The sequence below is a fragment of the Stegostoma tigrinum genome, chromosome 14 (assembly GCF_030684315.1).
Source record: "Stegostoma tigrinum isolate sSteTig4 chromosome 14, sSteTig4.hap1, whole genome shotgun sequence".
NCBI classification, from domain to species: Eukaryota; Metazoa; Chordata; class Chondrichthyes; order Orectolobiformes; family Stegostomatidae; genus Stegostoma; species Stegostoma tigrinum.
The window spans coordinates 62243407-62310298 of NC_081367.1; the positions used below are offsets into that span (position 1 = coordinate 62243407).

The following is a 66892-nucleotide window of genomic DNA, read 5'->3' on the forward strand; positions in this document are numbered from 1 at the left end:
ATAATTTTCTGCATTCATGTCAACAATGCAGAATTAAGTTTTCTACCTCTTTTTGCTTTAGTGCTCTGCTTTCTCTGCTCAATATTGTTCATTGTAAAACCTTCAGACTGATCTTGCATGCTACTCCATGTAGTATTTGGTATTACTTCTGTTCTCTGTGTTTCTTGTGTTTTCAGCAAAACCATGGTTGTCACGATGACCTTTAATGCAACCCTTCCTAATAATAACATCATGAAGTGGTTTGGGCCAGTACAACAGCACCTGGCCATTTCATCCTTACATTTGTACAATCTCTGATATGCATGGCCTGGCTAATTACATAACCACCTTATTCATTGAAAAATGCTAATTATTTTAAAGATATTATTATCTTGGAATGTGATGTTGGGTCTTTGTCAGCTTGTTCCTTGGTTCTTGGTTCTCCTGGATTTTTGTCCTGTATTTGCTTTGTAGTTGCTTTTTTAGCCCGCAGATTGCTAAACAATTTCAATGAGGCCAAATTTATTTCTTATAGCATGTTTATATTCTGTGCTGTTTGGATAACATTCATTCCTGCTTATGTGAGTTCCCCTGGCAAAGACGCGGTGGTTGCAGAAGCGTTTGCCATTCTGGCATTCAGCTTTGGACTACATGTCTGCATTTTTTTCTGAAATGTCACATTATCCTGTTAAAACCAGAAAAGAATACAAAGAAACATTTGACGCAAAATGTCACCTGAAATAAAACATACTGCTCATTTTTCCTCTATTTAACACCTTTGTAGCATTTTCTGCATTTTATCAGAACAACATCAGAATTAAAATGATTGAATAATTGTATCTGGTTTCATGTCATTTGCTTATATCTCAACTTTACCAGAACATTAACATAGTAGCATAGAATTTTGAAGCAGGATTAAGACATTTGACCTTTCTGGTCTGCTTCTTCATTAAGGCCCAAAACATCAGCCTTCCTGCTCTTCAGATGTTGCTTGGCCTGCTGTGTTCATCCAGATCTGCACTTTATCATCTCAGATTCTCCAGCATCTGCAGTTCCTACTATCTCTATAAGAAGGTGTAGAGCTAGATGTTTACAGCAGGCCAAGCAGCATCAGAAGGCCTGGTGTGTGCAGTATAGTGCTGGGACATGTGAGAGTTAAGGTCCTAAAAGGATTGACCTTGATATTGAGTTTGGATGGTTGCAGGGTCCCCAAGTGAATAATGAAGTGTTGCTTTTGCAGCTTGCATTGAGTTTCACTGGAACACTGCAGCAAGCCAGCGACAGAGATGATGGCCAGGGAACAGGGTGGTGTGTAAAAGTGGCAGGCAACATGTAGCGCAGGGTCTTTTTTTTGTGAGCAGAACGTGGATGTTCTGCAAAACAGTCAGCCAGTCTATGCTTCGTTTCCAGTGTCGAAGAGACCACATTGCAAGCAGCGAACACAGCACAGTAGACTCTGGGAAGTGCAGGTGAAGTGTTGCTTCACCCGGAAAGTATGTTTGGGTCCTTGGATAAAGGGGAGAGAGGACGGAATTTGGCAGGTGTTGCGCCACTGCTGGTTGCAGAAAGAAGGAGCTGTCGGGTTGTTGGGGTGTAGCTGGGGTGAAGGATAAGTGGACCAGAGTGTCCCGGAGAGAATGGTGTCTGTGAAAGGTTGAGAAGCGATTGGTGGGAAACATGTGTCTGGTGGTGGCCGAAATTGAGCCTGATGATCTTCTGGATGTGGATGCTGGTGAGATGTTAGGCATTTGCTGCTCACATTGTTGTCTCCTCCGCAACTGTGGTTCCTTGTCCAATTAATCCACAAGGATGCCTGTTTACAATAACTATCCTGTGTTGGAAGGCCAGAATTGAATAAGGCAATAAAAATTACTTTGATGAGCAGGATTAAAATGCTTATGCCAGTAAAACAGAACCCTGGGCTACAAACCCTGTAATGTGTTTAACTAGCACTTTGGCTGTTGCCAAGCTTAAATGCAGTTAATTAAATAAATCTGGATTGAATTTTTGATATATTTTTGTAAAAGAAAATGTCAATCTGGTTCTGTACCATCTTGTAGGGAAGAAAACATACTGCCTCATCGGAAATTTACATTCACACAAGCATTTCCCCACAATAGGTCAAATACAGCAAAATACTGTGGACATTGAAAATCTGAAATAAACCCAGAAAATGCTGGAGAAACTGAACAGGGTCTGGCAGCATCTATGAAAGTAGAAATTGAGTTGGTAGGACTCTTCTTCAGAAGAAAGGTTATTTCTTGTTTTCTCTCTCTCTCTCTCTCTCTCTCTCTCTCTCTCTCTCTCTCTCTCTCTCTCCACAGAGTCTGCCACACTTGCTTCAAGGAGATCACGGGAATTGTTGTCGTGACACTGGCTTTAATTGGAATCAGCTTCACATTGACTATAACCGTAATTGTCTGCATTCACGTCAACACCCTCCTTGTTAAAACCAACAACTCAGAATTAAGCTTTCAGCTTCTTTTTGCCTTAGCACTGTGCTTTCTCTGCTCAACAATGTTCATTGCAAAACCATCAAGCTGGCTTTGCATGCTCTGCCACATCCTGTTTGTCATTACTTTTGTGCGCTGCATTTCTTGTGTTTTGGGCAAAACCATGGTGGTAATGAATACTTTTAATGCAGTGATTCTAGTAATAACATGATGAAGTGATTTGGGTCAGTACAACAGTGCCTGGCTATTTTCATCCTTACATTCTGACAATGTGTAGTATGCATGGCTTGAATAATTATATCACCACCCTGCCCTTTGGATTTCTGATTGCCCTTTTAGCCCATGGACTGCAAAGTAATTTCAATGAAGCTAAATTTATTACTTTTAGCTTGCTTGAATTATGTGCAATTTGGATAACAATCATTCCTGCTTATGTGAGTTCCCCGGGCAAACACATGATGACTGCAGAAGTATTTCCCATTCTGGCAAAGCTTTGGCCTATTTCTCTGCATTTTTCTTCCAAAATGTTACATTATCCTACTACCACCAAGGAAGAATACAAAGAAACATTTGATGTGTAACATCACTTGAATCAAAAGATACTTCTCATTTTTCACTCTACGGCTGTGTAAGAGTTCCTCCATTTTATCAGAGGGATTACAGATTTAAAATGACTTATTTGTGGTATCTGGTTTCATGTTATTGGCTTGCATCTCACTTATTACAAAACATTGACTAGCAGCATCGGATTTAGGAATAGGATTACTGCATTTGACCATTCTAGCATGCTCCAACATTCAACAGTATCGTGAATGATCCAATCCTGGTGGTAACCCTGTTATCCAGTCAGCACTGCCACCTGGTAACCCTTCACATAAGAAGTGATCTAACTGAGATGTTTAAATGACAAAAAGGAGGTGAATGTACATGTATAGTTTAACAATTTCCTCTAGTGGAGACATCCAGGATTGGGCATAACTTTAAAATTAGGGCAAAGCATGTTGCTTCTGAAAGCTGGAGGTGCTTTTTGACTCAAAAATTTCGAGAAATCTGCAAATTTCTCATCCAAAATGTATTGAAACAGAGACGTAAAGCTGTGATTGGTCAATTTTGAGAGGTCATTGTAAACAAAGACAAATAGTTGACCGAAAATTGAAACTTCAGTTGAACAAACTCCAACTTAATTTTCTTTGGCTTTCTTTGTAAATCATGCATGTACAGGATATGAATAATATGCATTCAAAAAGTCCTACAGTGTTAGCCACTTAAAAATGTGAATGTAAAAATGTGATTTAAAAATGTCATTACCTGACTTGACTATTGTACAACAATGTTTCAGTGTTGCATTAACAGAGGTTTCCTGCTGCTACAAACCCAGTATAAACTAACATTCATTAAAAAATTGTGAAATATCAAATTTGACTTTGTCGCTTGTCTGTACATTATGCAAAGAACATTATTTTACAAATGTTTCATGTGATAAAATCAAATTTCTTTATTATTGTGGCATTACTTTGTTTGCAACTGAAGTTACTCTTTCAGAATACCTCTCTTTGTTTATGGAAAAGTGGGAGTGGCTTGTTAAATTGCAATATAGTTCATGACTGATCAATGCCCAGTGCTCCACATCTTAAATCTCTTTGATTTCAATGAGTTAATTTGCCTTTTAAATTATAACCTTTAGTCCCTTGCAGTGTGTACTTCTGTTCTAGGTGTACACTGTTGAGGAAAGACTCAAAATAAGAGAATATTTGATTATTGTTATGATTATTTTTATGTTTAATGTAAAACGGTAAAGAGGGGTGTAAAAAGTTATAATTAGTGGAAAAAACAACATTAAACACCACAAATGGTAAAAGTGTAACATGGATCCAAAGAAAAATGAGGAATTTGAAACAAAAACAGTGCACAAATTAGATAGATTGGCCATGCTAAATTGCACATAGCATACAAGACTGTGCAGCCATGTGGGTTAGCCATGGGAAATGTGAGGTTACAGGCATAACACAGGGTGACGGGCTGAGTGGGAGGGCATTATAGAGAGCTGGTGTGGACTTGATAGGCTGAATGACCTGTTGATTTCACACTGAAGAGATTCCATGAATATCGTAGTAGATTTTATAATTGACATCACTATAACCATGCCAATTAATAGGGTGTCTCTCTCATTAAAGAGAGATGAGATATGTTGATTTAACTTGAGGATCACTATACCTCAGGCAAGGCGAAAGGCTGACAAGAAGTTACACCATTATAATGGCAGCGAATTATGGGAGTTGAACCCATGCAGTTGGACTCACACTGCTTTACAAACCAACTGCCCAGCCATCTGATCTAAACTGACCCCATCTTATCAATAAGACCATAAAATGGGCTGGATATGAGGGTCAATCAAACCACCAGATGAAATGTTGCCACACCAATGGCCCAAAGATCAAGAAGTGGGTTAATGAATTCCATTAGCATCAAGTTATCACATGTAGGAAAATAAATTAAAGGTAAGATGCATGGGATCTATGTTGACTTGACTGCATTGATTCAGCATTGGCTTCCCCATAGAAGGTGATGGTGGAAGTTTGTTTTATTTCAAGCTGGAGGTCCATGACTAGTGGTGTTCCATAGGGATCTGCACTGGGACCTCTGCTGTTTGTGATATGAATGACTTGGATGAAAATGTAGTTGGGTGTGTTAGTAAGCGAACAAACAATACAAAGATTGGTGGAGTTGTGGATATTGTAGCAGGTAACAAAGGATACAGTGGAATAGAGATCAGTTGCAGTTATGAGCACAGAAATGGCTGATGGAGTTTAATCCATGTAAGCGTGAGGCATTGCACTTTGGGAGATCAGATGTTAAGGAGACATATGCAGTTAATGACAGGACTCTGAACAGCATTTATTTTCAGAGAAATCTTAGGTTTCAAGTCCTTAGCTTCCTGAAAGTGACCACAAGTGTGGATCTGGTGCTAAAGAAGGTGTGTGGCATGATAATATTTACTGGACTGGGAACAGAATACGAGAGTCAGGATGTTATGTTGCCCCTTTATAAAACTTTGATTAGGCCACACTTAGAGCACTGCATTCAAAACTGGTTGCCACATTGCAAGTACGCGGCGTCTTTTTAGAGGGTGCGGAAGATGTTTTGCAAAATGCTGCTTGCATTAGAGCAAATGAATGATAAGGAGAGACTTGAAACTCTTGGGTTGTTTTCTTTAGAGTGGCAGAGATTGAGAGGAGACTTGATAGAAATTTAAAAGTTATGAGATGCATAGATAGGTTTGATGGTGAGAATCTGCGTTTTTTTTAGAGTTGAAATCGCTAAAGGTAGGGTACGTGCATTAAAGGTGAGCGGAGGGAAAGTTCAATGGAGATCTGAGGGTCAAGCTTTTTACATAGAGAGTGGTAGAAGTGTGGACATGTTGACAGGGGTGGGGGTGGAAGCAGATATGATAGGGATGTTTAAGAGACTTTTAGATAAACACCAGAAACTGCAAGGAATGGAGGGATAAGAACCAAGGGCAGGCAGAAGGGATTAGTTAAATTTGGTGTCGTGTTTAGCACAACATTCTGGGCTGAAGGGGCTGTTCCTGTTCTGTACTATGCTCTATGTTCTATATTCTCTGATAACCCTGGAACCATTTACTTTATATACATGGAACAAAGCCTATGTGTTATAATGAGGCGAGGAATCCTTTGTCTATCTGTTCCATCTTTTCATCACACCTCCTTCCATGAATGACACGTTTTCTTCCCGATCACATTTTTCCATCTGTCAACACTCATTGTCAGTGCATTTGGTGGAGTGTCTGTGAACTGTTCAGCTCCTTTGCTCAGCTACCTCCATCACAATCACCACCTAATGCTGGAAATACCATCACACACTTCTCTGCTTGTAAATTGCTATCCTGCCAATGAACATAGCACATCATGACTGTGTTCTAACCAGTTGAATAATTAACAGTAACAATTGTGCCACGAAGGCTGGAATGGTCCAGTCAATATTAGTGAAAACCTTCACTTTTTCATTCTTGATTGATCTGTTTGCTTCTGTGTTTGCCTGGCATGGTGGCACAGTGATTAGCACTACTGCCTCTCAGCATGACAGACCTGGGTTCAATTCCACATTTGGGCAGCTACCTCTGGGATGTTTGCACATTCTCCCTGTGTAGGTTTGCTCTGGGTGCTCTGCTTTCCTCCCACAGTCCAAAAGATATGCAGGCTAGGTGGATTGGCCATGCTAAGTTGCCTGTAGTGTTCAGGAATGTGTAGATTATGTGGGTTACAGGGTGATGGGTTTGGGTGGATGCAGTCAGCGTCAGTGTGCATTTGTTGGGCCGAAGGAACTCTTTTCACACTCGAGGGATCCTATGGTAATCCAGGAGACTTCTGACTTCAAGCAATTCTCCTTCATTTGTAAACCTTTTTCTGAGGCTGATCCTCCAGCAATTCGTTCATTAATGCAAGTGTATCTGTATCTGTGCATTTCAGGGTTCCAGACATCCGGTATCTTATTCCAAACAATGATTTTGAAACCTGCAACCATTTGAAATTCAGTTCTGTTAGCATTGGATAGTTCCATGTTCTCAACCCTTCTCTTGCTGTCATCTTGGACACCATCTTGAATGCATCGCTTAGTCTAGTGTGATACTTGGCTATCCATTCATTGAACTGAGCATCACTAGCAAATGGTATAGGGAACACAAGAAAATGCCCACATAAAAGACCTGGTCTTATCCAAAGAAGAGGTAGTCTGTAGAATAGCCCATGGATTCGTGTGCAGTGCTCATATAAGTAGCAACAGCTCTGGAAGGTACTCAGATGTGTTTGTTTACTTGCATGAGTCATTCACAACCTCTATTTCCAGATGGGTTTTAAATGCTGATACAGTTTTTGTCAATGCCATAGACCTTGCAAGGCTCCTGTAGAATCTTGCTCTTAGCCTTGTGTACCAGCTCACTATGACTCTGACATGGAGCACCAAAACAGACAAACTAAACATGCATTAAAAATTTTGTTACAGTTGAGGCCGTTTGCTCGAGAATGGGAGTGACCAGCATTAACTTGAAGAAATCTGTGCATATGAGAATGTATTTGGTGAAGAGGGATAGCATGTTGGGGGGATGCCACTTTCCAACTTTGGTGAAAGTACACCTCTGACAATTGTGCGAGTGCTCATCAATATCAGTAGACACCCCAGGACTGTAACTCTGCTCTCTGATTAGGGTAGTCAACTTTTCTGTTGCTTGATATTCTGCTTGATCTGAAATCCCACTAAGGCTTTTCACATGAAGCTGTTGGGAAGGACAAGTTACATTTATTTGACATTGATACCATGGGCATTTCTTACTTCACTGTCACTGTGATCAGGTCATGAACTGCCAAATGTCTCAGGCAATTCAAAGGGTGATGAAGAACGGACAGGGAGAGCCTGGTGTAGCAAAGCTAGAGAATGCCTGATTCCTTTGAAGCAGACACTTGAATGAAGGAAGAAACATCAATCATTTTGCGATTCTGAGATTGATACATATTGGAAAGCCTAGTATTGGTTTGCAGATCTGCATGGGTGGCAGTAAGGCAAAGTGCTTCCACCTTGCATAATTTTGTGCTCATTGCAGAGCAAGACTCAATCACATTCCACAAGACTGGGCCTCTTCTTGAAGAAGCCTTCACAATCCCAAACACACCCACACCTCCCATTATCAGAATCAATCTGTCTGCCAATCGGTGGCCCAACTAGTTAAACTTATGGTAAGAAAGGAAGACCATGGAATTGGATGGGTTTTCTGTCCCTCACTCTTTCTGTTGTGTGATCCTTTAGTCCTCAGTTCCTTGCTGATCTGTTTTAAGGATTTGGTTGATCAACTTCACCAGCTCCAGGGACACGGGAACCAGATATTTTGTTTAGCCTGCTTGTATTCACAAAACATCTGCTGCTACAATGTCATTTTACTGAAGCTTCCAAAAATCCATGTTCGTCACTTCACTTGCTCTCTGCATACTTTTGTGAAGGTTTATTCCCAATATTGTCCAACAGATCTTCTGTCGTGAATGCTTGTTCACTTGAATTGTCATTTCTTTGATAAGCCAGATATATGCTTCATTTAAAGCCTTCATTAGTTGTTTCTGGTCTTCTCACTAATCCGTCTACCTTCTTACTCATTGGCAAATAGGATATCTGACTAGAGATGCCGCTTCCTTCTTCCATAATGCCAAGGAAACACATATGGGGAGCTGCAGCGTCCATTTGTCCTGATGTTAAAACTCCCTTCAGCAGTATATGAGTTGTCAGTGATCCTTCAGCAGCTTTAGCCTCCATCATTGCCTGTTCTAACTCTTTCATCATCTCTCCACTTGTAGTCAAATGTCTTACAGCTATGCCAATTATGACTTGATGCTGCTGCTGTGGAACCTGGCTGACTACATCAGAAATGGAACAAGAGATTTGAATACATGGAAGAATGAAAGATCATGTGGCATGATTCTCCACTGCATTGACATCAGATAATTACAAATGAGAAGCAAAATTAAGAAAGAACAAGGAACTATCTATAATACTTGCAAGGAGCAAAGCCCATGCATTTTGTTGGGATGAGCAACCATTTTCTAAATGGTCTCCCTTCACATTCATTGTCTTTTCACCACTTTTCTTCACAGAATAAATTAATTAATTTCTCCAGCTGCCCTCTGTTACCATTGGCACTTGCTACTGGAGGACCTGATCGACGGCTCATCTTCCTTGTTTGGTATGCTTCATTACCAAGACCATGTGCTGCTGCATCTCCCATTACAAAAATGCTATCAGATTGTTCACTTATTATTCTCATACATCAAAATCCAAGCGAAATTTTACAAAGAGCATACTTCTATTACCAGTCCATAAATTCAGGTCTCTCATATGGTAATAGTAGTAATCTAATCCTCTTGCCACACCTTTGTAGATTTATGGTAAACGGAAGATAATCCATTCAAGAGAGTCTTCTTTTCCCTATGGAAGGACAAAGAGAGAATGTTATATATCTGGCCATCAGATCTATTTGACTATCCAGTTGTTGTCAGCTTGTCAGGGATAATATCATTGTCCATATGGTGTTTCTACCTCAGATGAGGTAACAGCCATAAATTTGGTCTAGTGGCAAACATAACGACGCACACAAAAGTACAACAATAAATGGTAATTTTAATGTGCTGCCAGAACAGAGACAATCTCTTATGTCTTTCAAAATTTAATAAATTATTACAATATGGTAAGTTATATTTTATAAGAACTGGTCCTATGGCTCATGATGTTGTGCCAATCATAACAATTTAAATTGATCTCTTTTGCCGGCCCTTGGTCGATATCCCTCCATTCTTTGCACATTCATGTGCTTATCTAAACATCCCTTAAATAATTCTATTGTATCTGTCTCCTCCACCATGCCTGCAGTGTCTTCCAATCTCCTGCCCCTCTCTCTGCAAAACCAAATCTCCTTTGAACTTTCCCACTCTCACCTTCAATGCATGCCCTTAGTGTAAGACATTTTAACACTGAGATTTTTTTTAACAAGATTCTAACTGTCAACCCTTTCTATGTATCTCGTAATTTTATTGACTTCTATCAAGTCTCCACACAGCCTCCGCCGCTCCAGAGAAAGCAACCCAGTTTTCCTAGCCTCTCCTTATAGTTCATAAGTTGTAAGCTAGGCAGCATTCTGGTAAACCTCTCCTGTACCCTTTTCAAATCCACCAAATCATTCCTGCACCGTGGCAATCAGAATTGAATGCAATAATCTAAATACATGTTATGAGCCTATATGTGTTTTAAAAACTTCATATCATTTATATAATTTGCTTATTTCCTTTTTATCTTGAAGATAGACATTATTTGAGTCGTGAAGATTATTTTCTTTCTGTCAATTTTTGGAGGATTAATTGAGCATTTCGTGACAATATTTTGTATCTGTTCTTCTCCAACCAGGAGGGCTCATTTTGTAGATCAACAGTAGAGATTAAATACCTGCATTGCACATGATAGTATGTTAGGAAGGAATTCTGATCATCTGTGAACCTGTCTCAATTCACTGGGTTAAAATCAACAATATGCTGATGAATGTCATATTCCCAGATCTGTTAGTATTCTTGGAGAAGGACCTTACTCTAATGGGAGTTGTGCAAATGTTTCAAAGTTTCAACCATGGCTGAGGAACAATTAATGTAGTCTGAAGACAATGTTTACATATAGATAGACCCTGTTAGAATTCACCTTTGAATATTTAAAATTAACGTATGAACTAGAAACCACAGCCATGATTGGCTATTTTTCAGACATTTTTAAATGTGAAAAGGTTTGCTCACCAATTCTAATGTAGCTGGTCTTGATCGACCCAGAATGGAAATCCTGCAAAATACTTTATTTGTATGTAGTTCAAGAGCAGAATGACTTTACACATAACTGATGTATTTCAAAAATGACAAAAAGAATGAGCAAAGTTTGAGGATGAATTATTAATGTGACAAATTTTAAGTGAATTAATTAATCAATGCTTGAACAAAGTCATACAAATCTATGCATACTGAAAAGTATTGGAATAGGTTTGATTTTTGAAAAATTTTCAGAGAGCAATGGATCCATTGATTTGATGTGAAATGACATCATTGTTGATGTTCATCTTGGTGGCATGAAGGCACAGTGGTTAACATTGCTGCCTCACAGCACCAGGTAGCCAGAATCCATTCCAGCCTCCGGTAACTGTCTGTGTGAAGTTTGCAAATTCTCACAGTGTCTGCATGGGTTTCTGCCTGATGCTCTGGTTTCATCCCATGGTCCAAACATGTGCAGCTTAGATGGATTGGCCCATGCTAAATTGCCTGTAGTGTTCAGGGAGGTTAGTTGGGTTGTAGAGAGATGGGTCTCAATGGGATGCTCTAAGGTTCAGTGTGGGCTTGTTGGGCTGAAGGGCATGCTTCCATGCTGTAGGGATTCTATGAAAAAAAACTTGTGCCACAGAAATGCCAATCAATGGCTATCTCCAAAAAGAGAGGATGTAATCATGCAATCATCCAATCCCTGCCATCTGGGAACAGGCCCTTCGTCTCAACAAGTCCACACTGACCCATTCCCCTTGAAACCCCCTAATCTCGACATCCTTTTAACACTATGGGCAATTTGCAACATTTCATGAAAGCTAATTGGGGATGGGCAATAAATGCTGACTTGTGCAATGACACCCACATCTCTTTCACTTGCATACCAAACAGTCGATATATCATGCAATTGAAAGAACTAAGTAAGCCACATTGACTGGATCACACAATGATATTTTGTTTTGCCACATAACCAGTCAATAATTGAACAACTGAAAGGGGGAGGACTCCCCAAGTACTCCCATCCACAATGATAGAAGTGTTCAGCACAATACTGCGTAAGAAAGGGAATTTAAAAGCTTCCTCAAACTGCCCAATTGTTGCCTCATCAGTGCAATCCTTAGCATTAGCAAAAGGAGTGAAAGTCTTATCGAAAGTGTTATCAACTGGAATTTCATCAGAAATAATCTCCTCAGGGATCTTGGGTTTAGGTTTCACCAGAGCCTCTCAACTCCTGCCTTCATTGCAACCTTGGTATAAACATGGACTCAAGATTTATGCTGCATATGTGAGGTGAATGTGAATACTCTTGATATCAAGGTAAGAACTGTCCATGTCTAACAAAATTACAGTCAATGTGAATCAGGAGGGAATGTCTCCTTGGTTGAAGTTTTCTGTAACACAAGTGAAGACAATTGCAATGTTGGGTATCAATCTTCCCAATGCTAGGAGATCAGTGCAGAAATCACACAGGGTCGTGACCCAGGCCTTTTTCATTTCCACCAACTTTATCATTCACCATTTCTCCATTGGAGTCCCGACGTGAGAGTATTCCCTGATGATTCCATAATGTACAGCACCATCCACAACTCATCAGACAGAAACACGTCAAGTTGAAATACAGCAAGAAATCTGGGCAACATGAAGACTTGCGCTGATAAGTGACAAGTAACATTGATGGCACATCAGTCCAAGAAAACTGCCATCTCTGTCAAGAAGCAATCCAGTCAGTTTTCTTCCACAGTGCTGAAACTATCCTCCACAATTGATAGCTTGAAGCATACCGTTGACCAAAGACCAAAATGATCTGGACATGTCAGTCATGTGACCACACAAGCAGGCCAAAGGCTTGTAGTTGTATTAAAAAACTCACGTCTTCTGGGAAACAGCTGTCCACTAGCTACCAGCCATAAATGTGGAGTGCAATGTCATATTTTCAACTTCTCTGGATGATTGCAGCTCCAGGAACAATCAAACATTTTGCTGAGGACCAATGCCAAGACAAAACAGCTTTCTTGAATTCAGTTGACAAGAATAAACCTGGAAGCAATTTGGAATAATTCCTGGCATGTGAAGTCTCTATTTGTAAGCTGTAACAGAGTTACAATGACTTGTAGTGGGTTGGAAACAGTGCAGACTTCAGACCTACAGGCGTAAAGCTGAATGATATACCATAGCTGATGAGGTTCCTTTCACCAGCACTGATTGATTGGTCAATAAAGTCAGTTTGACTGATGTATTGTTACCATTATGGGAACTTTCAAAAAGTGGCAGCACTTGAATATGTTTATTTGCAGGCAGCCCCTACATTTCATCAGGTGAAATCTTTAACAAGTAGCAATAAGCAATTTTCGATGGCTGTTGGGTGTCATTGAAGTGAGCCTATCCCTGAGCCCAGGAGGCTTTATTTCAAGTCTCATCTACTCTGTATTAACATTTCTGCACAGGGTGACTAGAAAATTTCAAAGTCAGCACTCAACTAAAGATCTTAAATTGATCCAGATTCTTCAGCAATTGCTGCCTCATAATCAAGTCATGGCTTATGGTGAATGGCACTGGCATTCAATGATGATGTTTTGTTGCATCCAGGAGGCAGGTCAGGCCTGAAAGTTGATTCCTGTCGTGAGACATGTTATTCACAAAACCTTTGCATAATATCTGCTTTAAAAAGCTTGCTAACCTGCCTGCAGATGTTTGAAACCTTTTGTCCTTCTAAGTAAATTGGAATAGGGTCGGCGGTTTTCAAACCCAGAAGCGGTGGCTTTTGGCACATTTGTGATATGAACAATGGTTTGAACCAAATTAACTTTGCCACACAAAATATGAGGGCAGCTGAAGAGAGAGGAAGACACTGTTCTCATCGTTAGCAAATGCAGTTTCTTAATCCTGCTGGGGAAAAAGGAAAATCCACTTCCAAGTGTTTGACTGGAAGCCCACTTTAGAGGATTCATGGACCTGTGCATTTCGGAATTGTGGGAGGGATTCCATGCAGTCTTGGGCAAATATACGAACTCTGCTCAAACCGTGGCCCAAAGCTGAAATCGAACCTGAGTACCTTGGCGCTGTGGGGCAGCAGAGCTAAACATTATGCCGCCTCAATTGGGTTGAGGGTACACAGGTGATTACGTTTGCAATTATTTCCTTCATGGTTCTCAAAATGCCTGAAGTGATGATGTGTTTTCTTAAGTGACTCGCCTAGTAATTTGTTGATGTTCATCAGAGCTTGAAATCGATTTGGCACTCATAAAGGACATTTTTAAGGAAATAGCTAGAGCTTATATTTTAAAAAAATTGCAACCGACTAGCAGATTTTCTTACCCAGTCAAAGATGCATTGTTGGTTCTTTTTAGTTGTGAATTTTGCTGTTGCAAAGGCATTGTCCAGTAATGAGCAGGCTTGCAAACTTTTGGGGAGGTTTGAGTTACTGGGCCTGTCGAAGAATGGCGATGTTATGTTGGGCGGAATTTTTGACATGCATTCTTATCAAGTTGAGCATCGGCAACTCTCGTTCAGCAGTCACCAAGAGGCGGCAAAATGCGTCAGGTTAGTGGGTGCTATTCGATATTTTATTTCATTGAGTAATCAGCTGCTCTCACGCTGAACTAATTTGCGAATTTCAGATTTAATTTTAAAAATCGTTAAATTCATTTTTGTGGTCCGTCCCAAAGTGCTTTATAATCAATCATATAGTTTTGCAATTTAGTCAATGTTGTAACATTGATAATGCGGTAATATGTGCAGCGCAAGCTCCCACAATCAGTCTGAGCATTTTGAAATGAGGAATAATTATCGGTGAAGGCATTATGAAAGTTCTCCTGCGCTTCTTCGAAATACTTCTATTGGATCGAGGAAGGAAGGTCGGGAATCCCCTTCACCTCGTATTTGAAACTAAGCGCATTGTCAAGTCAGTTTAATGTCAGTTAAGATTTTGCACTCAGCGACTGCGTTGGAGCAAACATCCACCAATTCCCCGTTCAGAGACTGAATTATAGCTAATAATATAACTTGGATATAACTGTCCTCGTTTTTATTTCCGATTTTTAAAAAAAATCTTGTCTTTTTACCTTCTCTGCAGCTTTCGATTCGGTCATTTCCGTTGGGCACTGGCGATGATTTTTGCAATTGAGGAAATAAATAACGATACGGCTCTGCTACCCGGTGTCACTCTGGGATACCGCATTTACGATTCTTGCAAGTTGACCCAGTTATCGCTGAAAGCAGCTATGTCGTTTCTGAACATACCCGAGGAAAGCTCATCCTCTAATAATTGCAAAAGCTCCTCCACTGTTTCTGCGATTGTCGCTGATTCTGGATCCACGAGGTCTTTAGCAATAGCACCTTCTATGGGTACCTTCAGGATCCCAATGGTAAGATATGGCTTTTAATAACTCGGTGAGACAATATGAGTAAATTTGGATCAATAGTATACGATACGGTGTCATATGCGTCAGTTAAACCATCAACTACGTTATTTTTTGTAATGTCTGTTGTTGATCGAGAGAGATGAAACTCCTCTTCGGAATGTTCACTCGGGGTGGCGAGACAGTCCAGGAAAATTACTGATTACTCCTTGGTTCTGCATTGCTATAGGTTTGTAAAGTTTTTATTCCTCTTCCTCTAAAGTAGTTTTTCGAAAGTCTCATTTCAGAAATCTGATGATAAACAGTGGTAAATTATGAGAAAGGAAACGTTCAAAAATGGTTGCAAAAATTGGCTTTTTTCATTTTTATTGTTTTCTGGGAGTCAGGCTGTGTTGGCAAAACCAATATTTGTTTCCAGTCATCAGTTACCCTTGAGCTCAGTGCTCCCTCGATCATCTGCGAACCAGGTTTAGAGTGAATCACTCAGATTCTGATTTACAGCATCCACAGATCTTTCCGGTTTTGTTAGAATGAATAACATAACGTGAAATAAAGGCAGAAACTGCCGGAAAGTCTCACTGTGTATGACGGGATTTGTGGACAGAAATTAGAGTTAATGTTCTGGGTCTAGTGGCCTTTCTTGAGAACATTGCGTGGAATCACATGCAGGAAAGATATCCGAGAAGAAGACGGAAAGTTTTGATTTCGTACAATCATAGCTAAATGGTTACCGTTACTGAGGCTATCATGATATTTCGAGAGTATTCCTTGAATTTAATCGCCACTGGTTGCCATGGTGACAGGCAGCTGGCACATCTACACTGCGCCTTCACCCTTTGTCCGTACGAAGAGACCCTAAATAATTCAACTAACGACTTTATCAGAGTTTTACGCAAATTTTAATCAACCTGTCTATTGATGCTATCACACTGTGCGGGCAAGAAGAATGGGCGCCTGGTCCATAGGGCAGGATAATACCATTGCACCACAAGAGTCCTGCGTTCTGAGGAAGGGTCACTGGACCTGAAACGTTAGCTCTGAACTTTTTCTTCACAGATGCTGCCAGACCTGCTGAACTTTTCCAGCAACTTCTGTTTTTGTTCAAGAGCTCTGCAACATTTTCCTTTCGGACACGTTTGGGTCAAATTTTTGATGTATTCTTATCATGAACCACGGTAATTTCATTTACGAGTGATTTAGTTCAACTGTGACGTACCTTCCTTAAACGCAATAGCGCTAGCTTTTCAAAATTTTGTCTGTAACGACATTTGTCTTTCTCGTGTTTAAACTGAGACTTTAACCCATTTATTGACGAAATGACTCTCGTGATTTCAGGGATTTTTATTTCATCATTTGCTGTTGATTTTACAACAGGTCATGTAGAACTAGTCACATGTCCGACGCATTGCTCGTCTTTTGCCTCCATTGATCTCAACGTGAGGGGACAAAGATAGATCAATAATGGATCCTCTAAACATCATTGCACACTGTTAGAATTCTCATCAGGTCATTTGTAGAGAGAGAGACGGAGTAAGCGAATTTTGGTAGACGTTTTTCATATGCGTGCTTCCAGGACAAGGTGGATCAAGAAAGTGCAATGCTGAGGATGAACTTTGGGAGTAAATATTTGAATGGGACGCTTAGAATTTATTTATTTAGTTGTATATTCTGCGTTAAAGAAAGGCCACTCCGGTCAGCACGACGCGAGTTGGAATCTTTGCACTTCTGCACGAATAGTTTTGATTTGATATCATGAACAACCACAGATCATTATCGAACACTTTTTTTGCTTTATTTTTGACAGGTTAGTTACTTTGCAACGTGTGCCTGCCTGAGCAATAGAAAGGAATATCCGTCATTTTTTCGAACAATACCGAGTGATTACTATCAGGCTAAAGCATTAGCACAGCTCGTGAAACGTTTCGGATGGACTTGGATTGGGACAGTTAAGAGCGATGATGACTATGGGAATTTTGGAATGCAAGCGTTTGAAGAGGCAGTCCAACAATTAGGCGTTTGTATAGCCTTTTCCGAGTCATTTCATATGACACACGCTCGAGAGAAGTTACTGAAAACCATTGACACCATAAAAACCTCTTCTACAAAAGTTGTCGTTGCCTTTGTGGGAAAATTATACATGCGTACTCTACTAAAAGAAATGTTTAAGCAAAATGTCAGCGGCATACAATGGATTGGAACCGAATCGTGGGTATCCGCATTGCTTCTTCCTCCAGAGGAAAGTAAAATGATTGCTTCTGGTACAATTGGAGTTGCAATTCCCAAAGTCGGTATACCAGGGTTGAGGGAGTTCCTCTTGAAAGTTCACCCATCTTTGTATCCAGGAAACCTCTTGGTGAAGGAGTTTTGGGAAAGTTGTTTCGGCTGCACTCTACGTGGTAGAAACAAAACAGACTCTCGACAAACTGATTCAGATGTTAAGGAATGTACTGGAAAAGAAAGTTTACAGAATATCCAGAATGAATTTACAGATGTGTTCCAATACAGAGCCAGTTACAACGTTTACAAAGCAACTTATGCTATCGCTCATGCACTTCACAATTTGGCGTCATGTAAAACTGGGGAAGGACCTTTTTCCAATGGCAGTTGTGCAAATGTTTCAAATTTTCAATCATGGCAGGTGAGGGACACCGCGTAGTTTGATTACTATGTTCACATATATATCCAATTTGTTCGCATTCATAATTGAATATTTTCAATTAATGTAAACGTATTCTGACTTTTTTTTAGTTACTATATTACATGAGAACAGTGAACTTCGTAACCAAGATTGGCGAAAAGATTTATTTTGACGAAAACGGGGACCCTGTCCCAATATATGACATTGTCAACTGGCAACCAAATGCCCTCGGTGGCATTGATATTGTAAATGTTGGGCACTATGATGGGTCAGCTCGTTCTGGAGAAGAATTTTTGATAACAGAAGGCACGATTTTTTGGAGTGGCGATCAGAAGTCGGTAAGATTAGCGAAGAACTGTCCTTTTTTAAAAACCGCCTGATTTTTCAATTTCTATTTCCTTTCTCAGAAATGTAAAAGCGAACTCACGGCTGTTGTGTTAAATCGTTGTTGTACGCGACACTGCCCATTTCCTGATGTGGAGTAACGACGTTGAATGCAGTGCTGAAAGTATGAAAAAAGAAGTAAGATCTAAACATTCTGAAAAGTGGTTGCAGAGGTTTGAAGGGATAAAGTCAGGGAGCAGTGGATCCATTAGTTTGATGTTGAGAGACATTATGGTTCATATTCTTGTTGGTCAGAAACACATTTGTGCCATACAAGTACTAAGCAATTACTGCATTCAAAAAGAGAGGATGTAATCACCTCATCTCTCCTTGATATTCAACAGCATCACTGAATCCCAGAGTATCAACATCCCACGGGGCCCTTTTTACAAGAAGCTTAACTGGCTCATCATATCGGTTCTGTGGCTACAACAGCAGATCAAATGGTAGGAAACCTGCACAACATAACTCTCCTCTGCACTCTCCAACAACATAACCAACACCGACAGGTGCACGTCAAGACCGTGATAGAATTCTCCCACATCCCTGGATGCGTGTAATTCCAATAACACTGAAGACACTTTTCACCATCTAGAAAAAGGCATTACACTTGATTGGTACCACATCCACACACATTCATTTCCACCACGACAGATGCTCAGTAGCAGCACCTGCAAGGTACACTGCAGTGACTCAACAATCCATCTCCGGCAGGACCTTCCCAAAATATTCCTGCTTCCATCTAGGAGAACATTGGCAACAAATACAGGGGAACACCACTACATGCAACTCACCATCGCAGCCACTCACCGTATGGAGTTGAAAATATGTCTCAGTTCCTCCCTCATGATAATATGGCCATGGCTAAAGCAACTGCCTTTCAGCAGGTCAAGCAAGCAGCTCAAAGGCAACTAGGGATGACGATAAATGTTGGGCTGGCCAACAATGAATCCATCATTTGAATGAATTAAGAAAAAGTTTTTTTTTTAATTTCTGAATCTGATTTTCCTTTGAGCCGTTGAGATTACATCCAATTTTATTTCATTGTTTTCCTATTTTTTTCAATAATAAATGAAGATACTCCAAAGTCACATCATGAATATTTTTATATAATAAAATGTGAGGCTGGATGAACACAGCAGGCCAAGCAGCATCTCAGGAGCACAAAAGCTGACGTTTCGGGCCTAGACCCTTCATCAGAGAGCATCTGCAGTTCCCATTATCTCATGAATATTTTTACAAGAATTTGAGTTCATCAAAATTATGCTGGTTCCATAACTGCAAACCGATTCCAAAAACTTTAGCGAGGCAGTAAAATTGGACATTATGGGGTCTCAAGCTGAGATATTGATTCAAAAAAGGACAGTCCTAACAAAGGTGACAGAAATGGGATTTGCACTGTCCACCAGACATCCTGTTACACATTTGCCAAACGGTATTACTAACATTTCTCCACCTTATTTGTTTCATTTTAATACTGAGGTTCCTAAAGCTGTTTGCTCTGAAAGCTGCCATGAAGGAACAAGGAAAGCAGAAAGAAAAGGACAACCCATTTGCTGCTTTGACTGCATACAATGTGCACAAGGAGAAATTAGTAACACAACCGGTAAGAAACCACCATTGCAAATAGCGTTCCTGCTTAAACGTGATATCTGCGTTGCTCAGGCGTTCAGATTCCTCGTATAATGACAAAGTGTTGTGTTGCTTTTTAGATTCTATTCATTGCATAAAGTGTCCTTTGGAATTCAGATCTAATGAAAGACAGGATCAGTGCATCCCAAAGGAAATCGAGTTTCTTTCCTTTTCCGAGGTGATGGGAATCACTTTGGTGAACCTGGCGTTGTTTGGAGCCTGCACCACTGTCTCTGTATTCGCAATATTCTACATTCATAGACACACTCCAATTGTTAAAGCTAATAACTCTGAGTTAAGCTTCCTTCTTCTCTTTGCCCTCACTCTTTGCTTTCTATGTTCAATTACATTCATTGGTGAACCTTCAGTTTGGTCATGTATGCTCTGCCACGTGGCATTTGGTATTAGTTTTGTTCTTTGCATATCTTGTGTATTGAGTAAAACAATAGTGGTGGTGATGGCATTCAAAGCAACGTTTCCTAACAATAATATGATGAGGTGGTTTGGACCAAGACAACAACGGCTGATGGTTTACATCCTTACCCTGATACAATGTGCAATATGTACTGCCTGGTTAATTGTAATTCCACCTTATCCTTTGAGGAACACTAGTCACTCTCAAAAGATAATCGTGTTTGAATGCAATGTTGGATCTTCATTAGCATTCTCTTGTGTTCTTGGTTATATTGGATTTCTTTCCTGTGTGTGTTTTATGCTAGCTTTTTTAGCTCGACAACTTCCAGATAACTTTAATGAAGCTAAGCACATAACGTTTAGCATGCTTATCTTTTGTGCCGTTTGGATAACTTTCATTCCAGCTTACATAAGTTCGCCAGGAAAATATGCTGTGGCGCTTGAAGTATTTGCTATTTTGGCCTCCAGTTTTGGTCTGCTTATTTGTATTTTTGCTCCAAAATGTTATATTATTCTTCTGAATAAAGAAAAGAATACAAAGAGGAACATGATGGGCTAAGTGTCTTCCAAAAAACAACTTTGGAAATGTTCATAAATGTGTCCCGGATATTTTCGTAGGTGTTTATATTTTGCCGTAATGGTGGCGAATACTAGTTCCTTGTGAACAGATGTAAAGCTAACTGTTTTCCCAGCATTCATATTACACAATCGAACAAAGCTACAATGACCAGCAGGGAGTGCAATTTGAAGTTCGGCTGTTAATTTTTATTATTTTGACCATCTCCCCGAGCTTTAATCAGAATGGAAAATCGTGTATGACTTAGATGTATTTAAATACGCATCTAAGTCACTTTTAGTTTCCTTTTCGTGTCTTGAATCTCTTCGTTGCGTGGAATTTCGATTTGAAACTTGCTTTGTACATCAATAAAAAAACCAGTTCTGAAACTTAGCCTGTTCATGTGTACAAAAGGGATTGCTCACATCGTTTTCTCAAAACGCATTAATAAAAATGCCGTCACTGTGCTAAGCTGATACGGGGCATGGGGTTTGGTGGGTCTCAGTGGGATGTTGTCGTGATACTGCTGGTTGAAAGAGAGAAATACTTGGAATCTTTGAGTTCACCATTTTGGCGGTGCTGACTATTCTGCCCGTTTCAAAGTTAGTTTCATATTCATTCTCCAAAGGAACTCATGAATTTGCTTCCGCACTGCGAAGCCTCTTCTAAGTTGTTATCTCATGAAATTTCTTCTCCTGCACTTCCCTAGCTGCGTATTTTCTCACTGAAGTGCTGTAATTCACTGGCATGTTAGAAGTTGGGCATTTCAAAGACCTAATTTACTAATTCAATCCTGGAAAGTTTGTCTTTGTGCCGACAATCACGTATTGCATGCATAAATTTCCGACTTGTTTGAAGCCAAGACAGATTACAAATTGGTGTTTTCAAAACATTTATCCATTGTGGGTGTACTTTATCTATAACACGTCCATGGATGCGAATCCTTTTCTTTCTAAATAAAGATGCCGACCTCATGTATGCACCCTCAAATTTCTGTGACCATATGCATGTCCAGCAGTCTCTTAAATGTCCCCAATGAACTTGGAATGCGTTGCCAGCAGCAGTTGTGGAAGCAAAGTCATTGGGGACATTTAAAAGACTGCTGGACATGCATATGGTCTCAGAAATTTGAGGGTGCATACATGAGGATCAATGGTCGGCACAACATCGTGGGCTGAAGGGCCTGTTCTGTGCTGTACTGTTCTATGTTCCATGTTCTATGTCAAAAGTGGTGTTCATCGAGTGCAAAATTACAGGAACAGTTATTAAACGCAAGACAATTAAATATTTGATGAGCAGTAACATCTTTAATGACCAATGGAGGTCCTGAAGATGGAAATGGTATTTATCTAACTTCCTCAGTGTGATTTGAGCTGAATTCTGAGTGTTAGGAGAATCAACAATTCTGGAGAAGGAGATATCTATAGACGTGCGTTATATCACGATATTGCGGAAGGTGAGTGGTCCAGGAAGGAGAGTTGAACGGCCCTTGGCAGATTGCAAATTCTGAGATGGAGGGACGTTCCTGTTTGAACTGGGGTTTGGGAATTTGACGTTGCTGCATGGAATACTTCCACGTTTTACGATCCATCAGCAGAGACGTAAATTTATCTCTTCCATGTCACTGCCTCCCTTCAGCTAACAAGGTGTAGAGCTGGATGAACACAACAGGTCAAGCATCATCTTCGGAGCAGGAAAGCTGACGTTTCGCGTCTAGACCCTTCATCGTCGGGTCTAGGCCCGAAAAGTCAGCTTTCCTGCTCCTAAGATTCTGCTTAACCTGCGATGTTCATCCAGCTCTACGTCTTGTTACCTCGGATTCTCCAGTATCTCCGGTTCCTATTATGTCTACCTCCCTTAAGCTGTCAGGTTTCAAGGCAGCAAACGAAATCCTGGTGCGAGAAACGCCTGAGTTGGGAGTCAGGAAACTTACTGCGAGTAAACCTTATTTCTATATTTGGATTTCAATCCGTTGCCCGGGTAGTCTGGTATCAAGCCTTTCCAACATTGTGATTTCTCCAGATGTCTTAAAGAATGGAACAAGTGTAGTATAAAAATTAGGAAATACTTGATGTGTTAAATGTAGATTTCCTGAAATATTACGTAAGATAACGTATAAAAGGTTACTGCAAACATATGAACTCATTTTGTGTTGAGTTATACGTTAAAACAAGTATTAAATTATGATAGGTGTGTCAATTCCAGGTTAGAAAATTGTAACAAGATGTGGCAGTGATACTCTTACAGCTGTTGATAACATATATTAACAGTTTGTTTGAGGGGATAGAGTGTATTGCAGACTCACTTCCAGATGATAGGAAGACAAGAAAACATTTTTGAGATGTAAAATGATTGAGAAGAATATCTACAAAGAGATATAAGTAGGCGCAGTGAACGGACAAAAAATGTCAAATAGAATCTGTTGTGGAGTCGTTTAGCTTCGGTTCCTGCAGTAGGATAGATAGAAAAATAAAACTTCGCTCAAAAATATCATATGGTTCCCAGTTTAGGAGAGATGAGGAAGATTTTTTTTTGTCTCAGAGGGTCATTATCTTTGGAATTCTCTTTCCCAAAGAGCAGTAGAAGATGACACAACAGATATATTCAAGGGCACCTTTGATATTTTTTCGTCCACAGCTGAAATAAGGTTGTGAGAACAAGGAAGGGAAGTCTTGTAGAGGTTGCAGTCAGATCCTCATTAACTTACTGAAGGATGGATTAAAATCAAGGTGGCCGAGTTGATGGAAAGACAACAGTGCTATCAGCGGAGATAGCAAGGCCTATCGCTACTGGAGTCCAAGATAACACAGCGGGGAGCTGGAGGAACACAACAGGGCAAACTGCATCAGAGGAGCAGGAAAGCTGACGTTTGGTTCCCAATTCGCAACGTCAGCATTTGAAGTATAATGCTTAGAATATGCACAGATCCAGAGTTGCTTTGTGGAAAACTTTAATTCTGCTCAATGAAATTGGACGAGTTTTTAATGTCATTTTGTGTTAATTCATTGGTTACTCGGCAGCTATTTAAAAATGGAATTTTTTTGAACGTATTGTCAGTAAACATGGGGAAGAGAAAGATTAATACTCGTTTTTCACAAGAGGCAATTCACTGCACTGTTGTGTAGGTTGCTACAAGCCACATGTTGGAGATACAGTAAGACGTTATTAACAGTTGGAACACTGTGCTGTTCATAGAATCCCTAAAGTGTGGAAACACTTGATTGGCCCATTGAGGCTTCCAAACAGCACCCCACCGAGACCCACAACCCTAGTCCAGTCTCTGTAACCCTATATCTTCCATGGCTAATCCACCCAGTCTTTCTATCCCTCGCCACAGTTCAATATGGCCAATGCACCTATCATGCAATCTTCGCACTGTGGGAAGGAATTGAAGCACATGGATGAAATCTATGCAGACTTGGAGAAACTGTGAAAACTACACACAGACAGTCACCTGAAGGTAGAATCAAATCTGGGCATCTGGTGCTGTGATGCAGCAATGCTAGGGAGAGAGCCAGTATACCACCATCTACAAGGAACACAAGAAGAACTTCTGATAATTGGTAGTCAACCAAGGGTTGGAGTCAACTTCAGAAGCCTTGGGAAGTTCTAAATTTGAGATAATCACTGGCTGTTTGCTGGGACAGGCTGAGATGTTAAGAGGTTGGTCATGTCTCTGGGCAATGGTAATTCAGTGCAGCCAAGAAAATGAGGTTGAAAGATTATCAGCAACAGTGTGTGTCTGATGAAAGTAAGTGGGATAGGAGATGAGGGACTAATCCCAAGCGTAGATCTGGTTCATTAAATGTAATTGTCATTGAATAATTGGAATTATCCTTCCGATTAAGTACTGGACTACAATCTCAGCAACCAGAATGGCATGAACCCAGTGCTGCAGTATGTACCACCAGAACAGTGCAGTCATTGAGGCAGTCCATATTGCAGCAACTAATGATTTGGATTTTGGAGGATGAATCACCAGAACAGAAGAATTATAATCCCTTGTGGATCTTCATTATAATGTATGATGTACCATATAATTTACGTACGTGGACAGTTACTGAGAAGTCTATGGGATCTATCTTGACAAATGTCTGTTTGAAGTGCGGCATGATGTGTTTCTATAGTCACTCATGGGACAAGAACGTTGTTGTCTGGCCAGTATTTATTGACCATGCCTTTTTATTGTTTAGAAACTGGTGTTTAGCTACTTTCCTGAACTGTTGCAGACTATGTATGGTCCTGCCGACCAGTATGTGGTCTCGTAATGCCTTTAGAGAGGGTGAATCAGCATTTTGATCACTGCATATATGAAGATCTACCAAATGATAATTATGTTTGTTAAAATCTCCTCTGCCCCCTCTCTAAAGCTTCCACATCTTTCCCATATGTGGTGACAAAAACAGAACGCAATATTCCAAGGATGGTCTAACTAGAGTTTTGTAGAGCTGCAGCATACCCTCACAACTCTTAAAGTCAATCCCCCTGACAATGAAAGCAAGCACACCATATGCCTTCTTTACAAACCTATCAACTTGGGTATGAGGTTTGAGGGATCTCTGGATGCGACATCAGAACCCTCTGTTCCTCCACACTGCTGAGAATTCTGCCATTAACCCTGTATTCTGCATTCATTTTCGACCTTCCAATATGAATTGCTTCACATTTTTCTAGATTGAATTCCATCTGCCACTTCTTTGCCAAGCTCTGCATCCTGTCAATGTCTAGTTGCAACCTCCAACAGCCCTCCATGTTGTCCATAACTGCACCAACCTTCATGTCTTGGCAACTTACTAACCCACCCTTTCACTTCCTCATCCAAGTCATTTTTAAAGATCACAAAAAGGAGAGGTTCCAGAAAAATTCCTTGCGCAACACTACTGGGCACTGAGCTCCTGGATGAATACTTTCCATCTGCTATTACATTCTGTCTTCTATTGTGCAGCCAGTTTTGCACCCAGACAGCCAAATTTCCGTGAATCACATGCCTCCTTACTTTCTGAATGAGCCTTCCATGTGGAACCGTATCAAATGCCTTGCAAAAATCCATATACACCACGTCCACTGTTCTACCTTCATCAATGTGTTTTATCACATCCTCAAATAATTCAATAGGTCTTGCAAGGCATGACCTGTCACTAAGCCATGTTGACTATTTCTAATCAATTTTTTTTTCAAATAATCATAAATACTATCTCGCAGAATCCTCTCCACTAATTTGCCCAACACAGAAGAAAGACTGATCTGTCAGTAATTTTGAGGATTATCTCTCTTCCCTTGTTTGAACAAGGGGATGACATTTGCCACCTTTCAATCTTCTGGTACTACTCCAGTGGACAATGAGGATGCAAAGATATTTTCCAAAGGGGCAGCAATCTCTTATTCACTTCCCGTAGAAACCTTGGGTAGATCTTTTTTCTGGCGCAGGGGACTTATCTATCCCCATGTCATTCCAAAATTTCTGGCACATCTTCCTTCCTAACATCAATCTGCTCGAGCATATCTGTCTGTTTCATGCTATCCTCACAAAATTAAAACTCCATCTCACAGGTGAATACTGAAGCAAAGTATTTATAAAGGATCCCTTCCACCTCCTCTGACTCTGCACACAAATTTCCTCCACTATCCCTGACTGGCTCTACCCTTGATAGGTTTGTTTTCGGAGATCCTCACGGACTTGCAGCAATAACAAGACACTGACCTGTTTAGAAAAAAAAACAAATCCTTTATGACAAAGCAAGTACAAGCTGTGGAGGATCATTTTACTCAACCCAGCACAGAGTGCAGAGTCTTGTAAGCGATTCTCTCTGAGGAGTGGACAGTTCCCACTTTTTATACCTTATCGAGTGCATCGTACATAGAGCAATTTTACATCTCACAATGGCATGATACATGAAACAATCACTACATTGGAGATTGACATGATACCCAATTACTACATCGAAAACATAAAGAAAGCAGGATACAGAATCGATCATTCGTCAAGTGGCTGCTCATGGCAGGAGGCAATTTCAAGTTGCCGAAGTGACAGCATGTAATTTTAAGATGCCCAAGTGTCTGGCTTGAACAAAAGTCAATGCCCTGGCCCCTTTTAGCAGAAACAGAAGTTACATTCTTTACAGGATCTCAGACGTCTCACACATTTACAAACGCTGCCCACCTAATCTTGTTTGAGACCGTTTCCACATACCCCTGTGCAGAAAGCTATAGAATTACAAAGTTTTACACCTGATTCTAATCAAGCAGGAAGTTATAAGGCAGTGTCTGCATACCTCTGTCTATGCAGATAAAAAAACATTAATTTGTGGATAATATAGAAATCAGTGGGATGTTATCCCAAAAAAACACATCTCATTCCCTCCTTTTATCATTTCATGATAACCCATATCAGGGACGAGAAGGGAGCTGCTAGCCTGGCAAACACAACTCTGCAGCAAGATTTCAGGCATACCATAAATATACAGCAGGCAGTTATGATAACTGTTAGAATAACTAACCTATAGAGCAGCTATGAGCCCCAAGAACCACTCATAAGCTATCCCAACAAGCCCCCTCCCATTCGGGGTCCCTCTCTGTACTGTTCCAACTGCCCCTGTATGGCTTGTATAGCCTGGGTAATATTATAGGACACATCGGTAACATGAGTAATGCACTTGTCTTCTATAATAGAACGTACTCCTCCTTGCTGAGCCAGTTCATAGTCCACTGCATACCGGGTTTGCTGAGCATAAAGCCGAAGTTCGGCTAATTCTTGATTGACTGCCTCCAATGCTGTCATTGCGCTGTTTCCCAGGGTAGTGACTACGCATATCAGGTAGTTTCGGGTTTTTTTTGCGGCCACCACCCCTGGGGAGCCTCTCAAGTTGTCAGTTCCTAGGAAGCCACATCCCAAGGAAGAACCCAAGGCAATTAGGTCCTGGAATGCAGCACAAAACTCCCGGCTCAGGAAGCATGTGACAATTCGCTGTTGAGTCAGTGCTCGTTCAGGACAAGGGGCCGTGAGAGGCCCAATGGTCTCAATAGCAAACAGCATTGGCAAAGTTGGAGTGGCAGTTCTGAAGGTCCCGTTAAGAAGGAAAATGAATTCCTTCTTATTCCGGTAGCAGGTGGAGTTAAATGGAAATGTCCAGCCCTGTTTCTACATGGGTGCAATTACAATCCCCACAAGTCCATTGTATGCCCGGGGTCACAGTTATTGGTTTAGATTCTAAACAGGGGCCGTTCAACAGTCCTCCTTTAGTTGTGCAAGTTTTGTTTTTATGCACCGGTGGGGCCAGGAAACATTATGGGGGTGATTAGTGACTAGAGCATGCACACAAGTCCCAGTTCTATTAAAGCAAAACGGGTAGCTGTTGGGATTTGTACAGTTAGCTCCTTCCTTCCCATGCCTCTGTTTAGTGCCTATACAATCCGAAGGGTCATTAACTGCCAATTCCACACACCTACCCTGCACACCTTTCGTCAAAGTTCCCCTCATTGCTCGGGAAGGCTTACCGGAACACTCGACTTCATAGAGCTGACTAAGGTTCCAGGCTGGTGTTGCCACAATTCACGCCTCTACAGACTGTGCTAGCGGGTAACACGCTGTCCGATTCTCGTGCAGCTGGACGTGTGTTCCATAAAACAAATTGTCCTGCCGGCCATGCACGGTCAAACTAACGCTCAGTCCAATGATTAATTGCAAACTGATGAGGGAAGCCATCGTTTGCAGTCCCTTAGGTGGATCCAGCGATTCTGTCCTTTAACTTTAAGAGCTGCCCGAGAAGAAACACTTGAAATGGTTCTTTCCACCTTGGTCCACCTTTTTTTGGGGGGGGCTCCAACGCCGCCGATTCTAATGTGGAGGCAGCATTGACAATCGCGTATCCAGAGAGGGGGTACACCAGGGGGACATGGAGGAACTGCTGCCAACGTACGGGATAAGGCCCGGAGAAGGGAGTGGGACGTCAGTTAAGTTCCAGGCGCGGAGAAGTCAGAAATTGGTTCCTTACTATTGTTGCAATGATAAGTTAAGGCTCTTCTCATCTGGGGATGAGTATTATCCGGCCAATCAATGTTATTAGTGCGAATAGCTGTCTCCACAGTCTCAGGTAAACACTGCAGCAAGAGAGCATTAAACTGTGTTGAGGGATTCCCTGCAATGCAAGAAGTATCACCAGCATAGGTGGAGCAAAAATGGCCCCAGAAGTCAGGACCATCCCCGCCGGGTTTGGGTTTGCACTCTGGCACTTTGGTAACGTCTACCGGCTGCTGTAAGATTCACTTAAGCGCATCTTTAATGGTTTGTAACCGAAGATCGTCAGCCATGAAGCCTGTAAAAGCATTCCAGTCTTGGGGAGCTGGGTCTCCTCCGTGGCTTTTCCACCTAGTACATTCACTAGGGGTGAAAGCCATGCAGCACAGGATAAACAGGTCTTGGGGTGGGGTTGGTACATTTGAATAGTGCCCAGGATGTAATGTATAAAGAAGACTTTATAAGACTATAAAGGCGTCTTCTGGTTTTAAAACAATCTTGCCCTCCCTCTTTTTGTCCACGAACAGTCTGTTCGTATTCAGTTGCATATTTGTCTGCTTAGTTTTAGACCTAGTACGACAGGAGATAGGGTCTGTACAAGCCGCGGGTTTGTCAGGAGACTCATGTGGGCTGATTACTGAAGGTCTTGGAGATACTATAGCGGGAGGTCTAGTTTGGTCAGCATACGATGGCAGTGACAGGGCTACGGGCGATTGCTGGGACTGATGTCAATGTTGGGGTGCCTGCAGATGTAGGTTGGCCAAGGACGGTAGAGTTTGGAGGGGATAGTGGTCCCGACGGGGCAGAGGGGTGCCTTCCCCAGTCCTCCTTGTCTTGCCCATCTGTATCATTATTTTGGAGCAACATCGGCATGCCAGATATGTCAGGAGGTGCCTCCGATTTTTTTCTAATCCCCAATCTTTGTCTCGTCTTTACCTTTCTAGCTTTCATTGTTTAACTCTTTCCCTTTCATTCATCTCACGATCCGTACACTGCAGCGTTAACATCTCCCAACGTTTAGGTTTTCCCTCACTACCACAGACACTGATCCCTCTCCTACTTGCATTATCCACCCAACTAGCCAGTTTTGATTTCTCAATCAGCTCCTCAGCTCTCTTTCTCCAGAATGACATTAACCCTTTCCATTTTCTTCCTGCATTACGTGTCCATAGTGCCTTTTCAGCTTCAGTACATAGATCTATATCCCACGTTCCCCCTAGTGGCCAATTCTCAATTTTTTTGCTTAGGCATGCCAACAGACGTCTGTACTGTACTTCATTTTCGGGGTCATCCCGGCATAGCCAATGTAAAGGAGCTCGGACACGACTTATCTAACGTTTGTCCCATTTTTAGCACTTTTGCTTTTTACTTATTCCTATATACTACACTAGTGTCCTTAGACTCAACACCCACTTCAGTGTCCTGACCTTCGCGCGGGGGATCTCCCCTCTTAACAACCGGTCTAAGGCAGGGTGGTTGAGACAGACACTGCAACTGTCCTATGCCTCTGTCTGAGCACCTTTTCCACTTTATTAACCGCCCCCCGAGCTTACTTTACCAATTTTACCTGGCCTGGAGACTCTAACTCCGGCCACCGGAGGACTCTAACCTCCCGGATTTTTCAGTTACCTGACCTGCGGACTCTAAAACCGGCCACCGGGGGACTCTAACCTCCAGGCGTTAGGATTCAGTAGTGTTCAAGACTGTGAGTCGTCTCGTGGTTCCATCAGTACAGAGCCACACAGGGACGAGCGGCCACACGGGTGGCAGGTTAGTGAGAGGACCAAGGTGAATCGCATCTTGCGGGCCCGTACGCCTCACTCCACCAAAGCTCGAACTTATTTATTCAGTCCTCCACGTAAGATTGCTGTACATGCTGGAACCCATATTTCCTTTGTAGGTGTTGAGCCGATGGCTCAACATTTCCTTCATTTGGAATCAATTCCAATTGAAAGAAATCGCAAAATGGTGAACTGAAACTGCATTTAAAGGTTTTTTTGTTGGGAAATTCCAACCGCAGTGACTCTTGTTGATAAAAGACGTTTTGGCTTCAGGCCTGTTCACTCTGTTAACACCTGTATGAGTGGATCATCAGCCAGCCTGAAACAGTGGGAGAAATTCGGCTTAGTCAGTTCATTCAAGGCTGGCGACATTGTTTTAGGAGGAATTTTCAGCCTGCATTCAAACGTAGAATATGGGGATCTGTCATTTTCAACCGAACCCGAAGCGGTATTGTGTAAAACGTTAGTTGGATTTCGCACGGAACAAAACCTCCAAAAATATTAACGTGATGTTGTGTTTTGTATGGCGGGTGCATATTTGAGCCTCTTTGCATACGGAATTATACCTCAAATTGCAGTGAAGATAAAGTTGTCCTTCAGCTGTGAAGACCATTCAGCAAATATGGATTTGAGGAGTTGCAGGAGACGTGTTTTTTTTTCTGGTGCGCCGGCACGATAACGTTTTCTGTTGCTTTTGACGCTTTCGCGTTGATAACTTGATTTTGAACTACTTTAGAATTCAATTAATCGTACCGCCGCATCTATCTAAATCATTTAATTTGTCATATACCAATGTCATTTCTTTCACGTTCTGCTGCCGTTGTATTTTTTTTAAATTAAGGTTTGATTTCAGAGAATTTCGCTTTGTGCAGGCTATCATGTTAGCAATTGAAAAAATAAACGGAAACCCTATACTGCTCCCGTGCTTAACACTGGGTTCCCAGACTTATGATTCTTTTGGCACGCTGTCCTTGTCTACGAAAGCATCCTGAGACATTGTGATTCGGCGAAGGGATGTCGTTTCACAGGATAACTGTTGAAATGTGAATGCTGTTGCTGCGGATTCTGGATCCTCACAGTCAACGGCAGTTTCAAGGCTATTACTCCCATGGTAAGTAAATGTCGTCAAATATAACGACAGCACATCATCGCGAAATTGCTGTAACATTGTGTCGTGGAGTTTTTTTTAGCCGCAGACAACGATATATTTCAGTACCTCGTGACCTCACCTGTTATCAAACATCCATCTATTACAATCCCATTTTTCAACTTGACTTGTAGACTTGCATGGTTTGGCTTTTCAAGTGCCTTTCTGAATAACGCTGAAATGTCTCAAGAGTTCCGGCCTGTACCACCGTCTTAGGCATTGAGTTCGTGATCCCAGAAAATAAACTCCTCAAATTCTCTCTAACGCTCCTGCTCCTGACCTTAAAACTAACCCCCTGGTTAGTGAATCCTTCTCTGAGGTGAAAGTTTCTGCCGACTTATACTTCCTGTGCCCCTCAGAACTTTGCACACCTTAACCAAGTCCTTCCTCAGCCTTTTCTGCTCTTTGGGAAACGACCCTATCCTATCTCAGAGGGAGTAAGAACTGCCGATGCTGGAGTCTGAGATAACACAGCGTGGAGCTGGAGGAACACGGCAAGCCAGGCAGCATCAGAGGAGCAGGAAAGCTGATGTGTCGGGTCGGGACCCATTTCTCTTCAGAAGGGTCCCGACCCGAAACGTCAGCTTTCCTGCTCCTCTGCCGCTGCCTGGCTTGTTGTGTTCCTCCAGCTCCACACTGTGTTATCCCTATCCGATCTAATCTCGTTTCTTAGCTGTCTCACTCCTGTGCAGTAGTCATTCTGGTGAGTCTCTTCTGCACCCGCTCTAATGCAAGTGCATCCTTGTTATATTACGGTGAGCAAAACTATTCACAATACTTCTGCTGCGATGTATCATTATGTACAACTCGATCGTAACTTCTTTTATTTTTGTTTTCTATTCCTTGATTTAAAAACTGTAATGAGGTTGACTACATTGATCTAACTTTCATCTCACTTGAGATTCACAGTAAAATCACCTCAACTAAACAGTGAAAATGAGAAACGAAAGGCGACTAGATCACAGCAAAGAATGGAAGTTTCACATTACGATTTCATTCATTCACTTGTCAATGTTATGGTATATAAAATCAAATGAAAACTTACATCAATTACACTTCGTTAACATTAACCGTTGGCAATCGACCTGGTATTTGAAATCGATGTTTTTTTTGAATACATAAGGCAGATATATATATTTTACGGATCTAGAAATACTTCATTGATCACATGTCTCATTAATATTGTGTAAGGAATTTTTGAGATAGCATTCGGCGGTAGCTATGAAATATTCACAACAATTGCTTCCAAATTTTGTTTGTACTATTTCTTTCTAGGGTCCATTTGATATTCAGAAGCATCTTAGTGTATATTTGCAGTTTATTATTAATTGTTAGTGGTTTGGTTACCTTTAATCTTTTTCATAAATCAACAAGTTTTTCCGAATTGCTGTAAGATCGCCTCAATTATAGATTAGATTACTTACAGTGTGGAAACAGGCCCTTTGGCCCAACAAGTCCACACTGCTCCTTGAAGCATCCCACCCAGACCCATTCCCCCGTAACCCACACACCCCTGAACCCTATGAGAATGTTCCAAATATATTCCATGTAACACAGAAAATGAACACCTTTGAAAAGTTGTTTCTCTTTTGTAGTTCGTGCTATTTCATTTGTTTCCTCTTAAAGCTTTTGCAGTATTTGAAAACGGTCAATTCCACTGCGAAGATTGCAGAAACTGTGCGCTTCAAAGAAATTGAGGATCCCGGAGCAAAGGACGGCATTGTAAACTGGCAAAGTGCTGAGTCTGCTGGTGATATAGTTATGGTCAGATATTTTGATGGATCTGCGCCTCCAGGCGAGAAATTCCCCTTGTCGAAGAAGCAGTTGTTTGGAGTGAGAGGCGAAGGGAGGTAGTCTAAAAAATTATTGTTTGATATCTTTCTTTTTTTTCTTCTTTCAAATCAGATTAACTACTTCTCAATAAATTACTATTGATGAGGCAGGGAAGTCTATGCAAATATAGCCCTTTGGCCAATTCATCCTCATGGATGCCCTGTTATAACGGCTATCCTGTGAGGAAAGGCCAGAATGGAATAAGACAACAGCAATAACTATGAGGGGCCTGATTAAAACGCTTCTGCTAGTAATGCAGAACCTTGAACTACTCATCTTGAGATTAGTTCAAATGCACTATGGCTGTTGGCAAACTTAAACTGAGTTAACCAGAAACCAGCTCCTTAGGGGGGAACCATGCTGCCTGGCGTGACTCCAGATTGACAGAAATGTGTTTGAGTCATAGCGACTCTATGAAATGGCCGAGATCGCCATTTAGTTGCCACCACTAACTTCGCAAAGATAAATTAGACAAACTGTCATTGCCAGCAATGCCTATATGTTGTGAATGAATAAAGACCAATGAATTGTTTAAGTTCCCACAAGAATCCTCCAAATATAGGTCAAACAAATCAAAATATTGTTGAAGTGTTGGAATTCTAAAATAAACCCATGAAATGCTGGAGACTTTGGACAGACCTGCTGGCGTCTCTGGGAGCAGAAATTCAGTTGATAAGATTTTATTTTCAGAAGAAACGTATATTCTTGTCTCTCCTTCCACAGAATCTGCCAGGCATGCTGGATTTTTTCAGTATTTTCTATGTTTGTTTACGATTGATGTCAACTGGTAATTCCTTATGTCCATTGGGATGTCATTAAACCACCTTTTCCACGTTTTCGCCTTTTCCAGCCACCCTTTATGGTTAGTACAGCACAAACCTTGATGAAACTTCGATCCCACATTCAATTGTGACTTTTCTGACATTAGTCTGTGCTTCTCAACTCGACACCTAGTGTTGGATCTTGCAAGACTCTAAACATTTATTCATCTCATTTACATAAGGCAATTTCCTATGAAAGTTGTACTGCTGGAACAAGGAAAGCTGCCAGAAAAGGACAAGCTATTTGCTGCTTTGATTGTGCGGAGTGTGCTGAAGGTGAGATCCGTAATATTACAGGTATGTAAGCATGTAAACACGTACATATTTAACTATTCATACCTTTTTTACCAATTTATATAATTTTAATTTCTAGAAGAAACGTTATTTCATGTACTTTTACTTTGAAAAAATAGATTCCTGAACATGTGTACAATGTCCTTTGGATTATTGGCCAAATGAACAGCAAGACGAATGCATACTGAAAATAACAGATTTTTTCTCCTTTGAGAAGATCATGGGAATTGTTTTGGTGACACTGGCATTAGCTGGAACCAGCTTCGCAGTAAGTGTAATCACAATTTTCCGCATGCACATCGACACACCCCTTGGTAACGTCAACAATGCAGAATTAAGCTTTCTGCTTCTTTTTGCTTTAGTGTTATACTTTCTCCGCTCAGTGATGTTCACTGGAAAACTTTCGGACTGGTTTGGCATGCTACGTCATGTAGTATTTGGTATTACTTTTGTCCTCTGTGTTTCTTGTGTTTTGAGCAAAACCGTGGTTGTAATAATGGCCTTTAATGCAACCCTCCCTAATAATAACATGATGAAGTGGTTTGGGCCAGTACAATAATAACTGGCCATTTTCATCCTTATATTTGTACAACGTCTAATATGCACGGCCTGGCTAATTGCACCACCACCCTATTCTTTGAAAAATGTTAATTATTTTAAAGATATTATTATCTTAGAATGTGATGTTGGGTCTGTGAAAGCCTTTTCCTTGGTTCTTGGTTACATTGGGTTTTTGTCCTGTGTTTGTTTTGTGGGTTTATTTTTGTAATTCGCAGATTGTCAAACAATGTCAAAGAGGCCAAATTTATTACTTTTAGCATGTTTATATTCTGTGCAGTTTGGATAATATTATACCTTCTGATGTGAGTTCTCCTGGCAAACACATGGTGGCTGGAGAAGCTTTTGACATTCTGGCATCCAGCTTCGGCCTACTTGTCTACATTTTTGATCCTAAATGTTTCATTATCCTGTTAAAACCGGAAAAGAATACAAAGAAATATTTGATGCAAGAAGTCACTTGATATAAAAGATGCTCCTCATTTTCCCTTGATTTAGCACCTTTGTAGCACTATATCAGCTCAACTAAAGATCTTAAATTGAACGAGATTGTTCAGCAATTGCTGCCTAATAACCAATTCACTGCTTCCGGTCACCGTTACTTATCACCATTGGACACTGGCATTCAAAGGTGATACTTTTTTGTTGCATCCAGGAGGCAAGTCAGGCCTGGGTTGATTCCTGTCAGTGACATATTATTCACAAAGCCATTGCATAGCAGTAACATTGAACAGCTTTCTTCACCTGTGTGCAGATGTTTGAAACCTTTTGCCCTTCTAAGTAATTCTAAATAATGCCGGCAGATTTCAAACCCAGAAGTGGTGGCCTTTGGCGCAGTTGCGATATGAACAATGATTTGAAACAAATTAACATTGACGCATACGAGGTCAGGTGAAGGGAGATGACACTATTTTCATCGCGAGCAAATGTAAGTTCTGAATCCCACGGGGGTGGGGGGCGGAATCTAGTTTCAATTGTTCTGCTGGAAGGCTACTTCAAAGGATCCATAGACCTGCACATTTCGGGATTGCGGGAGGGATTCCATGCAATCTTGGGCAAATGTACAAACTCCGCACAAGTAGTGGCCCAAAGCTGAAATCGAAGCCGAGGACCTCGACGGTGTGAGGCAGCAGCGCGGAGTATTGTGCCGCCTCAATTGGATTAAGGGTACACAGGTGAATACGTTTGCAATTATTTCCTTCATGATTCTCATGATGCCGAAAGTGATGATGTGTTTTCTTAAGGGGGTCGCCTAGTAATTTGTTGACGTTCAACAGGGATTGAAATTGATTTAGCAACATAAAGGCGACTCTAAAGGGAATGGCTAGGTCTTATATAGAAAAATCACTCGACTGTAGTTCAAAGACAAATCCTTACTCAGCCAAAGATGCATTATTGGTTCCTATTCGTTTTGAATTTTGCTGTTGACCAGGCATGGCCCAGTAATGAGCAGGCTTGCAAACTTCGGGGTAGGTTTGATTTACTGGGCCTGTCGAAGAATGGAGATATTATTTTGGGTGGAATTTTTGATGTGCACACTTATCAAGTTGAGCATCGGCAACTCTCGTTCAGCAGTCACCCAGAGGCGGCAAAATGCGTCAGGTCAGTGGGTGCATTGAGACAGTTATCTGCCCTCATGCTGCTTCACATTTGGAATTGATTTAAGAATTTAAGAATTTTGTTTTTTTTTAATCGTTAAACTTATTTTTGTGGTCTGTCCCAAAGTGCTTGACAATCAGTCATGTACTTTTGCTATTTAGTCATTTTTTCACGATTCTTAATACGGCAAAGCATGTAGCCCAAGCTCCCACAATCAGTCTTGTAATCAAAACTTAGAAACCTCTTCTAGCGTGAGTGACAATTCTTGGTGAAGGCATTGTGAAAGTTCTCGTGTTCTTCGAAATACTTATTTTGGATCGTGGAAGGAAGGTCGGGAATCCCCTACACGTCGTATTTGAAACTAAGCGCATTGCCAAGTCTTTGTTTAATGTCAGTTAAGATTTTGCACTCAGGGTCTGCGTTGGAGCATACATCCATCAATTCCCCGTTCAGAGACTGAATTATAGCTAATGATATGGTCCCCTTGGATATAACTGCCATAGTTGTTTCCTATGTTCTCATTTAAATCTTGTCCCCTTGTCTTCTCTGCAGTTTTCAGTTCCGTCCATTCCGTTGGGCACTGGCGATGATTTTTGCAATTGAGGAAATAAATAACGATACGGCTCTGCTACCCGGTGTCACTCTGGGATACCGCATTTACGATTCTTGTAAATTGACCCAGTTATCGCTAAAAGCAGCAATGGCGTTTCTGAACAAACCGGAAGCAAACCCGCCCTCTGATAACTGCAAAAGCTCCTCCACTGTTTCTGCGATTGTCGCTGATTCCGGATCCACGAGGTCTTTAGCAATAGCACCTTCTATGGGTACCTTCAGTATCCCAATGGTAAGATAGGCGTTGAATAACTCGGTGAGACAATATGAGTAAATTTGGATCAAAAGTATGCGATACGGTGTCATATGCGTCAGTTAAACCAGCATCTACGTTATTTTTTTGTAATGTCTGTTGTTGATCTAGAGAGAGATGAAACTCCCCTTCGGAATGTTCACTCAGGATTGTAAGATGGTCCAGTATAATTACTGCTGATTACTCCTTGGTTCTGTATAGCTATAGCTTTATAACGAGGTGTTTTATTCCTCTTTCTCTGAGGTACTTCTTCGAAAGTCTCATTTCAGTAATCTGATGATAAACAGAAGTAAAGTATGGGCACGAAAACGTTCTAAAGTTATTGCAAAATTTGGCAGTCTTAGTTCATTTTTTATTGTTTTCTGAGATGCGTGATGTTCTGGCAAAGCATATTCATTTCCAGTCATCAGTTACCCTTGAGCTGAATGCTTCCTAGATCATCTGAGAAGCAGGTTGAGAGTGAATCACTCAGATTCTGATTTACAGCATCCACAGATCTTTCATTTTTTGAGTGAATCGCATAACGTGGAACAAAGGCAGAAACTGCCGTAAAGTCTCAGCAGGGAGGGTGGGGCATGTGAACAGAAATCAGAGTTAACGTTTTGGGTCCAGTGGCCTTTATTCAGAATATTACGTGGAATCACATGCCGGACAGATATCCGAGAACAAGATGGGAACTTTTGCTTTAGTGCGATCATAACTTGATGGGTCACCGTTGTTGGGGCTTTCTTTGTATTCCGAAAGTGTCTTCTTGAATTTAATCGCCATTGGTTGCCATGGTGACAGGCAGATGGCACACGCACACTGCACCTTCACCCTTCGTTCGTACGAAGACATCCGAAATAATTAAACTAATTACTTTATCAGAGTTTTACGCAATTTTAATCAACCAGCCTATTGGTGCTATCACACTCTGGTCAAGATAAGATGTCATCTGGTCCACAGGTCAGGATGCTACCACTGCACCACAAGAGCTCTAAGTTCCGAGGGAGGGTCACGGGACCCGAAACATTAACTCTGAATTATTTCTTTTTACTTCACAGATACTGCCAGACCTGCTGGCCTTTACCAGCAACTTCTGTTAGTTCAAGATCTCTGCAGCATTTTCCTTTTGTACGCCTGTTGTCAAACTGTTGATGTATTCTTGTCATGAACAATGTTAACTAAATTTACGAGTGTTAAATCCAGCCATGACGGACCTTACTTAAGTGTCATATCGCTAGCTTTTCAAAATTTTGTCTGTTACGTCATGTGTCTGTCTCGTGTTTAAACTGAGGCCTTAACCCTTTGCTTTTGAAACAGCTCTTTGCCGTAATGAACCCAGTGGAAAGGGATTTTTTAAATTTATTTAACCACGTGCTGTCGATTTTGAGGCGCAATTTAAAACAAAAAAAGAACTGATAGCGGTTAAAATATTGGAGATGTCAAGCACATCTGTGAAGACAGAAGCTGTAGCTTCAAAAATGAGCCAATGTCATGCTAGACTACACAAGACAACTTTTCGTCCGGTCAGGCAGGAAAAAAAAAATTCTACGAGAGGCAAAACTGAGAACAAATAACTTGCACACTTTTAAATACTCTTGTGTTATCAACTCTACTAAAAAGGTCAAGGGGTAAAGTGAAACCCCAGAACCACTGTTTCTTGAAATTTTGAAATTAGGGATTTGTAACATTTGAAACGGAAGCAACATAGCATATAAATGTAATGTGTACAAAACTACCCAGCAGCGTGCCTAACGATAAACAGAATGCTCAACTACACAAAGCAAACTTTACTTTAGAAGTTGAAATAATTTTAAAGTAAACTAAATGTTTCGATATCTGCTTACTGGGATATGCGTAATTCATGCCTGAGTGACAGTGATCTTAACTTTCCTGAGAGAAGCTGGATGAAATTCTTTAAGGTTCTACCTGGCAACCTTGATTTTAAAATAATTGAAAATTTAACAAAATGTATAAGGTGTTGGTTGGGGAGTAATTTTGAACTTCGGCAATGGTGTACAACAGGTCATGTAGAATTAGGCACATATCCTACGCATTGCTTTTCTTTTGCCTCCATTGACCTAAATATGAAGGCACAAATGATGAGATCAACAGTAGATCCTCTTTGCATTATTGTACACAGTTAGAATTCTCCTCAGGTAACTCGCCAGTGTGAGGGAGCAAGAGACTGTTCGGAGAAGTCCGTGTCAAATTGCGACGGTTGCACAGTGTGTGTGCTGCAAGTTAAGCCAATCTGGATCAAGAAGTACAATGCTTGGGATGAACTTGGAGCAAATATTTGAATGGGACGTTCAGAATTTATTCATTTAGCAGTATATTATGCGTTTGAGAAGGGCCACTCCTGTAAATACGACACGAGCTGGAATCTTTGCACTTCTCCACGAATAGTTTTGACTTGATATCATGAACAACCACTGATCATAATTGAAACAATTTTTTTGTTCTTTTTGTGACAGGTTAGTTACTTTGCAACGTGTGCGTGCCTGAGCAATAGAAAGGAATATCCGTCATTTTTTCGAACGATACCGAGTGATTACTATCAGGCTAAAGCATTAGCACAGCTCGTGAAACATTTCGGATGGACCTGGATTGGGACAGTTAAGAGCGATGATGACTATGGGAATTTTGGAATGCAAGCATTTGAAGAGGCAGTCCAACAATTGGGAGTTTGTATAGCCTTTTCCGAATCATTTCATATAACACACGCTCGAGAGAAGTTACTGAAAACCATTGACACCATAAAAACCTCTTCTACAAATGTTGTAGTCGCCTTTGTGGGAGAATCAAACATGCGCACTCTACTAAAAGAAATGTTTAGACAAAACGTCAGCGGCATACAATGGATTGGAACCGAATCATGGGTTTCCACGTTGCTTCTTCCTCCGAAGGAAAGTAAAAAGATTGCATCTGGTGCAATTGGGGTTGCAATTCCCAAAGTCGGTTTACCAGGGCTGAGGGAATTCCTCTTGAAAGTTCATCCATCTGTGTATCCAGGCAACCTCTTGGTAAAAATGTTTTGGGAAAGTTGTTTCCGCTGCACTCTAAGTGGTAGAAACAAAACAGACCCTCAAAAAACTGATTCAGATCTTAAGGAATGCACTGGAAGCGAAAATTTGCAGAATGTCCAAAATGAATTTACAGATGAGTTCCAATACAGAGTCACTTACAACGTGTACAAAGCAACTTATGCTATAGCTCATGCACTTCACAATATGGCGTCATGTAAAACTGGTGAAGGCCCTTTCCCCAATGGGAGCTGTGCAAATGTTTCAAATTTTCAACCATGGCAGGTGAGGAACATTTAACACAGATTGACTGCTGTATTTACAGCAATATCTAAAGTGGTCGAAGTCATGTTTGAATATTTGCAATTAATATAAACGTATTCTGACTTTTTTTTAAGTTACTATATTACATGAGAACAATGAATTTCACAACCAAGATTGGCGAAAAGATTTATTTTGACGAAAATGGAGATCCTGTCGCAACATATGATATTGTAAACTGGCAACCGAATGCCCTCGGTGACATTAATGTTGTAAATGTTGGGCACTATGATGGGTCAGCTCGATCTGGAGTAGAATTTTCGATAACAGAAGGGGCAATTGTTTGGCATGGAGGTCAGAAGTCGGTAAGATTTGTGGAGACCTATCTCTTTTTAAAAGCTGCCCGGCTTTTAGTTTTTATTTCCTTTCTCTGAAACGGAAAAGCGAACTCGTGGTTGTTGTATCAAATAGCTCCGTCTGTGATGTTGCCCATCTCCTGATGTGGAGTAAAATTGCCACTTATTAAACATTTTGAAATGGAAAAGTTCTGCTCACCAATTGAAAGTCGCTTAGCTTGATTAACCAAGAATATAAAACCTGAGGGATAGTTTATTTCTAAGCATTTTAACAGCAAAATGTATTTGCACATACAGATGGAATTAATAACTACAAAAAGTCTGAGTGCAGCTCAAGAGCAAGTTACATATGTAACGTCATCTTAAATGAACAGATGAATGCATGAAGAAAGGACCAAATCTAAACATACTGAAAAGTGTTTGCAGAGGTTTTAAAGTGTAAATTCAGGAAACGGTGGATCCATTAGTTTGATGTCAAGGGACATTATGGTTCATATCCACCTTGATCGCAAACACACTTGTGCTATACAAGTACTAAGCAATTACTACGTTCAGGAAGGGATGATCTGATCATCTCCTTATTTCCCCATGATTTTCAATAGCATCAGCATCACTGAATCCCAAAGCAACTTCCCAGGAAATACCTTTTACAAGAAACTTAACTGGACGAATCATACAAGTTATGTGGCAAGAGCAGCAGATCAGATGTTAGGAAACGTGCAATAGGTAACTCACATCAGCACTGTCCAAAGCATAACCATCACCTATGATAGAATCCTCACACTTGCCTGAATGGGTGTAGTTCCAATAGCTCTGAAGATACTTTTCACCATCTAGGAAAACGTAGCTCATCTGATTGGTACTGCATCCACAAACATTCGCTTCCTCGACCACAGATGTTCAGTAGCAGCACTTAAAAGTTATACTGCAGCCATTCAGCAATGCACCTTGGGCAGCATCCTCCAGACATACAATAAAATGTGAGGCTGGATGAACACAGCAGGCTCACATTTTACTATCTTGGATTCTCCAGCATCTGCAGTTCCCATTGTCACTGATACAATTTTAACCTCACTGCGAAGCCTCTTCCAGGGATGCCTAACCTGAAGAAGTTACCCTCCTCCCTCCGGACCAACTTCAGGGAATCACTCTCCCACTGCAACTCTCTTGTAATCTCTTCAGCCTTGAAACTGCTCGACCATGCCCTGAAGCTTCTTTTCTCTCCATCTTCGGTCCGCCTCCCCCTCTCTCCCTATTTATTCCAGAACCCTCACCCCATTCCCCTCTCTGATGAAGGGTCTAGGCCCGAAACGTCAGCTTCTGTGCTCCTGAGATGCTGCTGGGCCTGCTGTGTTCACCCAGCCTCATATTTTATTAAATTGGATTCTCCAGCATCTGCAGTTCCCATTATCACTCCTCCAGACATATGCTCGTTTCCATCTGGAAGAACACTGGCATCAAATCCATGGGAACATCATCACATGCAACCACCGCCCCACCCCCCCCCCACGCCCCCAGCAGCCACGCACCACTTCGACTTCAAAATGTGTGACAGTACCTGACTTATAATAATACGGTCCTATCTATAGCAAATGAATCTCAGCAGTTCAGGCAGGCAGGTCAAAGACAACTAGGGAAGCAAAAATTGTTGGGTTGACCAGCAATGAACCCGTCATGTTAATAAATTCAGAAAAAAAGACATTTTTTATTTCTGAATCTGATTTTCATTTTTGCCATTAAACAGTAGGAGTGCAAATTATATCCAATATTATTTCGTTGCTTCCCTTTTTTTCAATAATTAATGAAGCTACTCCAACGACGCGACATGAATGTTATTGCAAAAATATACTGGTTCGGTAACATCAAAACTATTCCAAACACTTTGCATCAGCTATAAACTTGGACATTACGAGGTCATAAACCGAAATAATGTTTCAAAAAGGACAGTCTGATCAAAGCTGACAGAAATAGATTTTGTACTGTACACCAGACATAATGTTGTACGTTTGCCAAACGGAACAGCTAATATTTCTCCGCTTTTGTATTCATTTTAATAATGAGGTTCCTAAAGCTGTTTGCTCTGAAAGTTGCCATGAAGGAACAAGGAAAGCAGAAAGAAAAGGACACCCCATTTGCTGCTTTGATTGCATTCCATGTGCACAAGGAGAAATTAGCAACACAACTGGTAAGAAACCGCCGTTGCAAATACCATTTCTGCTTAAACTTGATGTTTGCGTGGCTCAGGCGTTAAGATTCCTCGTAGAATGACAAAGTGTTCTGTTGCTTTTTAGATTCCATTCATTGCATAAAGTGCCCATTGGAATTCAAATCTAATGAAAGACAGGATCAGTGCATCCCAAAGGAAATCGAGTTTCTTTCCTTTTCCGAGGTGATGGGAATCGTTTTGGTGACACTGGCGTTGTTTGGAGCCTGCACCACTGTCTCTGTATTCGCAATATTCTACATTCATAGACACACTCCAATTGTTAAAGCTAATAACTCTGAGTTAAGCTTCCTTCTTCTCTTTGCCCTCATTCTTTGCTTCCTGTGTTCAATCACATTCATTGGTGAACCTTCAGTTTGGTCATGTATGCTCAGCCACGTGGCGTTTGGTATTGGTTTTGTGCTTTGCATCTCATGTGTATTGAGTAAAACAATAGTGGTGGTGATGGCATTCAAAGCAACGTTTCCTAACAATAATATGATGAAGTGGTTTGGACCAAGACAACAACGGCTGGTGGTTTACATCCTTACCCTGGTACAATGTGCAATATGTACTGCCTGGTTAATTGTAATTCCACCTCATCCTTTGAGGAACACTAGCCACTCTAATGAGATAATCGTGTTTGAATGCAATGTAGGATCTTCGTTCGCCTTCTATTGTGTTCTTGGTTATATTGGATTTCTTTCCTCCGTGTGTTTCGTGGTAGCCTTTTTAGCTCGACAACTTCCAGATAACTTCAATGAAGCTAAGCACATAACGTTTAGTATGCTTATCTTTTGTGCCGTTTGGATAACTTTCATTCCAGCTTACATAAGTTCGCCAGGGAAATATGCTGTGGCTGTTGAAGTATTTGCTATTTTGGCCTCCAGTTTTGGTCTGCTTATTTGCATTTTTGCTCCAAAATGTTATATTTTTCTTCTGAATAAAGAAAAGAATACAAAGAGGAACATGATGGGCTCAGAGGCTTCCAAAAAAATGCTTTGGAAATGTTCATAAATGAAACCCGGCTATTTTCAGAGATAGGAGATAATGGGAACTGCAGATGCTGGAGAAAGCAAGATAACAAAGTGTGGAGCTGGATAAACACAGCAGGCCCAGCAGCATCTCAGGAGCACAAAAGCTGACGTTTCGGTCTCTGATGAAGGTTCTAGGCCAGAAACGTCAGCTTTTGTGCTCCTGAGATGCCGCTTGCCCTCCTGTGTTCATCCAGCTTCACACTTTGTTATCTTATTTTCGGAGATAATTGTTTTTTTTTATCGTAAAGGTAGCGAATGACTATTCCTTGCGGACAGCCGCAAAGCTGAATGTTTTACTATCACCCATTTTACACGATCGAACGAAGCTACAATGACCAGCGGGAAGTGCAATTTGAATTTTGGTTCTTAATTTTTGCGATGTTATACGTCTGTCGGAGTTTTATTTAACCAGAATGAGAAATCGTGCATGACCTGTATGTATTTAAAGATGCTACAAAGTCACTTTTAGTTTCCTCGTCGTGCCTAGAACTTTTTCATTGCGCAGAATTTTGATTTGAAACTTGCTTTATCAATAAAAATAATCAGTTCTGAAACTTTCTGTTCATGCTTACAAAATGGATTGCTCACAACGTTTTCTCAAAACATATTAATAAAAATGCTGCCACTGTGCTAAGCTGATGTGGGTGGTCGCTGGGGGAAGAGTATGGTGAAGGTGGTGGGAAGAGGGAAATATTTGTAAACTTTGAGAGCACCATTTTGGGGGTACTGAATATTTAGCCTGTTTCAGAATTAGATTTCTATTCATTCCCCATAGCAACTCGCTAATTTGCTTCTACTGTTCTCCTGCTGCGTATTTTCTCCCCGAAGTGCTGTAATTCACTGGTACGTTATAAGTTGTGCATTCAAAGACTTACTTTTCCAAGCCAGTCCTGGAAAGCCTGTTCTTCATGCAGACTATCACGTATTGCATGCATAGTTTTGCACCTTGTTTGAAATCAACAACGCTTACAAATTAAAACCGAAAGAACTGCGGATGCTGTAAATCAAGAACAAAAACAAAGTTGCTGAAAAAGCTCAGCAGGCCTGGCAGCATCTGTAAAGGCAAGAAAAGAGTTAACATTTCCGATCCGGTGACCCTTCTTCAGAACTGATGGTGGCTGGGAAAACTTAAGTTTAGATGCAGAAAATAGAGAGTTTGGTGGGGTAGGGTGTAAAGGATAGGATAGAGACCAAAGAGCGAGAAAGATGGTTGGACATTCGAAGGTGTTGCTAACGATCAGGCTGGGAGGGTGAATATTTGTTAATGGGGACTGTTAGTGACTAGCAGCAGGGGGTGTGTAATAGTAGGCTATGTAGTACCAAGGCCCAGTGTGTGGGGTAATGGACTGGGACATGGGAGAGTTGAGCTCACAAATTGGTGATTTCAACACATTTATCCATTATGGGTGCACTTTATCTACAATATGTCCATTGATATGAATCCTTTTCTTTCTAAGTAAATATGTCAGAAATGTTGGTATTTATTCAGTGCAAAATTACAGAAACCGTTACGAAACACAAGATGATTAATTTAGAATTTGATGAGCATTAACATCTTTAATGACGAATGGAGGTGCTTAATATGGAACTCGTATTTATCTAACATCCTTAGTGTGATTTGAACTGAATTCTGAGTGTGAGGGAGATGGGGAGATACCTGTAGAGTTGTGTTATATCATGATATTGAGGAAGGTGAGTGGTCCAGGAAAATAGTTGAACGGTCCTTGGCAAATTGCAAATCCTGAGATGGAGGGATGTTACCATGAGAGCTGGCTTGTGGAATTCTGATGTTGTTACAGGGGATGCTCACACATTTTGTGATCCAGCAGCAGAGAAATAAATTTATCTCTTCCAAGTAGCAGTCACTGCCTCACTTTGGAGGTCAGGTTTCTCGGCAGCAGAAAAAAAGCCTGACGGCCATGGCTGGAACTGGCAGACAGAAAAATTGCAGCGACTAAACGTTATTTCTATATTTGAATTTCAATCCGTTTTCCGGGTTGTCTGGTATCAAGCCTTTCCAACTTTGATGAATTTATTAGATGCCTTGAAGAATGGAACGAGTGTAGTAAAAAAATTGGGAAATATTTGATGTGTTAAATGTAGATTTCCATAAACATTACATAAGATAACGTATAAAAGGTTCCTGCACAAGATATGAACTCATTTTGGGAGTAGCCATTTATTAAAACAAGTATAAAAATGTGATAGGTATGTCATTTCCAGGTTAGAAAATTGGAACTTGATATAGCAGTGATGCTCTTATGGCTATTTATAATATATAAATAGTTTGTTTGAAGGGATAGAGTGCGTTGCAGGCTTATTTGTCGATGATGGGAAGACAGGAAAACATTTTTGAGGTGTAAAATGAATGGGAAGAATATCTACGAAGGGAAATAAGTCAGTTCAGTGAATAGACAAAAATGTTGAATAGTGTCGGTTGTGGAGTTGTTTAACCTCCATCCCTTCAGTACGATAAACAGAAAAATAAAACTTGATTTTAAAAAAATGTTTCCCACTTTAGGCAAAGATTAGGAAGAATTCCTTTTCTCAGAGGGCCATGATCTTTGGAATTCTCTTTCCAAGAGAATTCTTTCCAAACAGCCCTAGAAGATGAGTCATCAAATATATTCAAGGGCAAGTTTGATTGCTTTTCAGTCCACAATTGAGTTAACGCTGTGAGAACAGAGAAGTGTTGTAGAGGCTTCAATCAGATAACCCATTAACTTACTGAGTGATGGAGGAAGATCAACACGGCCTAGTTGAGGGGAAGATAATATGCTTTCAGCAGAGTTGAAGGGAAGATAGCCATCAATGAGTGGTATAGGACTTCCTGAAATGGAGACTCTGCTGAAGAGTCTGCAGATGGGTGTTGTACCTTCCACATCCAATTCAGTGCCTAGATGCAGATCATGGGAAAACCATACCACGATAGTTGCTTTCAGATTGGCCATCCGTCAAATCAAGATTGATTTTCATGTGAAAGTTGACAGTGAGCTTTATGAAGGACATTTTTATTTTGTTGAGCAGAGGTGACCTGTGTGACGATGTACTTGTGAAATTGATATACAACCAGTTGCGACTTAACAATTTATCACAGCTAACTTCTCCTTTTCACATACTTCTTACCATTTTTGGATCCAGCAAATTTAATGTATCTTTGTCTTCTGTCTGGACTTGAAACAAGCACTCATTGTTACTTTATTCCAAAGACCCCCAAAATATTTGGAATCTAGAAATGAGTTAGGATTACCACCCCTTGAGGGAAGCAGCATTTAATAGAGTGCACTGTTAAGCAACCCAAATAAAATTGAAACCATGGAAAACTTCACAATAGCTATGCTCAACACAAAGTTATTGAAGGAAAAACATATTATCACTTGTTCATCAGAAAATCAGACATGGAGTGATAGCCCTGTGGACAGTACCATTTTCAACTACTCAGGCAATGGACCAGTTCATGCCCATATGCAGATAAGTTGTGGATATTTTTCAGCTTTAGGAATGTTAAGTGGCAATTAACTTAACTTGGAAGTCACACAAGTACCAAATACTGACATTCTTCCACAAAACAGGACTCAATCATCACCTCTTGCCTTTAATTTATGTTACTGTTGCTAAATTATCCAGTTTCAACATCCTACATGATATCATTGGCCTGGGAGAAGCCAGAGAAATATTGTGCTTGTGGATGCTGGAATTTCTGAGTGGAAGAACTCACTCTCTGTTTCATCAGCCAAGGGATACAATTCAGGCTGCTGACGGCAGTGCAACTCCCACAGCACCTCAACAAGGACCAAACCAGCTTGGTCATCAAAATGTGAGAAACGTTAAACGTACACTTCAATTTCAGTGCCAGCATTGGGCACCATCTATAAGATGCTCTAGAGAAGCATGCAAAGATGCCTCTTTCCAAATCCAGAACTACAACCATCTAGCAGAATAACCATAGCAGGTGCTTGTGAATACCACTATCTGAAAGCTCCCCTCTCAACTTCAAACCATCTTAACAGAGAACAGTTACTTTTCAAAAGAAGACCATTCAACCAGCTGAATCTGAGCCAACCCACGACAGGAGCAAAAACAACTTTCCTATATATTCACCCATTCTGTCCAACATACGCAAATTAATTTTGAGGTGCTTATCTAATTTCCTTTGGAGGCTACAAATGCATTTGCCACTATGACCATATTAACAACAGCATTCTACATTCAAACCAATCCCCCAGCAAGGCATATAATTTCCTGATGTACCATTCAGTATTTTGGAAATATATTATTCCTCCTTTACTGTTGATAGTTCATAAATTTAGAGGTTTGTCTGATATTGCAGGCTGTCTGTGTCTACACCAGCAGGAGCAAAGCACCTTAGGAGAATGATTCACCATCGACTTCTCAAGTATTATTTTGCATGGTGCAAGTCAACTTTCCCTTTGAAATGTAATATTTAGAACATGCTCAGATCCACAGTTGCTTTGTGGAAAAATTCAATTTTGCTTAGTAAAAGTGGAAGAGTTTGTAATGTCATTTTGCGCTTGTTCATTGATTACTGCACAGCCATTTAAAGCATAAAAAGACTTGAGTGGATTGCCAGTAAATATGGGAAAAAGTAAGAATAATACTCATTTTTTAAATGAGAGGCAATTAGCTGCACTGCCAAGTATGTTGCTACAAAACATACATTGGAGACACAGTGAGATGTCAATAACAGTCGGAAGATGGTGCTGTTCACAGAATCCCTCAAGTGCCAAAGCAAGCATTTTGGCCCATTGAGCCCTCCAAACAGCATCCCACACAGACCCAGATCCACACTCCTTATCCAGTCTATGTAACCCTACATTTTCCATGGCTAATCCACCTAGTTTGCACATCCCTGGCCACTGCTTGACAGTTCAGTATGGCCAATCCAACTAGCATGCAAATTTTGTACTGTGGGATGGAAATTGGAGCACATGGAGGAAACCCATGCAGACATGGGGAGAATATAAAAACTTCACACAGACAGTCTTCTGAGGGTAGAATCAAATCGTGGTTTCTGTTGCTGCAGGGCAGCGATGCTAGGCACTGAGACAGTGTGTCACCATCTACAAGGAACATAAGAAGAACTTATCGTAATTAGTAGTCAACTAAGGGTTGGAGTCAAAACTCAGAAGTCTTGGGGAGTTCCAAATTTGGGATAACCACTGGCTGCTTGATGAGGGAAGCTGTGATGTTAGGCAGTTGGATCATGCCTCTGGGCAATGATACTTCAGTGCAGCTGAGAAAATGAGCTTGAAAGTTTATCAGCAACAGTGTGTGAGTGATGAAACTAAGTGCGGTAGGAGATGGGAGTTAATCTCAAGAGTAGATCTGAATCAGTGAAACTTGCTGTCATTAAAGAATGGGAATTATCCTTCTGAATACGTAGTAGAATACAGTCTCTGCAAATAGAAGTATGTGAATCCAGGGGAGCAGTCTGGACCACCAGAACAGTGCAGTCATTGAGGCAGTCCATGTTGCAGATACTCATAACATAGGGTTTTTTGGTTGGATCACCAGAACTGAAGAATTATAATCCCTTGTAGATCTGCATTAGAATCTATGACCTACCATGTCATTTATGTATGTGGGCAGTTACTGAGAAATCTATGGGATCTATCTTGCTTGAAATATCCATTTGATGCGTGATATGATTTGATTCTTTGTTCACTCATTGGACATGAACGTTGCTGTCTGGCCAGTATTTATATCTCATCCCTATTTGTTGTTTAGAATCTGGTGTTTAGCTGTTTTTCTGTCTGCTGCAGACCATGTATGATCCTGCAGACCAGTCTGTGGTCCCATAATGCCTTCAGAGAGAGTGTATCAGCATTTTGATCACTGTATATATGAAAATTTACCAAATGTTAACTCTGTTTATTAAAAGCAAGATGTGCAAATGTTAGATATTGTGTTAACATTTTTGTACAGTAGTCTCATTGTTCCTTCAAAGCCACGGCTTCGTTATCTTATAAGTCGCAGGAAATTTTCGCTCAGGCAAAAATATAAACATTACTGATTTCGGAACAGTTCATGGCATGGTTTGATGGTCTCGTGGTGATAGAGTAGTTTTTTTTGGCAATTCGTGAATATAAAAACCACGAAGACGTTAAGTTGATTCTTTTATGGTTATGTAGCCTGACTGCTGTGCCGTTGCTTGAAGCTCAGTACAATTGTCATTGGTAAGCCAGACCATTGAATTTCATAATAATTGTTGCTGAAACACATCAATTTGAACTGATGTATAGCATCACAAAGAGCTGCAGATGCTGGAGATCTGAAACAAACAAAAAAGATGATTTGCTGGAAAGCCTCAGCAAGTCTGGTAGTATCTGAGGAGAAAAAGCAGCGTTAACATTTCGACTCCAGCGACTTCTTTAAGATGGTCAGTTCAGTTCTGAAGATGCCACTGGAGTCGGAACATTTTTTTTTTCTCTTCAAAAATGATTGCAGGCCTATTGAGTTTCACTCGCACTTTCTGTTTTAACTTGCGCTGATATTTCTGCTGCAAATCATACGTGAAACACATATCCGTGAATTCCTCAAAGTAATCCTTCTCAGCGACCCTTCAATGAAAAAGTGTTTCATTTTATAACAGTCTTAGCAGGTACGAGAGCACTTTAGGGCCAATGAAGTGGTTTTGTTTTTGGCCTGCAGTGACTGTTACAAAATGTCTACGAAAATATTGAATCTGTTAACTGCTAAATCGCAGGAAAAGGGTCATAAAGTTCCCTCTGTTCTTTTCTGCATTGATAAAAGAATGGTGCAGAGGGCGAGAATTTAGTCTATAGTGCCTGAGACGGCCGTGGGTCCATAGTCCAGCATGAGATCTCACTTCATGACCATGATTTTTTTTCCCCTTTAAGTACATCAAGAATTCGCTCTGAATAAATCGTAGTGATCTCCATGTTTCTCGAGAGCTCAGGATATGTCATGACATTAAAAGTAATATTAGCAAATTTGCTGATGGCACAAAGTTGGGTGGCAATGTGAAATATGAGGAGGATGTTATGAGAATATAGGGTGACTTGGACAGGCTAGGTGAGTGGACGGATGCATGGCAGATGCAGTTTAATGTGAATAAATGTGCGGTTATCCACTTTGGTGGCAAGAACAGGAAGGCAGATTACGATTTCAATGGAGTCAAGTTAGGTAAAGTGGAAATACAACGAGATCTAGGTGTTCTTGTACATCAGTCAATGAAAGCAAGCATGCAGGTACAGCAGGCAGTGAAGAAAGCTAATAGCATGCTGGCCTTCATAACAAGAGGAATTGAGTATAGGAGCAAAGAAGTCCTTCTGTAGCTGTACGGGGCCCTGGTGAGACAGGACCTGGAGTATTGTGTGCAGTTTTGGTCTTCAAATTTGAGGAAGGATATTCTTGCTATTGAGAGAGTGCAGCGTAGGTTCACGAGGTCAATTACCAGAATGGCAGGACTATCATGTGTTGAAAGATTGGAGCGGCTGGGCTTGCATACACTTGAGTTTAGAAGGATGAGAGGGGATCTGATTGAGGCATATAAGATTAATAAGGGATTGGACACTGTGGAGGCAGGAAGCATATTTCCGCTGATGGGTGAGTCCAGAACCGGAGGACACAGTTTAAAAATAAGGGGTAGGCCATTTAGAACAGAGTTGAGGAAAAACTTCTTCACCCAGAGAGTTGTGGATATATGGAATGCTCTGCCCCAGAAGGCAGTGGAGGCCAACTCTCTGGATACTTTCAAGAAAGAGATAGATAGAGGTCTTGAAGATAGTGGAATCAAGGGTTATGGGGATAAGGCAGGAACAGGATGCTGATTGTGGATGATCAGCCATGATCATAATGAATGGTGATGCTGGCTTGAAGGGCCGAATGGCCTACTCCAGCAACTATTATCTATTGTCTATTGACTTGCCCGTGTGATAGTTCCGTTGTGGGTTTTGGGGAGGTTGCCCAACCTTTCCAACAATTGGAATCAATTCCTATTGAAAGAATTCGGAAAATAGGAAGCTCCAATCGCAGTGACTCTTGCTAATAAAAGATTTTTTTGGCTTTGGGGTCTGTTCACTCTGTTAACACCTGTATGGCTGGACCATCAGCCAGCCTGGAAATAGTGGGAGAAATTGAACATACTCAGTTTATTCAAGGCTGGAATAATTATTTTAGGAGGAGTTTTCAGCCTGCACTCCAACTGTCATTTGCTACCGAACCCGAAGCGGTATTGTGTAAAACGTTAGCTGGCAGGAAGTGCTACACTTGCCCCCACAACTCCTCTCTCACCCCCATCCCAGGCCCCAAGATGACTTTCCATAATAAGCAGAGGTTCACCTGCACATCTGCCAATGTGGTATACTGTATCCATTGTACCCAGTGAGGCTTCCTCTACATTGGGAAAACCAAGCGAAGGCTTGAGGACCACTTTGCAGAACACCTCCGCTCAGTTCACAATAAACAACTGCACCTCCCAGTCGCGAACCATTTCAACTCCCCCTCCCATTCTTTAGATGACATGTCCTCATAGGCCTCCTGCAGTGCCACAATGCTGCCACCCGGAGGTTGCAGGAGCAGCAACTCATATTCCACTTGGGAACCCTGCAGCCCAATGGTATCATAGAACATAGAACATAGAACATAACAGCACAGTACAGGCCCTTTGGCCCTCAATGTTGTGCCGACCTGTCATACCGATCTCAAGCCCATCTAACTTACACTATTCCATGTATGTCCAGAGATAATGGGAACTGCAGATGCTGGAGAATCCAAATGCGAGGCTGGATGAACACAGCAGGCCAAGCAGCATCACAGGAGCACAAAAGCTGACGTTTCGGGCCTAGACCCTTCATCAGAGAGGGGGATGGGGTGAGGGTTCTGGAATAAATAGGGAGAGAGGGGGAGGCGGACCGAAGATGGAGAGAAATAAAGATAGGTGGAGAGAGTATAGGTGGGGAGTTAGGGAGGGGATAGGTCAGTCCAGGGAAGACGGACAGGTCAAGGAGATGGATGAGGTTAGTAGGTAGATGGGGGTGCGGCTTGGGGTGGGAGGAAGGGATGGGTGAGAGGAAGAACAGGTTAGGGAGGCAGAGACAGGTTGGACTGGTTTTGGGATGCAGTGGGTGGAGGGGAAGAGCTGGGCTGGTTGTGTGGTGCAGTGGGGGGAGGGGACGAACTGGGCTGGTTTAGGGATGCAGTAGGGGAAGGGGAGATTTTGAAACTGGTGAAGTCCACATTGATACCATTTGGCTGCAGGGTTCCCAGGCGGAATATGAGTTGCTGTTCCTGCAGCGTTCGGGTGGCATCATCGTGGCACTGCAGGAGGCTCATGACGGACATGTCATCTAAAGAATGGGAGGGGGAGTGGAAATGGTTTGCGACTGGGAGGTGCAGTAGTTGGTTGCGAACCGAGCGGAGGTGTTCTGCAAAGCGGTCTCCAAGCCTCCGCTTGGTTTCCCCAATGTAGAGGAAGCCACACCGGGTACAGTGGATGCAGTATACCACATTGGCAGATGTGCAGGTGAACCTCTTCTTAATGTGGAATGTCGTCTTGGGGCCTGGGATAGGGGTGAGGGGGGAGGTGTGGGGGCAAGTGTAGCATTTCCTGCGGTTGCAGGGGATGGTGCCGGGTGTGGTGGGGTTGGAGGGCAGTGTGGAGCAAACAAGGGAGTCACGGAGAGAGTGGTCTCTCCGGAAAGCAGACAGGGGTGGGGATGGAAAAATGTCTTGCGTGGTGGGGTCGGATTGTAGATGGCGGAAGTGTCGGAGGATGATGCGTTGTATCCGGAGGTTGGTGGGGTGGTGTGTGAGAACGAGGCGGATCCTCTTGGGGCGGTTGTGGCAGGGGCGGGGTGTGAGGGACGTGTTGCGGGAAATACGGGAGACGCGGTCGAGGGCGTTCTCGATCACTGTGGGGGGAAAGTTGCGGTCCTTGAAGAACTTGGACATCTGGGATGTGCGGGAGTGGAATGTCTTGTCGTGGGAGCAGATGCGGCGGAGGCGGAGGAATTGGGAATAGGGGATGGAATTTTTGCAGGAGAGTCGGTGGGAGGAGGTGTATTCTAGGTAGAAGGGAAGGGATATGGACGTACATGTTGTCCATGTACGTCCATATGCTTATCCAATGATGCCTTAAATGTGCCCAAAGTTGGCGAATCTACTACCGTTTCAGGCAAAGCATTCCATACCCTTACTACTCTCTGAGTAAAGAAACTACCTCTGACATCTGTCCTATATCATTCACCCCTCAATTTAAAGCTATGCTCTCTCATGCTCGCCGTCATCCATCTAGGAAAAAGGCTCTCCCTATCCACCCTATCTAACCCTCTGATTATTTTATATGTTTGAATTAAGTCACCTCTCAACCTTCTTCTCACTAATGAAAACAGCCTCAAGTCCCTCAGCCTTTTCTCGTAAGACCTTCCCACCATACCAGGCAACATTCTAGTAAATCTCCTCTTCACCCTTTCCAAAGCTTCCACATTCTTCTTATAATACGGTGAACAGAACTGTACACAATACTCCAAGTGCGGCTGCACCAGAGTTTTGTACAGCTTCACCATAACCTCTTGGTTCCGGAACTCGATCCCTCTATTAATAAAAGCTAAAACACTGTATGCCTTCTTAACAGCCCTGTTAACCTGGGTGGCAACTTTCAAGGATCTGTGTACATGGACACCAAGATCTCTCTGCTCATCTACACTACTAAGAATCTTACCATTGGCCCTGTATTTTGCCTTCTGGTTACTCCTACCAAAGTGCATCACCTCACACTTGTCCGCATTAAACTCCATTTGCCACCTCTCAGCCCAGCTCTGCAGCTTATCTATGTCTCTCTGCAACCTATAGCATCCTTCGTCGCTATCCACAACTCCACCGACCTTAGTGTCGTCTGCAAATTTACTGACCCATCCTTCTACGCCTTCATCCAGGTCATTTATAAAAATGACAAATAGCAGTGGACCCAACACCGACCCTTGTGGTCCACCACTAGTAACTGCTCTCCAGGATGAACATTTCCCATCAACGACCACCCTCTGTCTTCTTTCAGCAAGCCAATTTCCGATCCAAACTGCTATATCTCCCACAATTCCATTCCTCCACATTTTGTACAATAGCCTATTGTGGGGAAGCTTATCAAACGCCTTGCTGAAATCCATGTACACCACATCAACCGGTTTACTCTTATCTACCTGTTTGGTCACCTTCTCAAAGAACTCAATAAGGTTTGTGAGGCACGACCTTCCCTTCACAAAACCATGCTGACTATCCCTAATCAATTTATTCTTTTCTAGTTGATTATAAATCCTATCCCTTATAACGTTTTCCAACACTTTACCAACAACTGAGGTAAGGCTCACTGGTCATAATTACCAGGGTTGTCTCTACTCCCCTTCTTGAACAGGGGAACCACATTTGCTATCCTCCAGTCATCTGGCACTATTCCTGTAGACAATGATGAGTTAAAGATCAATGCCAAAGGCTCGGCAATCTCCTCCTTGGCTTCCCAGAGGATCTGAGGTTAAATCCCATCCGGCCCAGAGTACTTATCTAACTACACACTCTGTAGGATTTCTAATACCTCTTCCTTGTGAAAATCAATGTGGACTTCACCAGCTTCAAAATCTCCCCTTCCCCCACCACATCCCAAAACCAGCCCAGCTCATCTCCTCCCCCCACTGCATCCCAAAACCAGCCCAGCCTGTCTCTGCCTCCCTAAACTGTTCTTCCTCTCACCCATCCCTTCCTCCCACCCCAAGCCGCACCTCCATTTCCCTACTAACCTCATCCCACCTCCTTGACTTGTCCATCTTCCCTGGACTGACCTATCCCCTCCCTACCTCCCCACCTATACTCTCCTCTCCACCTATCTTCTTTTCTCTCCATCTTCGGTCCACCTCCCCCTCTCTCCCGATTTATTCCAGAACCCTCTCCCCATCCCCCTCTCTGATGTAGGGTCTAGGCCCGAAACGTCAGCTTTTGTGCTCCTGAGATGCTGCTTGGCCTGCTGTGTTCATCCAGCTTCACACTTTATTAGCTGGATTTTACGTGGTGTTCCAAATGCCTTTGTTAGCACTTGGAATTATATCTCAAATTGCAGTGAAATAAAAAGACGCCCTTCAACTATGAAGACCATTATGCAAATCTGGGTTTGAGGAGTTGAGGAAGTGTTTTTATGGTGCGCCGGCACAAAGTCGTTTGCTGTTGCTTTTGACGCTTTCGCATTGACCTTTTTTTTACGAACTACTGAGGACTCAGTTAATCGTACCGCCGCATCTATCTAAATCATTTAATTCGTCAAATACCAATGTCATTTCTTTCCCTTTCTGCTGTCGTTGTATTTTTTTAGGTTTGATTTCAGAGAATTTCTCTTTGGGCAGGCTATCATGTTCGCAATTGAAGAAATAAACAGGAATCCTACACTGCTCCAGCACCTTACGCTGGGTTACCAGATTTATGATTCTTGTGGCATGCTGTCCTTGTCTCTTCAAGCAGCCTTAGACATTTTGAATCGGCGAAGGGATGCAGTTTCAGAGGATAACTATCGGAATGTGAATGCTATTGCTGCGGATTCTGGATCCACACAGTTCACCGCAGTATTAAACCTTTTCAAAATTCCCATGGTATGTTAACAACGTCATATATTACGACAGCACAGCATCGCGAAATTGCTCTCGCATTGACCCGTGGAGCTTTTTTTTATTTTACCGCAGAGAAAGATATCTTTCAGTTCCTCGGTGACCGCATCTGTGATCAAACATGAATCTATTCCAAACCCATTTTCCAACACTTGGCTTGTAGCTTTGCATGGTTTAGCTTTCAAGAGTCTTTCCAAATAGTCATTAAATGTCTCAAGAGTTCCTGCCTCTTTCACCCTTTTAGGCATTGAGTTTCTGATACCAAAAAATGGAATCCTCAAATTCCCTCTAACGCTCCTGCTAGACCCCTGGTTAGTGAGTCCTTCTCTACGAGGAATGTTTCTGCCGACCTACACTTCCGGTGCCCCTCGGAACTTTGCGCACCTTTACCAGTTCCTTTTCCAGCCTTTTCTGCTCTGTCGGAAACAACCCTGTCTGATCTCAGAGATAGGAAGAACTGCCGATGCTGGAGTCTGACATAACATAATGTGGAGATGGAGGAGCACAGCAGGCCAGGGAGCATCACAGAAGCAGGAAAGCTGACGTTTCGGGTTGGGCCCCATTTCTCTTAGGAAGGATCACGACCCGAAACTTCAGCTTTCCTGCTCCTCTGATGCCGCCGGCCCCATTGTGTTCCTCCAGCTCCGCATTATGTTATCCCTATCCGATCTAATCTCCCTCCATAGCTGTATGACTCCTGCCATTTTTGTGAGTCATTTTTGTGAGTTTCATCTGCATCCGCTCTAATGCAAATGCATCCTTGTTATAGTGTGGTGAGCAAAGCTGTTAACAATACTTTTGCTGTGGTGTATCATTACGTACAACTCTATCATAATTATTTCTATACCTTGACTAATAAACTGCAGTTTGACAAAACTGATGTAACTTTCATCTCATTTTAAATTCACAGTAAATCAACCCAGATGAACAGTGAAAATGAGAAATGAAATGTGACTAGATCACTGCAAAGAATGGGAGTTTCACATTACGATTTCATTCATTCACTTGACATTGTTATGGTATATAAAATAAAATGAATACCTATGTCAATTTCTACTCGTTAACATTAACCATTGACAGTCGGCCTCCGATTTGAAATTGATGCGTTTTTGAATAAGAAAGGCAGATTTTTTTTCACTGATTTAAAAATAATTCATTGTTCACATGTCGCACTAAAGCTGTATAGTGAAGTTTTGAGGCAACTTTCAGCTGTTCTAGCTATGAAATATTCACAATAATTGCTTCCAAGTTTTGTTTTTTCCATTTTGTTCTCGTGTCCATTTGATATAGAAGCATCTTAGTGTGTATTTGAAGTTTATTATTAATTGTTAATGGTTTGCTTACCTTTGATCTTTTTCATAAATCTTCACTGTCAACAAATTTTGCCCAAAATGCTGTAAAATTGCTTCAATTATGTCATGGGTTCTTACGATTATTTTCCATGTTGATAGCTCAATTCTATACACACTCACCACCAAGCACCATATATGTTTGGATGAACGATAAGTTTTGCGGCAAAAGTGCAGCCCAGCTGATTTTTTTTAAACCAAGATTAATTACCTATTACAGGTCCCACTACCCGAGCATCAATTGTGTTGCAAATAGATTGGCTTCTTGGATGGCAGGACTGACATTTGAAGAAGACAAGATTGGCAAGTAATATGGTCACTGGTGTCGCAAAGGATGATGGGTATCTCATAGAAACCTGTAAAATTCTAACAGGATTAGACAGGGCAAATGCATAAAGATATCTCCAATGGCTGGAGAATCCAGAATGATGGCTGCGAAAGGGCAGGTCATTTGGGACTGAGATGAGGAAACATTTTTCCACCTACAGAGTGGTGACCCGATGCGACTCTTTGCTGCAGAAAGCAGTCGAAGGCAAAAAATGAATATTCCCACGAAACAGCTAGATAAGTTCTTAAGGCCGAAGAGATGAAAGGATAGGTGGAGAAAGGAGGAACGGGGAACTGACTTGAATGGTCAGGATGATCATACTGAATGGCAAAGCAGGCTTGAAGGATTAGATTTAGATTAGATTCCCTACAGTGTGGAAACAGGCCCTTCGGCCCAACACGTCCACACCGCCCCTTGAAGCATCCCACCCAAACCCATCCCCCTATACCCCACACACCCCTGAACACTACGGGCAATTTAGCATGGCCAATCCACTTAGCCTGCACATCTTTGGACTGTGAGAGGAAACGGAGCAGACGGAGGAAACCCACGCAGACACGGGGAGAATGTGCAAAATCCGCACAGTCACCCGAGGTTGGAATTGAACCTGGGTCGCTGGCGCTGTGAGGCTGCAGTGCTAACCACTGAGCCACCGTGCCGCCCCTCAACTAGTCTATTCTTGCATTTTTCCCCCTATGTTTCTAACTTACATGCTCGCTGTTACATTCGCATGTAGAGACGTTCAAACTCTCGACTACTTTTTAAGATCTGAGAGACTTTAAGGATTTTAGTCCATGCAAGGAGGACTAATAATAACATGAATATTTGTGGACTTGCACAAGTGAATTGCACCATGATTATGACTTGAAATCAGTCTTTTACACCGCTACTATGTAGAAAAAACTACTCAAAACCGTTAGAGATAATGGGAACTGCAGATGCTGGAGATTCAAAGATAATAAAATGTGAGGCTGGATGAACACAGCAGGCCAAGCAGCATCTCAGGAGCACAAAAGCTGACGTTTCGGGCCTAGACCCTTCATCAGAGGGTACCACAACATGCAGAAGATAACAGAATTTCCTTCTGAGGAGATCATGGGAATTATTTTAGTGAGACTGGCATTAACTGGAACTCGCTTCACAGTAACGGTAATCATAATTTTATGCATTCACATCAGCAATCCCCTTTTTAAAGTCAACAATGCAGAATTAAGCTTTCCACTTCTTTTTGCTTTAGTGTTGTGTTTTCTCTGCTCAATAATGTTCATTGGAAAAATTTCAGACTGGTCTTGCACGCTACGCCATGTAGTGTTTGGTACTACTTTTGTTCTCTGTGTTTCTTGCGGTTTGACCAAACCGTGGTTGCAATGGTGGCCTTTAGTGCAACCCTTCCTTATAATAACATGATGAAGTGGTTTGGGCCAGTACAATAACACCTGGCCATTTTCATCCTTACATTTGTACAACGTTGAGTATGCATGGCCTGGCTAATTACATCACCATGCTATTCGTTGAAAAATGCTAATTATTTTAAAGATATTATTATCTTAGAATGTGATGTTGAGTCTGTGACAGCCTTTCCCTTGGTTCTTGGTTCTTTTGGATTTTTGTCCTGTATTTGCTTTGTGGTTGCTTTTTTAGCCCGCAGATTGCCAACCAATTTCAATGAGGCCAAATTTATTACTTTTAGCATGTTTATATTCTGTGCAGTTTGGATAACATTCATTCCTGCTTGTATGAGTTCCCCTGGCAAATACGCGGTGGCTGTTGAAGAGTTTGCCATTCTGGCATCCAGCTTTGGACTACATGTCTGCATTTTTTTTCCTAAATGTTACATTATCCTGTTAAAACCAGAAAAGAATACAAAGAAACATTTGATGCACAAAGTCATTTGAAATAAAACATGCTCCTCATTTTTCCTCTATTTAACACCTTTGTAGGCATTTTCTGTATTTTATCAGAACAACAACAGAATTAAATTGATTGAATAGTCATATCTGGTTTCATGTCATTTGCTTATATCTCACCTTTACCAGAACCTTAACATAGTTGCATAGAATTTTGAAGCAGAATTAAGGCATTCGTCCTTTCTGGTCTGTTTATTCATTCAGGCCTGAAATGTCAGCCTCCCTGCTCCTCTGATACTGCTTTGCCTGCTGTGTTCATCCAGCTCTTCACCTTATTATCTCAGATTCTCCAGCATCAAGGTGTAGAGCTAGATGAATACAGCAGGCCAAGCAGCATCAGAAGGCTTGGTGTGTGCAGTATAGTGCTGGGACATGTGAGAGTTCAGGTCCTAAAATGATTGAACTTGATATTGAGTCCGGACGGTTGCAGGGTCCCCAAGTGAAAATAAAGTGTTGCTCTTCCAGCTTGCATCAAGCTTCACTGGAACACTGCAGCAAGCCAGCGACAGAGATGATGGCCAGGGAACAGGGTGGTGTGTTAAAGTGGCAGACAATAGGTAGCTCAGGGTCTTTTTTGTGAGCAGAATGTGGATGTTCTGCAAAGCAGTCACCCAGTCTATGCTTTGTTTCCCCAGTGTAGAGGAGACCACATTGTGAGCAGTGAATTCAGTAGACTAGACTCTGGGAAGTGCAGGTGAAGTGTTGCTTGGAAGGTATGTTTGGGCCCTTGGATAGTGGGAAGAGAGGAGGGAAATGGGCAGGTGCTGTGCCATCACCGGTTGCAGGAGAAGGAGCTGTCAGGTTGTGGGGGTGTGACTGGGGTGAAGGATAAGTAGCCAAAGTGTCCCGGAGAGAATGGTGTCTGTGGAAGGTGGACAAGGGAGGGGAGGGGAATGTGTGTTTGATGGTGGTATCTCATTGGAGGTGGCCGAAATTGTGTCTGATGATGTTCTGGATGTGGATGCTGGTGGGAGGTTAGGCATTTGCTGCTCACAATACCTTCTCCTCTACATTGGGGAAACAAAGCTTAGACTGGGTATCCGTTTTGCAGAACATCTATGTTCTTCTCGCAAAAAAGACACTGAGCTCCCTATTGGCTGCCACTTTAATGTTCCACCTTGTTCCCTGGCCAATACCTCTGCCTCTGGCTTGGTGTAGTGTTCCAGCGAAGCTCAATGCAAGCTGGAAAAACAACACCTTATTTTCCACTTAGGGACCATGCAGCCCTCCGAACTCAGTATCGAATCCAATAGGTTTAGGGTCCAACTCTCCCATGTCCTGGTTCCCCCCACCCTACCCACCAGGCCTTCTTATCACATAGCCTGCTATTACACACTACCTATTGTTAGTCACTAACATTCACTGTTAACAACTATTCACCCTCCTAGCCAGATCATTATTAACTCCTTCGTCTATCCAAATGCTTTTCTCTGCCTTTGGGCTCTATCCAGTCATTTACTCCCTACCCTACCCCCCTCCCTATTTTCAGCATATAAATGTACTTTTTGCTTCTACCATCAGTTCTGAGGAAGGTCACTGGACCCCAAATATTAACTTTGATTTTTTTTTCGCAGATGCTGCTGGACCTGCTGAGCTTTTCAAACAAATTCTGTTTATTTCCTGATTTACAGCATCCACAGTTTTTTGGTTTTATTTAGCTTAACATTTGTGATTGGTAAGTTAGTTGAGAAGATTCTGATGAATAAGATATATATGCAGATAGAATGACGGGGTTTGATTATGTATAGTCAGCATGGTTTCGTGTATGAGAGATCATGCCTCACAAATTTGTTAGAGTTCTTTAATGAAGTGACCAGAATGTTTGATGAGGGCAGGGCAGTTGACGTAGACTATGGGTTTCATTGAGGCCTTTGATAAGGTTCTACATGGTAGGCTGTTCTGGAAGGTTAGATTGCATGGAATCCAGGGAGAGCAGGCAAATTGGATACACAAGTGGTTAGATGGTAGGAAACAGACAGTAATAGTGGAAGGATGTCTGTTGTACTGGAGGCCTGTGACTAGTGGGTGTGCCTCAGGGGTCAGTGCTGGGCACATTGCTATTTGTTATCTATATTAATGATTTGGATGAGAATGTACAAGGCATGATTCGTAAGTTTGTAGCTGACACTAAAATAGGCTGTGTCATGGAGAGTGAGGAAGATTATCAGAAATCCAACAGGATCATAATCATTTGCATAAGTGGGCTGAGAAAGGGCAAAATAAGTGTGAAATGTTCCAGTTTGGAAAGTGAAGTCAATGTAGAAGTTTCTTGGTGAATGGTGGGCCCTTAAGGAGTGTAGTGGAACAAAGAGACATAAGAGTTCAGATGCACAGTTCTCTGAAGTTGGAGTCATAGGTACAAAGGGTAATGAAGAAAGTTTTGGCACACTGGTCTTCTTCGGTCAGGGTATTGAGTACAGAAGTTGGGAAGCTATGTTGCAGTTGTGTGGGACATTGGTGAGGCTGCACTTGATGTATTGTGTTCAGTTTTAGTCATCTTCCTATCGAAAGGCTGTTATTAAGCTTTAACAGTTCAGAAGAAATTTACAAGGATGTTGGAAGTACTCAAGGGGGTAAGTTAGAGAAAGAGGTTGGACAAGCTAGGGCATTTTTCTTTCAAGCATAGCAAGACTGTGGGGTAATCCTATAGAAGTGTATAAGATCTTGAGCGACATGGATAGGGTGAATGCACTCAGACTTTTTCTCAGGGTTGGAGAATCGAGAACAAGATGACATCAGTTTAAGGTAAGAGGGGGAAAAATACATGGGAACGTGAAGGCCAACATTTTAGCATTTAGGGTGGTGTGCATATGGAATGAATGGATGTTGGTGAGGTGGGTTCAAAAAAACATTTAAAAGGCATTTAGATGAAAACTTGGATAGGGAAGGCTTCAAAAGATACGGGCCAAGTGAAGGGAAACAAGGTTAGTGAAAATGGACATTTTGTTGGCATGGATCAGTTTGGGCCACGTCATGGAGAATGACCAGGAGACGTGGAGAGTTCCTCAAGAAAGTAAACCTTTATTTGCAAACAAAGGCTGTGGCAATCAGAAAGTGATTTTTCTGATCGCCCCTGAATCCTGGGGCCCGTCATTCTTTATACTTTTTAGTTATCATACTTTCTTCAAAGATTATCAGCATAACCAGTTGTGTTAGCTCATGTTATCTCTCCAAAGCTATGCAGCACACTAATTATGTTAGCTCATGTTATCTCTCTAAAGCTACTAGTCTTCTGAATCACTTTCTGCTACAACAGTTCTCTACTTTCTGCCACAGTGGTTTTCTGCTTTCTAGGCTTAACCTATTCCATCCTGATTATCTCCTGCCACTATGGTCTTTTATTTTAAACTTAACCTATTACATTATGATTATTTTCTGCCACAATGGTCTTCTACTTTGTACCTAATCTATAAGACAGTTACTAAGTCCAATGATATTAACTGATAAACAACTTATGTCACGACACTTAAATCTATTTTTATGTTACGACAGAGAGCTACTGCAACTGCATTTGAAGATCAGTTAGAGCGGTTAGTACTCCTCTATCTTATCAGGTTACTGCTGTATTCTGAAAGGTGCATTGTCTACTATCTTCCTTTGCAGCAGTCTGAGGGTTAGTGATTTATGTAGCTCTAGCAGAATTAATAAAGTTCGCAGCCTAGAAGCCATTTTGTTGCTAACTTGCATCGAGAAGCCATCTTGTGCCTGTATCCAAGTTTCTTATTTATTACTACATCTGCCAAAATGGTCCTTCACCTCGGGTTGACCCTATTACATCATGCTAGTCCTTACTTCTATGTTACATGCTTTAATTAACCCAATTAAGCTGCCATTAATAGCTAAACTAGGTGTCCTCCCATTGATTTACTCTCCTTGATCCATGCTCAAGCACTTCATTCTGTTAAGGTACAGCATTCTATTGATTATTGTAACACTCCATAAATCAGTCCATCATCCTGCTGAGCATTGCCAGATTTAAACTTTTGTCTGCCCCTATAATTTTAATTTCCATCAGCCGAAGGGCCTATGTCTCCATGCACTAGGACATGATGATTCTATGAGAGAGTGTCTCAATGTGGTGAATGACTTCAACCTGTTTCTGTGATTTCATGTGAATTCTTTCAATGTTATATTTGTGATTGCATGAAATACAACTTCAATTTCTTTGATAAAGATAACAAGGTGTAGAGCTGGATGAACACAGCAGACCAGGCAACACCAGAGGAGCAGGAAAGCTGATGTTTTGGGTCTGGACTCTTCTTCAGAAATGGGGGAGGGGAAGGCGACACTGGAATAAATAGAGAGAGGTGGAGAGGTAATGATGGAAGGTGGATAAGAGAGCAGAAAGGTGGAGAGAAGATGTGTAGGTCAAGGAGGCAAGGATGGAGCCAGTAAAGATTGGTGCCTCCGGAAGGCAGATAAGGGTGGGAAGGGAAAAATGTCCTTGGTAGTGGGGTCAGATTGCATAGGGGCAGGTAGAGAGTTGGGATGGAGGTTGGTCAATTGAGGGAAGACGTAGAGGCCAAGGAAGCGGGGATGAGGTTGGTAGGTAGGAGGTGGGAGAGGTGGTAGGTCAGTGATGTGGGAGGAGTGGATAGGAGAAAAGATAGACAGGTCAAAGAGGCAGGGATGAGCTGGCCTGGTTTTGGGATGAGGTCAGGGGTGGGGAGATTTTGAAGCATGTGAAGTCCACATTGAGATCATTGAGCTGCAGGGTTCCCAAGTGAAATGGGAGGTGCTGTTCCTGCAGTCTTCGGGTGGCATTGTTGCGGCACTGGAGGAGGCCTAGGATGGACATGTCATCCGAGGAGTGGGAGGGGGAGTCGAAATGGTTCACGACTGGGAGGTGCAGTTGTTTGTCACAAAACTAGCATAGGGGTTCCACAAAGCAGTTTCCAAGCCTCCGCTTGGTTTCCCCGAAGTAGAGGTCACCACATCAGGAATAACAGATACAATATACCACATTAGCAGCTGTGCAGGTGATTATCTGTTTAATGTGGAAGGTTTTGTTGGGGCCTGGGATGGGGGTGAGGGGGGGAGGCATAGGGGCAGGTGTAGCACTTCCTGCAGTTCCAGGGAGAAGCGCCAGAAGCAATGGGGCCAGTGGGGAGCATGGAGCAGACGAGGGAGTTATGGAGAGATTGGTGCCTCCGGAAGGCAGATAAGGGTGGGAAGGGAAAAATGTCCTTGGTAGTGGGGTCAGATTGCATGTGGCAGAAGTGGCAGAGGATGATACATTGAATTTGGAGGTTGGTGGGGTAGTATATGAGGATGAGGGGGATTCTATCTTTGTTGCTTTTGCAGGGAGGATATGTGTGGGATGAATTGCAGAAAACATCAGAGATGCGGTTGATGGTGTTTTCGACCACTGTGGAGGGGAAATTGTGGTCCTTGAAAAACAAGGACATCTGGGATGTCTGGAATTGGAATGCCTCATCTTGGGAGCAGATGCAGCAGAGGAATTGGGAATAGTGGTGGCATTCTTGCTGGAAGGTGGATGAGAAGAGGTGAATTCTAGGTAGCTGTGGGAGTCAGTAGACTTGAAAGAGATACCAGTTTCCAGGTGGTTGCCAGCGATGGAAACAGAGAGATCCACGGAGGAGAGAGAGGCATCAGAGATGATCCAGGTGAACTTGAGGCTGGGGTGGAAGGTGTTAGTAATGTGAATGAACTGTTCTTTGGTTTCTTTTCACTTTCTTTGGTTTTCTTTGTAAAATATGTGTGTAAATAATGAACATTCAATAATCCCAACATTGATAATATCTATTACCTGATTTAGGTAATGCGTGCCAATGATCCAGCATTGCATTATTGTATCTTTTCTGGTGTACCTTTGATGTTATACAATCTAACATTCATAAGAACAGATGTGTGAAAAATCAAATTCTAACCTGCGGTTTGACTGTAAATTATCTGGATGATAATTATTTTACAAATGTTTAATGTGAAAAATCAAATTTCTTTTTACTGTGACATTAATTTGTTTGAAATTTGCACTTTCGCTGTGCACAAACGCTTCTCTTCTTAAATGTGCCAGTGGAAAATTGGGATGGTTTGGTAAAGCGTAACAGTCCTCGTGATTAATTCACCAAATGCAACTCATACTCCACATCTTATGCCTCTTAGATTTTTAGAAGTCGATTTGC

At 41.7% G+C, this 66892-nt stretch overlaps 2 protein-coding genes and 1 pseudogene across 2 annotated transcripts; all 3 read left to right on the plus strand.

Moving 5' to 3' along the window:
- The first annotated feature begins 14098 nt into the window (after positions 1–14098).
- Positions 14099–21015, plus strand: LOC125457724 (extracellular calcium-sensing receptor-like). The gene is made up of 6 exons (XM_048542304.2): positions 14099–14317; positions 14850–15141; positions 16940–17773; positions 17884–18111; positions 19640–19763; positions 19870–21015. The coding sequence occupies exons 1-6, from the start codon at positions 14103–14105 to the stop codon at positions 20760–20762; spliced, it is 2586 nt and encodes an 861-aa protein (XP_048398261.2). The 5' UTR covers positions 14099–14102; the 3' UTR covers positions 20763–21015.
- A 15684-nt stretch (positions 21016–36699) lies between these two features.
- Positions 36700–44516, plus strand: LOC125457445 (extracellular calcium-sensing receptor-like). Its single transcript, XM_048541642.2, has 6 exons — positions 36700–36809; positions 37359–37650; positions 40131–40964; positions 41078–41305; positions 43358–43481; positions 43588–44516. The coding sequence occupies exons 2-6, from the start codon at positions 37393–37395 to the stop codon at positions 44514–44516; spliced, it is 2373 nt and encodes a 790-aa protein (XP_048397599.2). The 5' UTR covers positions 36700–36809; positions 37359–37392.
- Positions 44517–59898: 15382 nt separating this feature from the next.
- LOC125457446 (extracellular calcium-sensing receptor-like) lies at positions 59899–60734 on the plus strand (annotated as a pseudogene).
- Positions 60735–66892: the final 6158 nt, after the last annotated feature.

Excerpts from the sequence above, each read along its gene's own strand:
- LOC125457724 (XM_048542304.2), top strand. The coding sequence starts at position 14,103 with ATGCATTGTTGGTTCTTTTTAGTTGTGAATTTTGCTGTTGCAAAGGCA. Across the intron at positions 14,318-14,849 it reads GAGGCGGCAAAATGCGTCAG|CTTTCGATTCGGTCATTTCC; the intron begins GTTAGTGGGTGC and ends CCTTCTCTGCAG. Across the intron at positions 15,142-16,939 it reads GTACCTTCAGGATCCCAATG|GTTAGTTACTTTGCAACGTG; the intron begins GTAAGATATGGC and ends TATTTTTGACAG.
- LOC125457445 (XM_048541642.2), top strand. The coding sequence starts at position 37,393 with ATGATTTTTGCAATTGAGGAAATAAATAACGATACGGCTCTGCTACCC. Across the intron at positions 41,306-43,357 it reads GGCATGGAGGTCAGAAGTCG|GTTCCTAAAGCTGTTTGCTC; the intron begins GTAAGATTTGTG and ends TTTAATAATGAG. Across the intron at positions 43,482-43,587 it reads AGAAATTAGCAACACAACTG|ATTCCATTCATTGCATAAAG; the intron begins GTAAGAAACCGC and ends GTTGCTTTTTAG.